At 35.1% G+C, this 54827-nt stretch overlaps 2 protein-coding genes across 2 annotated transcripts; one reads left to right on the forward strand and one right to left on the reverse strand.

The window, feature by feature from the left end:
• Nucleotides 1–22869: 22869 nt before the first annotated feature.
• LOC142622615 (protein SPEAR1) lies at nt 22870–25224 on the reverse strand. Its single transcript, XM_075796130.1, has 5 exons — nt 24736–25224; nt 24496–24615; nt 23603–23670; nt 23377–23461; nt 22870–23259 (listed from the first exon to the last, which is right to left on the reverse strand). Exons 1-5 carry the CDS (start codon nt 24955–24957, stop codon nt 23143–23145), a joined length of 612 nt encoding a protein of 203 aa, XP_075652245.1. The 5' UTR covers nt 24958–25224; the 3' UTR covers nt 22870–23142.
• Nucleotides 25225–50268: 25044 nt separating this feature from the next.
• LOC142627066 (uncharacterized) lies at nt 50269–50907 on the forward strand. Its single transcript, XM_075800869.1, has one exon. The coding sequence runs from the start codon at nt 50269–50271 to the stop codon at nt 50905–50907; it is 639 nt and encodes a 212-aa protein (XP_075656984.1).
• The last annotated feature ends 3920 nt before the right edge of the window (nt 50908–54827 follow it).

Raw genomic sequence — 54827 nt, forward strand, 5'->3', positions numbered from 1 at the left:
CCTCGCCTCACCACTGTGCCCGATTGGTCTTCCTCAGTTCCTCGCCTCGCCACTGTGCCCGACAGTGCCGCCCCTCAGGTATTTCATCTATGTGACTCAGTCTCAGTCTCTCTGCTCTCTTTATCTAAAGAATGAAGAGGGAAGAATGAAAGTGAAAAAATGAGACTCTCCCTCTGTCTCTCTGTCTTAGACTCTCTCTCTCTTTTAAGACTTTGAACTGAGAACTTTGATTTTTTTTTTTTGTGATTGTCATTTGTTTTCTTTTGCCTTTTGGTTAGTATGCTTTATAAAGTTTTATTAATATTTGCACTATTTTTGGAGTTATCCGTTGGTATTGATGTTGGTGTGGTGGGATAAATTAATTGTCTGTGTTGGTGCTGGTGTCTTTTTGTGAAATACAATTAATTGGCTTTATCTGATTGGCTCTAGTCTTGTGAGATGTGATTGGGGCCATGGGGGCATTGGGGCCTGTTGAATTGGGGTGAATGGGGGTGTGGCTATTTGCTAGTGCAATAGTGCAATTAATAATTAATGAACAATCATTTAATTAACTAATAATTAATAAACAATAATTTAATTAACTAATAATTAATTGGAGGAAGTAACTAATAAATAATAATTAATAATTTAATTAACCAATACATTATTAAAGAAAAACAAATTAAATTATGTTACTCTAGGATAAACAACAATTAATAATTTTATAATTAATGAAACAACAATATAACAAATTATAGTTTATAAAAGATAAAAAATTAATGAAACAACTAAACAACAATAATTAATAATTTTATTAATATTTCAAATGAACTTATAGTTTATTGTTTATTCTTTTGCTAGAATTATGGACAAATATTTGATAAGAAAACCACGTACCCAAAAAAAAATTTCTGGGAAAAATTTTTAGGAACACCTTGGGAAAAATTCTTGGAGCCGCCACTGACAACAATGTTGCTATACTTAACATTTTGGCAACTTAGCTACACTAAATTGCCATTTATGGCAGTCTACTATAGCTCAAAAATTATAAAAAATAATAATTTTTTTTATTTCCTTCAATTAAAATCACATTTCTCTCTCTCTCTCTCTCACTAGCAACAGACACTGCATTTTGTACCCCTTACGACTCAGGCTCCCATTCCCCAATGATGGTAAAACTCTAAAGCCTAAGGGTAGTTTAGGGCCCAATTAGACTTAATTTGACTTGAGGAAGGTTTTTATGGAAAATATGACTCTTTTATGAGCTAGATAAAACTAATTTTGGAAAAGAAGGTCACGAAAACCTTAGGGCATGTGTACAGGCGTATGCATACGAATGCTCCAGATCCGTGTACACAAGCTTCATGCATGCGTACACATACACAGGCATGCGTATGCATGCTAGGGTTCTAGAAACTATGAAAGACAAGTTTTTCTGCATTAAAGGTGAGGTTCAGAATGAATCCCACATTGTCTGGGAGCCGTTCCAAACTCGTATTTTCTTAATATAAAAGGCCATATATGGTACCTTTTCAAAATACAAAAAATTCTAAGGGAAAGCCTAAGATTCACTAGAATTAGTGAATCAATGAAGGAGTTTTTCACAAAACATCCTCAAGTAAATTTCATTTTGATTAGGACCATTTCTGGTCTTGATCTTCAAGTTTTAAAGTTTACTAATCATTTTTGTTTGGTTGTGAATAGATTTGTCTAAGGGGAGCAGTCAAAATCAAACTAAGAAGCTTTTTGTTTGAGTTATATGTTCTAAACCTTTTTCTTTTCTTTTCTTGTTTTAATTTCTCTTTTCTTTGTTTTTCTCATTTAATTTTGTGATATAATATGTTTGTTTAAGTTTAGGTTTTCTCTGTTTTATGTTTTAAAGCATGTTAGGTTGTTAGATTTAATAGTTTTGTTTCTGCTATGTTTGTTGTTCTTGCTTTTCTAGGTCTGTTTTCCTGGGCGTGTATGCGTACGCGTGCTCTCTGCATGCGTACTCATACTTGAAGTATGTGTATGCATACAACTGGGCCGTGTACGCAGGCCTTATGTATGCGTACGCGAACTCGAGCCCAGAACCCTAAATTCAACTTTTTTTGTTCTGTTTATGCAATATGCTTCTATCTTGCCTTGTTTTATGCTTATAATTCTCTATTCCTCTGTTTAAGTATATTTTTTCTGCACACGTTAGATTATGGTTTTCTTTCAATTAAATCTTTGATATACCATGAACACGCATTCACATGATCATGCATTAATGTCTAAGTGTAATGATGCAGTAAGGTAAGTCAAGTAATTCATGCATTCAAATGAACTTCAAATATGATAACATGTTTGTTTGAATTACTGCCATGACCATGTTCTACCTTTGGGAGTATGTAATATCTTGATAGGAATATGCTAGGATTTGTGATGTGATGAGATGCATGATATATGCATGCTATATGATGCAATGCAATGATAGATGTATTCTAGGGTTTGGGGTGAAAATCTCACGTTGTATGCTTAGATGTATTTTAGTGTGTGTGTGTAAGTTTAGAATGCAATGTTGAACATGCCTTTAATATGATTAAGATGTAAGACGCAATGAGTGGAAGCCAGCCCCTGAGTCAGGTGGACTTAGGTGCGTAACACTTTCCTAAGTTGTACCTAAACTCTGAATCCATACTTTGGTAGTAAGATCAGTCATTCCATTTAAGAGTGTAAATCGTTCATAGGCCATAAAACTAGGTGGCGACTCCAATACATATTTTTTTGCCCCGATCCACTCAGATTTGGCGTACTCCCATTGCGCCCACAATGGCAACTATGCTGGGGATAGAGAGTTTGATTCCAATGTGTTCTATTTCTTAATCTTAATAAAGGCTAGTTCAATACTTGTTTGCACGAACTTGACTTGGTTATTTTGTCCCTTTTACCCTGGTTGGTGATGAGTAGGAAGATGAGTACGCTCTATTCAGGTCAAAGTCTTTTGAAGTTTATCTCACCAACTCACAATCTTTGCCATTCCCTATAATGAGCTTTGAGTATGTTAATGGTTTGCCACCAATCCACAAAGGTCCACTTTGGCCCTCAATTGGAATCATGGCCCACCTAGTTGTGAGTGATCTACTAATTTGTCCTTTTTGCTTTAGGGAGCCTACCCACACTTGGAGAGATCCCAGATTCTATCCATGAAAGGGTACCCTTTATATCTTTTGTTTGTTCAACCATATATCTTGTGTTCAACTAATCTGAAAGGACAAATAAAAGACATAAAAATCGAAGGATGACCTAAAAGTTATGGCATACAATAAGATATTGGGATAAAAGAAAAGTTCTCACATATAAGGGGCTTATCCCAAATCCAAATGTATATCTTAACTTGGAAGGTTCATAAGCCCATAACCTAATTTCTATCATAAGCCTAAATCAAAAGGCCTTTTTGAAAAAGAAAAAAAAAGATCTTGGGCCTAAGGTAACAAATATGCTATGGACTTAGCATCCAATATCCTACAAGGTTAATATAAAATTCCCTAATCTTGGGTCTCCTTGTTGCATGTCTAGGCCAAAAATGATGAGAAATTCATGGACTTTGAAAGGAAGGCTACGATATATTCTAGTTAGAGGGTCCTTTAAAAAATAATTGATGATAATGAATGGAAAGAAGAATAGTCTGAAGGTGACGAATGCATTGTAAACCTATTTATGAGACAACGGGTTGAAAATCTCTAAGCACATTCTAATGAAAGACCATAAGAGCAAGATGAGAGCATTATTGTTAATGAGCTAAAGCCCAATGAAATAAGGGGCAAGGCTCATGAGATGAAAGGGAGTGACTTGTGTAATTGGGCCTTCATTAAAATGGACTCAAAGATTATCCAAGAACATCTAAGGTAATATAAAGGACCCTTTGATTGGGACATGGACTTAATAAATTGGGATGTCTTTCAAGCACCATTACACCACCAAGATCAAGAAAGCACGTCCCCACACCAATTTGGGTCTGAGAAAAGAATGGAAGACATTTGGTCAAGATTGAGGAAACTTGTCAGGATGAGGTATCGCAAGGTGAAGCATCTCAAGAAGCAATGGCGCTCCAATTGATGATGAGACCACACAAAAGATATTCAAGGCAATAGAAGAGCAAAACAACGTTCTTAGAAAGATAAGGGGGTTGCCTCACCAAGCTAGAAGAGACCAAACTCAAAAGTCCCATACATGTGGAGATACATGATGAAGAAGAATGAGAGGATTGCGATGAAAGGGACAAGGTTGAATATGAAAGGAAAAAGCAAATTGAGAAGCTCACTGTGGAAATCATGGCTATGAAAGAAAAGATGGAGAAGATGCAACTAGCTTTTTGCAAGGCCCAAGAAATGGATGATTGTCTCTATAATATAAGTGGCATAAGCTCTGAGACTCCTATTGCATTGCCTCCAAAGTTCAAGATTTCTAATGCAGAAAAGTTTGATAGGGCTGGGGCTGGAGACCCAAAGCAACATGTTAGGAGGTATTTAAGCATTTTTCAAATGAAGGGATTGGATGAGATGAAAAATTTGCTTGAATTTCCTCTTTCACTTACGAGAGGTGCATCCAAGTGGTACCATAGCTTAGACCTAAGCAGAACCAAGGTGTGGAAAAAACTAGTGGAATTATTTGTGGATCAATTCATCTCCAAAACTATGATTGATGTGACTCTAAGAGATTTGAAGACTACTAAGCAAGGAGTAGGGGAGACATTTTTTGAATACATGACGAGATGGAAAGGGAAGGCATCTAGGATGGTTAATAGGCTAAATGAGAAAGACCAAATCAACGTGATCATCAAGAATTTGCTTCCAGCATATAATAGTAGGCTTCACCTATTAGTTCTTTTGAAGAGTTATGTGACTGTGGAACTAGGATTGAAGATGCCATCAACAATAGGCAACTGGAGAAAGGTGAGAGAAATCCTCCAATCAAGAAGACATATGAAGGAGGGGCAGCCACTCCTAAAGTGCCTAACCTTGTGAATGTAAGTGCCATCATACCTCAACAAACCTTAGTCTACCCAAACTTCACGAAGAAATCCTATTTAGAATTTTCTAACCTAGGAATGACCCTTGCCCAAGCATATGAGAACTTGACCTCTAAAGGATTCATCAAACCCTTAGACCCCACACCAGTGCCTAATCTTATACCTCCTACTTGGAATCTCAATGAGTATTCCCACGTCCATTAGAAATCCGGCCATAAAACCGACAATTGCTTTCGTCTTAAACATGAAATACAAGACCTCATAGACAATGAAACCCTTTTAAATCCAAACATCATCACCAAGCCGAACATTAGGAAGAACCCTTTGGCTGATTATCACTGAGCTCCTCCTCTATATCAGAATTGGGTACAAGTAGATGAGATTGAGTGGGATTGTTCAAAGTTGATAGAAATGGTGGAGGTCAATGCAGAGGAAGTCCAAAGGATATGGGATGAAGAATATAAGATGTTGAAAAGTGTGGTAGTTGTACTCCCCAAAGTAATGATTGAGTTGAAGAAAAGAGTCCTTGAAGACAATGTAGCAAACATTGCTAGGAGTGGGAAACACTACAAGCCATCTTTTTTACAAAATAATCACCTTGGTAGGAATATAGGAGAAGGGCCTAAACCCACGGAAACCAAGGGGAAAGAAGAGAAAGATGAAAAAGATAGGGTCTTGACCCAATTAAAGAAAACTCAAGCTCATGTGTCCATATGGGGATAGTTTATGGCTTCTCATAAGCATTGTAGTGCTCTCTTGAATGGTATGAATGGAAAGGAAGTGCCCATCGAAACTACTCCATAAAATGTGCTAGCTCTTATGGGGGTTGAGGCTCCATCTCACCCTTCCATCACCTTTTCTGATGAAGAACTCCCTCCCAAAGAAGCCACCCAAACTAGGCCTTTGCAAATCACCATTGAGTGCATGGGTGTCAAGGTTCCAATGGTCCTTATTGATAAGGGATCTGCATTGAATGTATGCCCATTTAGGACTGCTCTCACCATTAGGCTAGATGTGGAGACAATCATCCTCTCTCCTTTGACTATTAAGGCATATGACAATACTTTAAGGAAGGTTATAGGAACTTCTAAAGCTCTTTGCAAGATTGGTCCATTGGAGACAAATGTGGAATTCTACATGATAGATATCACTCCTAATTACAACCTCCTCTTAGGAAGAGCATGACTTTATCCCATTAGGGCTATCCCTTCCACTCTATACCAAAAAATGAAGATCCCATGGAAATAAGGGATTTTTGTGGAGTTGGGTGATGGTGAGATCCTAGCTCCCGTTTGTGGACTTGAAGAAGGAGGAAGTGAGCTTCAAATGAGTGATTTTAAGTTTGTGAACATAGCTGACTTGGATTAAAGGATGAAAGGTGCACCATGGATTTGCTCCCATATTGTAGCCATGAGGTGATTGCAATGATGACAAACATGGGGTAAATGCCTCGTATGGGTCTTGGAAAAGAAGGAAGAGGGGTGGCTAAATTCCCCGACTTCAAGACTCAACTAACCAAGGAAGGTTTAGGATTCGTTGAAGGCTGCGATGGAATTAAGAACTTTGGTACTCTAAATGGAAATTTTGTTAAAGAAGAAGGGGACTTCCCTTTTTGTGGATTCCTCAAGCTTTGGGTGGATAAGGATGGAAAAGTGAATGCTGGCTAAGAAATATTCTTCAATGAGAAGCTCACCTTTTAGGAGAAACCTACTGTGGCGATTAAAGAAATTCAAGAAAAAGCCAACTAGATGGATTGCATGGATGCTGAGGCAACGAAGACTATGTTGAAAGAGGAGGGGGATGTGCTCGCCATCACCATTGAGGAGCCAAGTGACCCTTCTACTTTCATCATGTCTGCGGTGGGACAACTCAGTAATTGGATTTGGGTTGGGTATGCAAGTTCGGATGTACTTTTCAACATTTTTAATAAGATGAATTTTGATTTGGCTTATTTTGACGTGTCCCATAATATTGAAATTCTGCACTTAAATGATTATAATGAATTTAAAAATGAAATTAATAAAAAATTGGAAAAGAAGTTTGAACTATGGAACCAACTTTTGAAACTCTTAATATAGGCAATGATGAGAATCCACACGTAATTAAATTTGGCTCAACCCTAAATGAAAAAGAAAGATAAGATCTCAAAGAGCTTCTCATAGAATTCTAAGAAGTGTTTGCATGGTCTTATGAAAATATGCCTAGCATTGATCTCGAGATAGCCCAACACCACGTTGATACTCATGCTCACATAGTACTTGTCAAGTAGAAGTTGAGGCGTATAAGGACCGAGTGGCTCCTTAAGATCAAAGAAGAGGTCACAAAGCAACTGAAAGTAAGGTTCATCAAATCTATACACCAAGCCGAGTGGATAGCCAATGTCATGCCTGTACCTAAAAAGGACGGAAAGGGAAGGATGTGTGTGGACTTTAGAGACCTAAACAAGGCTTGCACTAAGGACAACTTTCCCCTTCCTCACATAGATGTCTTAGTGGATAATACCACCGATATTGCCTTGGTATCTTTCATGGATAGATTTTCAGGATATAACCAAAACAAGATGGCTCCTAAGGACATGACTAAGACTACCTTCACCACAGAATGGGGAATTTATTGCTACATCGTGATTCCATTTTGGCTCAAGAATGTGGGTTCAACTTACCAAAGAATGACTACGGATTTGTTACATGACATGATGCATAATGAGGTTGAGGTATATGTTGATGACATGATCATAAAGTCCAAAGATAGAGAAGGCCAGATAGTTAATTTGAGGAAGTTCTTTGAAAGGATCAAGGAGTATAGATTGAGGTTGAATCCACAAAAATGTACCTTTGGAGTAACTGACGAGAAAGTATTAGGCTTTCTAGTGAATGATAGAGGAATAAAAGTTGACCCATCAAAGATCAATGCCATATTGGATATGCCTCTCCCCAAGAGTGAGAAGGAGATAAGAGGATTCTTAGGATGGTTATAATACCTACACTTGTGAACTGATCTTCAAGCTTTTGAGGAAGAATGAATACTATGCATGGAATAATAAGTGCCAGAAAGCCTTTGAGTTCATTAAAGAATACCTTCTCTATCCACCTATCCTAGTCCCCTTGAAGCATGGACAGTCGTTACTACTCTACCTCTCTATCATAGAAGATGCGGCGGCGAGTATGCTTGCATAAGAGGATGGTGATAAGAATGAGAGGGTCATTTACTACCTAAGCAAGAGATTCCATGATTATGAGACTAGATATACAGCCATAGAAAAGTCATGCTTTGCTCTTATATGGGCCATATAAAAGTTAAGACACATTATCCAACCTTTCCAAGTATGGGTAATATCCAGAATGGACCCATTGAAGTATCTATTTGTAAAGCCCGCCTTAAGTGGAAGGTTATCGAGAAGATTGATTCTATTGGTAGAATTCGATTTGAAGTATGTGGCAAGAAAAACCATCAAAGGAAGTGCAGCGTTAGATTTTTGTGCTAAGAACCCCATTAAGGGCGAGGATGGTAAAGAGAATTTTCCAGATGAGGACGTTTTGGACATCGTACTAGGAGAATGAAAGATGTATTTCGACGGAGCCATGAACCAATATGGAATGGGATAGAAGTACTTTTGATCACCCCTGACGGATCTCATGTACCTTTGGCAATCAAGTTGAACTTTGAGGCAACCAACAACATGGTAGAATATAAGGCTTATATCTCCAGAATGGAAGCTCTTCGAGAGTTTGGGGTAAAAGAGGTAGAAGTCTTTGGAGATTCGACTTTAATCATAGCCCAAGCACCGAAATTATGGAAGGTGAAGGAAGAGCACTTGAAACCTTATCAGTAGTATTTGGAGGATCTAACCAAAACTTTTGATAAGAGTGAATACACTACCATCCCTAGAGCTTAGAATCAGTTTCCAGATGCCTTGGCTACCTTAGTCTCCATAGTTGAAATACCCGAGGGAGTGTGGACACGACCTTTAGAGATTGAACAAAGTTATGAGTTGGTACATATGGGGAAGGGAAAGAGTCTTTAGTCATGGCTATAGAAGAAGAAAGAGTCCCTTGGTATTATGATATCATGAAATTCCTAGAATTAAATTGTACGGATTTTGTAAAGAGACTACTAAACACATGCACACTTGAATCATGTGCCGCCTAGTGAGCTATACAACATTACTTCTCCTTGGCCTTTCTCAGTCTGGGGCATAAATGTGATTAGAAGGATAGCCCCTAAGGCTTCAAATGGACACGAGTACATCCTAGTGGGTAAAGGCATCCTCTTACTCCATGCTGAAAGAAAAGAATGTAGTTCGATTCATAGAGAATAACATCATTTGTTGATTTGGAGTACTACAAGCAATCATCTCAGATAATGGCTCCCACTTTGAGGGGGAAGTTCGAAGGATCATGGAGTCTTACAAGATTGAGCATCACAAGTCGTCACCATACTGACCACAGGCTAATTGATAGAAGCAACCAATAAGAACATCAAGAATATACTAGCCAAGATGGTAGTGACATACAAGGATTAGGCCAAGGAACTTCCATTTTCCTTATGGGGTTATAGAACTTCTATCTGTGCATCAATTGCAACAACCCCTTACTCTTTATTCTATGGGAGTGAAGCGGTGCTTTCCATTGAAATAGAGATACAATCTTTGAGGGTGCTGGTAGAAACCAAAGTCCTAGAGGGGGATTGGATGAAAGGAAGATATGAACAATTGGCATTGATAGATGAGAAAAGAGCTAGAACACAATACCATGCACAAGGTTATCAAAAGAGGATTGCTAGAGCATTTAACAAGAAAGTGAAGCCTAGAAACCTTAAAGAAGGGGACCTAGCCCTAAAGGTGCTTAGAAATAAGACTTTTGATCCGAGAGGAAAGATGAAGTCAAGATTGTCCGAACCTTTTATTATCAAGAAGATCATGTCAGTAGGTGCTACAAGAATTACATATTTGGATAGGGAAGAGATGCTTTGCCCAATCAACATGGAAAGGTTTTGGAAGTATAATATTTGAAAAAAAAAAAAAGAGAAAAAAAAAAAGCCTACTAGGTTGAAAACCTGAAAGGCGGCCTTGGCAAAAGTTAAGGCAAAGTACCCTGCTAGGTTAAAAACCCGAAAGGGTGATCTAGGCAAAAGATAGGGGAAAAGACCATGGGCATTGCAAAAATTCCCACAAGGACATCATGGGCAAAAGTTACATGGCACAGAAAAAAGAAAAAGAAAAAGAAAAAGAAATAAAAATGAAGACAATAAGCAAAGATAATAAAATGGTTGATTCTCTTATTGCTTAAATTAAAAGATAATAAACTGTTTCCGTAAAGGATTTGGAAATTCCAATCCTTTATTAAATTCAAAAGAAAAGACATGAGAATCATAAAGTGCAGAAAAGTAAAATTTGGGCTGATCAAGGTAGTCAGTTGGTCTTCTTCCTTTTGTTGGACTTTTGATAATCTTTCTCTTCCAGACGAACCGACCTCATGTTAGTAGTCAACCAAGCCTTGTAACCCAAGGTAGGATGAAGAAACTGAGGGAAATAGTTGTCCTTAGCCACCATCCTCTTCAGCCAAGTCTCATGAATTCTACTCAAGACCCTCTTAGTGAAGACCAAAATGTGAAAGCGCCATCATAATTAAGAAGTCCTTAGCGGTCACCAAATTTCCTTGCAATGTGACCTAGGGAGTAGTAAGAACAGTGGTGAAGCCTAATCAAACGAACATAGTTATCCTTAAAGACACGATTGGATTGACCATGCCGATGATGCACCACCACTCCACCACCCATTGAATCCCCGAAGGGGAGAGATATCTCAGGAACTTAGTGAACTCATTAGGATCCATCTCCCTGCCTTTGAGCTTATGGTCATGATAATGCATTGGTAGATATTGACTAGGAGGGACAAAGGGAGGTTGAAGCAATTGAAACCTTTCAAATAGCCATATCTAAAAAAGAAGAAGAGAAGGAATGAGAGAAAAAGAAAGCATGAGTGTTGAGTGGAAAAAGGAGAGATAAAGGAAAGAGAGAAAAATAATGAATACAAAGACGATATAAGGAGTCTCAATGGGTTGAATACTGAAAGAAAATCCATGCAAAAGTTAGAGGAATCTCGCAAGGTTAAGAACCTAGGCAAAAGTTAGGGATCATACCTGAAGGAGGAGAGGACTCCCTGTAAAGAAAGTTGCTTCTCCTCTATGAACAGCACCCAAATCGTTGAGAGTCTTGGCTAAGATCATTGTAGATACTCGATTTTGCACCTATGATTTTAACAAGGAAGACGACTAGAATGACCATTTATATACCCAAAATTCATGATTGTATTACATGCATTAATTTGTTCATTGCATATCATAAAAATGATCTTGAGGTTCTAACGGTCGTGAAGCTATGCCCGATTTCCAAATCGGACTGTCGGATTGAAAGATATCACAAGATCAAGTTTTCATGATCTGCATGCATTTTGTTTAGGTAGAACCAACCACATAAGATTAATTTAATTAAATAATTTTGTGATTGGTTGTTAGTTAGTGTCAAAAATAGGCATGCTTGCATAGGAATAAAGGGGATAATTAGATAACAATAAAATTGTGAATAATCAAGTCTTTTGAGAATGTTTATCTGCAAGATAATCATTGTTGAAGAAACCTGAATCATCAGAAAAGGAGTTTAATTTTTGGAATATGGATTAAAAATGCGTCTAAGTGCAATTCCCGGCTCAAAAAACCTCAAAAAAGGAGTCCAAAATTGACCAAAACTCAAATGCAAGACCGGCACCCAAAAGGGCCATTCGGCACTTTTGGAGTGCCAATCGACACTTTCCAAGTGCCAATTGGCACAAATGCGGGCCCCGGCCCGAGGGCACTTGGATTGAGATCAATCACATTCTTTTTATTTTTTAGAGATAAGAACGCATCCTAGTTTGTATTCTGATAATTTATCTAATTTTTCGAACATCGCAGTCTCTATAAATAGAGGCTGCATCTTAAAGTTCAACACTTTTTTTCACGCTCTCTAACTCCTCTCTTTCTGACTCTTCTCTTCTTTTATTTTCTCTCTTACGTTAAAGACGTTTTGGAGCATCTGGCCTTAGAAATTTATTTTCTATAAGCAAAATATTGTAGGTTTCAAAGAGAATTGAATAAATTTATTTGAACCCTAAAATATACTTTCACTAAGAAGAGGACGCTCATGAAAGAGGTAGTTTTTCTTTTCCTTTTTCTATCCTTTTCTATTAATTCTACTTGATGATGCATGAATAGCTTTAGGATGCTATTTTATCTTCTTCTTCTTTTTTCTTTTTTTCTTTTTTTCTGATGTTGTTGCTATGTGTTGTTTAAACTTTTCTTTAAATATATCTTTAGATGATTCTTTTGTTTCTATTATTTTTCTTTTGAGTTTCAAAAATCTGCTCATTAATAAATCTTTTTAAAACTAAAAACATACCTGTATTTTCATTAAATATAGATCTAGAGTTTTTTACACATCAAAACTGATTTGTATTTTTATTAAGTACAGATCGGAATTTTTTTACATATCAAACTGATTTGTATTTTCATTAATAACTGATCTAATTTTTTTTAACTATAAAAACCGGTCTATATTTTCATTAAATACAGATCTGATTTTTCCAAGAAAAATTTCCTTTGTCACAAAAATATCAGATTTTGAAATTTAAAAAAGGAATTCAAAAGTTGAGATGTCTTTATTTGATGCATGTAACGTAGATTTATTTCATTAGTGTAATTCCTCTTCTAAAAAAAGAGTCTTTTTTCTTATTTTATTCATAAAATATAGATCTGATTTTTTTTTTTTTTTACATAAAAACCAAAAACCATGTTTTACTTTGTTCCAAAATAGATCTGATTTTTTTTTTTACAAAACTAATTTTTTTTACCTATTCAAAAATAGATCTGGTTTTTTTTTAATGAATCAAATCAATTCTTTTTTATTCACAAAAACATATCTGAATTTTTTCTAAAAGAAGAGGACACATTCATAAAATAGAGTTATGTGAGTCAATTTTGGTTAAGTTTGTCATGTATGCAACATATCATTCATATCATGCATAAAGGGTATATTGGTCATTAGAGTTTAGAAGACCAGACTTTGTCTGGGCGGAATGGGTGCCTAACACCTTCCCATTCCGTAACCTAGCCTCTGAACTTAGTTTCTATTGGATAGGTAGACCTAGGCTTTGTCTTTCTTTTTATTTTTGGGTAGATTGTAACTAGGACAAAAAGCCAGGTATTTTTTTGGTAGATTGTAACTAGAACTCAAAGCCTTGTAATATTCAATCTATAAAGTTTGTATTTATTTTTATTCAATTAAAGACAATGAAACATTTTGATCATGTAAAGTTGTATTAATTTTTTTCTTATTTTTTTGTATAAAAAATAAGTGGCGACTCCACACCACTTACACAAAAAGAGAGGTACCCTTCAAAGCGCCTAAAAATCTCTTTTTTAGGAGGCCCAATTTTCCCCAGTCTCTCACAATCATGCCTATAGGACTTCTCCTCTCTAGATTGATGATCATCGAAAGCATCCTTTGATCCACACGAGGTGTCTCATGCACCAAGAAGTACCTCGCAAGAAGCCATAAACAGAAGGCATTGAGATAGTGCGAGCACTGTGCCCCGGCAACAAGAACATTTTGTTGAGAGAAGTGCATAGAAACCTTGCGGATATTCAGCTTGTTAAGCATGCACCACTTTTGAGCCATGCTAAGAGAAATCCCTAAAAGTTGCTAGGCCATGATAGAAATATCCTCATCAATGGTAGGGAGAATAAGGGAATTAACATTAGGTTCACCCATGATTACATTAAATTCTTCAAGAGTAGGGCATAACTCCACACTAATGAATTGGAAGACATGCTAAGTAGGGATCCACAACTCAGTAGCAACACGGAGAAGAGGTTCATTCACTTTGATTTGATGGTAGGGAAACATTCATGAGAGACCGAGAGGGGTGAAAGCATCCTTGAAACTAGGGGCCAAACTTCTTAATCCATGTTGATATTGCTAAAGGAGTGAATTCTGCCATTAGGAAGCCATGAGAGGTGTTTTCTGAGCTTAGAACACATTTTGTGAGGATTTGGAGGCCCCCAACAACTATTTTATACTTGAAAGAGGTGACTTGGGTTTTTGGCTCGCGGCATGCGTATGCAAGGTGAAGGTTGTATACACATGGTCAACACCTGCTTACGTAGGCTAGTGTACACACGCTTATGGAAAAAGGTCGAGCCAAATTCCTTTTCCTATTTAGAGTGTGATTCCTTCATCAAGGCTCCTTTCATGACTCACACGACCTAAAGGACTAAACAAGGCACAGTCGAGCTCAGATTTCAAGCATTAAGGACCAAGGAAAATAAAGTTGAATATAATTATCCCCATTAGTTGTAAATTAAGCACATGTCCCCAAATAAAAGCAAAAATAGAAGATGATGTTATTAAATACAACCCAATGTCCCAAATAAAATCTAGAAGGTAGAAATACATGCTAATAAAAAAGAAAAAGAAAAAGAAATGAAAAGGGAAATATGTCTGTGTGTCTGTGTCTGTGTGGCATAGCTACAGGGTCATCACTGGTGGCGTCTCTTCCTCGACTGATAGCTAGGAGTGCTTTCTAAGCCACTAGCACCACTAACACCACCAGCACCACCATCACCACCCCCACCACCACTATCATCATCATCACTACCACCACCACCCGAGTAACCAAATCCTTTAGGACCATAATTCCACCTAGAATACTCAGTCACCTCCAGCTTGAGGTTCCCAATAAGCCAAATCATCTCCTCATGTTACTGTATGGTGGGCTGAATTAGAAAAGGAAAAGTATTAGAACAAGTGTTAGGAGAAGTAAGAAAAGACAAGACAAGACAAGACAAGAATGAAAAAAGACTCACCACTCGTGTACCCACAAGAAATGATAGCCCATGACATTTGTGTTACTTCCCACTGCACGCTCTTGAGCGAAGCCGTGAGGACCATAGGCATAGACTGAACCAAGTAGATGGGGAGAGTCAATAGGACCACCAGTAGCAAGGTTAGCCTGATATAAGCATCACATTTGGATATCACTATGTGCAGAAATACAAGAAAAGAAGAATGAAGGGAAATAGAGAAAGAAAAAAATATGCATACCTCCTAAATGAGGGCGGGCATGAAATGAGTCTCACTAAACTCGTCATACTCCATGTCATCCGTGAGACGCTCAGCATAGGGGATACCGACCCTCCATATCAGGTACTCAACATTTATTATGGAAAGTGGGGCAAGCATAAACTACAGAGGATCAAGCGGGATCCGCGGTATGTCCTCACCCACCAACTAGCAAGATACCCTCTCTGCCAAGTAAATAACTCTTAGACCGACACCCTCAAAAGGCTGGGTGATCTCGGAAGTGATGATGACAACAGCCTCTAAGTTTGGGTCTGCAACAGCAGGAGCATCCACCCACAGACTCCAAATGATCTGTGACTATGCATAACGTTGGAAGGAAGTCCTAGGAAGATACAAGAGAAAGTAACATAGGATAGTGGATGCTTAAATTACCTCCTCAAAAGAAAATCTGTCAAAGTGAGTCCTAATCAAGGAGAAGCTTCTCAGATCCACCTCCACTTCACAAGCAATAAGATCGTACTTCATGGCCTAGTGCTGAAAAGAGAAAATACAATTTGCAAGATGACGGTTTGCAAGATGAATGGGTACAATTTGCAAGAAAACAGTTTGCAAGAAGAATGAGTACAGTCTGTAAGATATGGATATGAATATAGTTGCAAGATGACAAGTTTGCAAGATGAATGGGTATAGTTTGCAAGATGACAAGTTTGCAAGGGGACTGAGTACAAGATATGGATATGAATTTAGTTTGTAAGATGGCAGTTTACAAGGTACAAGTGTAGATGCAAGTGGCAAGAGTGCAAATCACAGTTCTCTAAGCCTAAATGACATATAAATAAGCACAACTACCAGAATGGGGAACACATGCACTGTAAGATGCTAGAGGAATGAGAGAACTAACCTCAAGGAGCTTTCAAGGCCTCCTACCAGCTGATGCAGAGTCCCTTTGCTGAGTATGTCCAAAGATGAGTACAAGTAAGCAAGATATGTCTAGCCCCAGTTGGCCTCTTGAGCCTCCATGAAATCCCAAAAGAGGGACAACCACCTCAAAGACACTGTCTGCCCCTCATTGGCAAAGAGATATACCCCAAGATATAAAACAAAAGAACCCTACCCATTTGGAAATAGTCATCATGAATCAAAGTCATAGTCACAAATCGTATCCTTTGAGTATCTCCTCCCAAGCAAATCAATGCCCAGTTGCACACTTGAAGTACCCCCAAGGTTGATGAGCGTCCTATTGCACCTAAGGCTGATCATCTGGTGAAAGTCATGGGGAGTCACCGTCATCTCTCGGTCAGCAATGTGGAAGGTGTAGATAGTTTCCCACCACCTTTTAGCCATGCCCTACTCCAAAATGACACTGGCAGAGGTCTTTAGTGGCAAGCAGATGATGGGCTCAAAGTCTGCAACACGTATGTAGTCCTTGGTCTCCTTGATCATGAACTAGTACCATAAAGCAACACGGTTGGTGCTGTCCCTACTTGAGAAGGTGGGCAAGGCTTGCAAAAGGATGAAAATAGAGCATTAAAATGGCAGTTAGATGGGAAAATTAGTGGAAAAGGAGTTAAAACAGTCAAACTAGGGTTTTTGAGTGCCAGCGTGCTCACGTAAGCCTGCGTTTGCTTACGCAAGGATTCCATGCGCGTATGGAGGTTAGATCATGAGTCCGTGTAATTGAGGAACATGGACACGTACGCATGAAGGGACCCTGCGTACACATGAGTAATGTACGCATATGCATGGATGTAAGCTACGTATGTAAGCTGATACTTGTGTAAGCATGAGCATAGATAGAAAGTTTTCTTTGACAATTTCAGTAACACTTTGATCAAAACTCATCCTAAACATGTTCCTACCCCTCTTAAAGTGTCAGGTTTTCATCTAGACGCATCCCACAGCAAAACCTAAGCACTTATATGTCCAAAAACAGGTTAAAATGGAAGATCAAAGAAAATCTCTAAAATGAGAAAAACTTGAAAACTTACCAATTCAGTCTTTGCACTCTTTGAAAGATGATCATGTGGCCTGTGGGTCAAAAAAGGAGGCCCATTCAGCCTCAGCCCTATTCTAGTAGGTGAGGTTGAACACATTGTTGGAAAGTATGTAGGAACTTTTGTTGGACTTGGGTGCCATGGAGATAAGAGAGTTTGAGAGAAAGATAGTTGTGGTTGAGAGATTGTGAGAGGGAAAGATCAGAGTGCAAAAATGAGAGAGAGGCAGAAGGTATTTGTAGGGAGGAAATGCGAAAGTTGAAGAGATAGAGAGAAAATGAAAGGGTGAAGAAAAATGAGAAGAAAAAGAAACAGTTGGTAATCGTTGGAAAAATTTAAAGAGGCGGGAATGCATCTGGTGGCTAAACTACATGTAATTTAGGCCCACCCACTAAACTACGTGTAGTTTAGTAAACTATATTTCAAATATCCCTAATGGGTTCTCAGAAGTTGGAAGTGCAAAGGAAAATTAAAGAATACACCCAAAAATGACAAAAGTACCCTCAGTTGGGTAAAAGAAACAAGGACCCCTGAAACATCCCCTAGTGGATTGAAAGCATCAAGAACATCTTTTAGTTTATCAAAAATCGCTGAAGCAACTCCCTCATGAGTTAAAACTATCAACCAAATCCCCAGTAAAGTATAGTATCATGGAAGGACTCCCCCATGGGTCCAACGCACAAAGGCAACCCCTTCGAGAGTTGTGAAAAAATTGCTCCATGGATTTGATAAAACCCCCTTGTGAATGGTAGAATACAAGTTCCCCAGTAAGTCATGAAAGAAAAGAAGAAGATTCTTCCCCAGTAGGTCACACATCAAAGACTTCCTCGTATGTCAAAATTACCAAGAAGGTGTTGGAAAAACATAGTTTGTATCGCATACAAAACATACACAGCAGAAAATTAACGAATCTACTTCATTTGCAATTGATAACATGTACTATGTAAATTTCAAAATTTAAGAACAAGAGAACGTACTTTGGTGCAGTGAAATTCAAAACCAAAAAATTAGAAGTACTTGGGAACACTTTTAATCTTCACTTTAATTCCATTGGGCTTTAGTATGTGGCTTGAAGTAGGACCAAAAGGGACAAATATAGCTCCAATGGGTTTTAGGCCTTTCTATCAACTCTATACAAGCCCAAAATTACCATTAATTATATTTAATACCACTATATAAATATAATTGCACTCTAGGCCTTATTTATAAATTATATCCCAAGATTTTATTATACATATAACCCCTTCATTAAAATATTCGTAATAATACAAAGTCATGAATGTTAGCTACCACTCTGAAGAATACTACATCTTAATTCTTGAGTATCCAGTTTAATCCTTTAAGTTATTCATCATATATTTATGAAATCCAATTTCATAAATATATATACTTTAGTAACTTCTTACTAAAGTGGTTAGACCTAATACTCGGCATAACCAAACCCATTAAACTTATCTCAAAGGAATATTTTATATTTCCGTTAAGAGATTATGAATTCCATTTTGAGAATATATGTTCCTTCAACATTAAATGTGGCTGCCCAACATACCGAGGTTTTGATTGTGAGTTTAGATCTCACTTCTGATATATCAAAGCAACCTACACTTCATGATCAGGTTCATTATTCTCTCAGGATTAAGAATTCATGTAAATAGAAGTCGTGAGATTTATCATTCATTTGACAATCTTTCGTATAATAATAAATCTCACAGTGGTCTAGTTCAATATGTCTTAACACTTAAAATATATCAACATATCAACTATAAGTCTCCACTTCCATGATCAAGACAAATCATTTTAGTTGATATGTTATAGTCTTCACAGATGAAATGCCCAATTTCATCACCGACTACAAACTAAAATTCTGAGTTTACAAAGAACTTGTGATTTATATATGTTGTGAGTAAATCACATAAATCTCATACTATGCATCTCATGGACTATATAATAATGTCCAAATATTCATGTTACCATTATTTTAAATAATAATAATAAAACTTATATTAATCACAACATAATTTCATACATAGCATCATACAATAGGATTTAACGGGCACATATCTTAACAGAAAGCTCCCCCGTGGGTCACCAATACACTGCCTAACAAGTTAGTCTCCCCATTGGATATTTTGCCAAGGACTTCCTTATAAGTCAGAACATCAAGGCCACTTGTGCACATATCCTCTGGGAATTGAATATGGAGCACAGATCCTATACTAGTAAGAAGGGAAAAAAAAATACAAAACTTGTGCACATATCCTCTAGGAATTGAATATGTAGGCATAGATCTTATACCAGTTAGAAGAAAAGAATACAGAACTTGTGCACATATTCTCGAGGAATTGAATATGCAGGCACACTAGAAGAGGTAGAGACCAAGGTCACCCTAAGGCAAGAGCCTCACTAGAACGGATTGAGATAGAGATGAAATACAAGAGGCACAGGCCACCCAGAGAAGTTTGAGGCCAGAGCCCTAGATGGACATCACAAGGATGTATCCTTTTTAGCTCATAAGAGCACCTTGTTTGTTTGGTTGATGGTTGTGGACATTGGCCATGTTTTTTTTTTTTCTTTTTTAGTGACTCAAGGATAGTGAGTCACTCATCTTTTACTTGCAATTGGCAAAACAAGTTTTGGGATAGTCAACCTGCTGTTGCTTGTTTCCCGAGCAATAAAGGTGGGAATTCGGACATATGAATCCCATCGGATGGTTCTTGGCCGGCAACCCCGGTCACCTTTGATCGCTTTTCTTTGTTTTTCAGGCCATCGAGAGAGCAAGTGGTCCTTTCAAGTCTGAAGCATCCAGCCTACTGATTTTCTTTGCATCATCAGGTGGCGCCATCTGTGGGAACTCTATTCACTGTTCTTTTCATTCGACAATCTGTTTTTGTTGTCAACGATTAGCCTTTCTCAGATTACAATTTTAAATACATAGGGCTTACAAATATGTGTCACTAATTACAAAAAATAATTTAGATAGGAAAATACTATAAATACTATAAATTTTACTTTAAAACCTTTATACAAATTGATTGAACAATTAATATGATTTATAGACGTCAACAACTCAACAACCTATTAAATGCATTTTTAAATTACTTAGTGACTCATATTGTAAAATTTATAATATCCCTAACATAATTCATTCAAATACTTATTTATTATCTTCTTAAAGTGTCATTAATCACATTCATTACTACAACATTTGTATGTTTTTTTTAAGTAAAATTTGGTATAGTTTTAGCATTTCTTCAAAAAAAGAAACATATTACAAGATAAAAAGAATGCATTTTTGTTATATAAAAATTATGATATTGAAAACTAGTTAAATATTATTTAATTAATAACAAAAAGACTCAATTTAAATATATCGCCTTAGGCCTTAAAGTTTGTTGGGCCGCCCCTGTATCCATACACATCATTATTCACATAAATAAAATTATAATAAAAAGTAATGCACATAGTCAATATTAGACACACTCATACACATATAAGATAAATCTATAATAATTAAAAAGTGACTTACAATTTACAACTACTTACTCTTACTTTTAAAGTCGAAAATACTTGTAATAAGGATGCATAAGATTTAAGTTAGGGTGTGCAAAAATATTTTTAAAAATAAATTAAAGTATTAAACTAAAAAAAATTATATATATATATATATATATATATAGTCAAGGGAGTGATTTGAACCCCTGCACAAAGTGTAGCGCCGCCCCCAGTGGATGTGGATGTCTCTGTGCTATTGAAATGCATTGTGATGTCATTCATAAAGAGTTTAAGCTTTTGGGGGTTCATTCATGCGCGTGCCTGATCAGATGGTACATAATCCTATCCCTTCTCATTTAAGAAACCTCATATGACATGAAATTGCTTTTGGGCCAAGAATAAATTCACATTATACTAAATTTCCCATATAGGAGAGCGAGTACGTGGGTGTGTAGTGTGTACACATGCAAGTGGCCAAACGATACTGTTTTGTTTTGGCATGGTAATATGGTATCAATTTGGTCTCTTATATGTTGCACCTAGAAAGAATATAACACACCCTCGTTAGATGGTTCCCACAAATAGCATATAGTTTTATAGGAGTTGATGAATAAAAAAATACTTGCTAATTAATTTGTCCCTTTACTTTAATCTGAAGGATACTCCCAATGAGCTATTTTTGTCTCGACTAATCTTTTCATTGATTGACATTGATCCAGCTGTTTTACCATCATTTGCATTACTCGGTTCAGCCATTCTCATAGCTTTATTAACTCTGCATACTAAAGTAATCAACTTTAAGAATGTATATTTATCTAATTTTTACTGTTACCAAAGCAGGCAAACACATCAAGCTTTCCTACGGTACCAGCTATTCTCATGGTAACGACAAAGGACGTTGAGACTGGGGCCAGTACAAAATTAGGATCAGATCAAGTATGTTTCTTCATTCTCACTTAAAAACCTTTTTGTTTAATTAATTTTATTACTTTTGCAAGTTCTCTACAAAAACATTCTATATAACTTCATTGATTTGTTTACCTCTCCCCCACACCTTTGGAGACACACAAGGGAAAAAGAAAAGGTCCTTGCTGATTTGAAAGAAAGGGTCGTGGATTCTATAGCATTTCTCAAGTGATTCAGGTTAAATGAGTAGCCCTAAGTAGACTGCTTGTAACATGTGATAAATGACATTCTCAATGACTGTTTTAAATTTCTTTTTTTAATGACACTGCATAAAACATAATGCAAACAACATGACTTCTTTAGGCATTTTTGCTGGATTATGTTCGTATAGGTCATTTTGAAGCACATGTTTGGTATGAAACCAGCATCAAACTATTGCATCCACACTGGTTATTCGACACATATTCATGAACATACAAACAGCATCATTACTATTTTAATTGTCAAGCAATCTTTTGTATCTTACCTTTGACCAATAACCCTAGTAATTAAGCATCATGGTCATAGTTTGAATTCAAATTTATTTACTAGTGTTGATCTTAAGGTAGCAAATCCAATATAGCTCACATATATTTTGAAACAGGAATACTATCATGAATAAGTTCTTAAGAGTTAACTGTTATCCAACAACTTTTGTGTGTAAATGGCCTTTTATGAAAGCTGATGCTAGGGAACGGTATATAGCTTCACCTCAAGGGAACTTAGTTCGGAAGAATCTTGCTTGTGCTTCATACTTCAAACAATTGAGTGTAGGAAATCTATTCCTAAGTGGAATTTTCTTCTAAGGCATTGATGGATGATTAACCACACTTTGTGGGGGTTCAAATATATCTTACACTATTTAAGCAAATTAATGTATGTGCTAACATGCCACTGAGATTAACCCATCTCTGTCGGGTTCTACTTGACCAACTGCAATTTTTCCAGTTCAATTGAATGATTTCCAATCAAATTTCACTAGGGTTTGCAATATTCTTAATTAGTTGAAAACATGGTTTTACTACCCTATTCTTTATAGCTCTTGATTTGAGTAGCATTTGCCATAGTCGAAGGCATTTGCACATAGTAGCTTATTGTATATGTGGTGAATTTCACTTAATGCTAGAAATCCATTCACATATTAAGTACTCCAGTTTGGAGAGACCTCCAGACTTTTCCCCTCACCTGCATAAAAAAGAAAATTGATCTCCACTAATACTAGGTTTATAACTGTCCTTGACATGTCTATTCTTGACTCTCTTTTATGTCTTCTTTAATAAAGTTATACTATTGAACAACAGGAGTAAAAATATATACCATTCTTCAAACCATGGAATCATATAAAAGTCTTATTCAAGGAAATCTTCACCACTGTTAAATGCTGTGTGCTAATAAAAACAAGAAATAGAGAGAATAATGACTTTCTCATTTCTTTGACAATACATGAACAAGGAGAAAATTTTCATTGTCTTGTACAGAAAGTCAATCTACCTTTCATTACACAAGAGTCACACCCAATGATACCTCTAACAAGTTACATTGTCTTGCCAACTCTGTGTGCCATTTTGCAATTTAATTAGCATTGAGAAGCCATGCAATTGAGTGGCAGATAATTGCTGATTAAAGTGACAGTCTGAGCTCCAAATCTAGTTCCTGATTGTCGCTTGAATCAGAATTCTGACTGCTTGAGCCCCTCGAATTACTCCTATGTTTCTTGCTGTTTATATGCTGTGAGTCCTATAAGATGAATCATAAAAGAAATAGATAATTGGTATCAATATACAGGAGCTTTAATTAAGTGCTAGATTTGTTTCAGAATATTTAAGTATAGTATTTGAGAAATTTTTTGACAACCTCTACTGGTAGATTTAGAAGGTGTCTAGTCATGCTTGGCTGCTCAAAATGTTGAGTCTCTAAGGTTGCATTGCTGGGGTCCCATCTGCAAGGGATTTCAGTACATATTGATATAAACACAGCATGGTCAGGTATAAACTTCCAAGAATTTAAAAGTTGAAACACAATGTAGTAAAGCACATGTGACTCTTGCTTATCAATTAGGAAAACTCAATTATTGTAGTACCTTGCTGTTGTAGCAGGTAGGGAATCACCATATCTAATATTTGTTCTTTCATATTCGCCTAGCCCCATCTGTATTAAAAGGAAATTTTAGCAAATTTAGAAGCCTAAAAAAATTTCCAACATTATTTCAGCCAAAAAAAAAAAAAATCAACTTATATGGAATGAATTCAATAAATTTCTCTCCCAGTGAAGCTTCTAGAATGGTTTAGAACTTGTTACTGGTGACAGTAATGATTAAATTAAATACTTGTTTGACAATCTATCCTCATTATAATTACATTCTTCTAAAAAAAAATTCTTCTATACATAATAGTAATGATGTAAGAAAATCCGGTTACATATTTCATTCAAGGATATTTAGGGTTAGTGCTTAATCAGCTAGTTAAAAAAAAACTTGCATAGAATGGACAAATTTCCATATGCGAAAGGAGTTTATGTCAAATTCAAAAAGAAGATTTGTTGGAATTGTTCAAAATTATCTATCACAAGCATGATGTACGGGTGACAATTATGACTGACAAGCCTTCATAAATATATATATATATATATATATACAGATTCCTCCAAAATTCTTCTGTGAGCTGAATATTTCCCCCACTTTCATAGATTCATTATGCAAGAACAGTCACCGAGTATTGAAAGATGAAAAATGACAAATTTATATATATGTATGTATGCATGTGTGTCAAGAGCTTCATAGCTCAACTCGGCATTTTTTGCATTTGTTAAAATCCCTCTCTCTTCGTTGTTGTATTCATTTGATTTTCAAAAAATAAAAAATAAAAGTAGGTGTGTGTGCATATGATGGGCCATCAATAAAATACAAAATTGTAGTAATTATATACGTAAAAACCTTACTTTGTAGGAGTGTCTAAAAGCAAGAGTTGCACATACCATGATGTTGGGGTGGAAACCATAAGAAGTTGAGGATGATGATGATGAGGATGAATAAGAAAAAGATGATGATGATGGTATTGATGAATAAGTTGCAGATTGCATTCTCATATCCTCTTGCTGCATGGTCAACAAAACCATAACTCCATAAGTAAAAAATTCTTACAGATCCAAATAAACTTCAGTAAACAACCATAGTAGTCAAGGCAATGAGACAAGAGAGAGATAGATGATTATTACATTGTTGAAATTAGTGGGATATGGGCCATGAAGGGAGGGGTGGTATGTAGCACAACCCATTTGGCCATGTAATCTGATCTTCTCTAATTGAGCAACTCCAAGACCTCTTTGTGGCTGTTTAGGCTTGTCTGAATTGTTCTTCTTGCTTTTCCTTGATGAGGAAGAAGACCCACTTCCTCTTTCATTTCCCATATTTGGCTCTCCAAAATAATTGCTACCCATCTCTCTTTTTCTGTGATGTATCAGAGAAGTAAGAGAGAGAGAGAGTCTCTTTTTGCAAATCCCAAACTTGCTCTTACTGAAAACTTTTCTGGGAATAAGAAGGTGTTGAGAGATCAGAGATCTCCCCAGTGGCGCTTTTAAAAGATGTTTTGCACCCTACTAATTATTGCATCGCTGGATCAGATTGTGTATTGATTTTAATGTTATATATACTTAGATTTTATGCTTCTTTTCTTTCTCTCCCTTCTCTTTTGCCTCATTTTGAGAACTTCTATAAATTGATTATAATAATATATATCACTTAATTTCCATTTTTTTTTATAACTTTATTTCCATTGGATATGGACTTTGGAGACTTCCACTTGAAAGCGATTGTCTCTGATTTTAAAATTGCTAAAAAAATATTTATTAACAACTATTCTAAAGGAAAAGAACAACAATTATTCCACGTGCCACCTAGGCGCGTCAGTGGCACCATTACATAATCTTTGCAAATCTTCTAATGTAATTTTTTTTTTTTTTGGGTACGGCATTGCTCATTGTTTAATTAAGTAAGTGCCTACATTACATCTACATGCAAAGTTTTGGTCAAATTTGAAGAGAGTTTGTCACGCCCTTCAGGAAGGGTAAGGGTGGCTTTCTGTTTTTTTTTTTGAAAAGGGTGGCTTTCTGTTTTAAGATAAATATATATATATATATATATATATATATATATATATATATTTAACATTAGTCTCCTAGGAAGGACATTTAAGGTGTTTGTTGCCCAATCATTTTAGGGTATCATGATCATCTTTTTCTTTTCTTTTCATCAATTAGATTACTGTGAGGATACTTCTCCAATTAATCGGAATTATCCGCTTTGGGGAGCCAGTCCCTCACGGTTTATTTCTCAAGCGACGAGGGCACGTACGGATCTTCACCCTCTGGGGGTTTTACACCGTACGTGCCCTCGTCGCTTGAGAAATAAACCGTGAGGGACTGGCTCCCCAAAGCGGATAATTCCGATTAATTGGGGAAGTATCCTCACAATTACCCTTAATCATGCCCCACTCTCATGATTAATTGGCCTCAGCTGAATAAAACCTACCAAGCCTTTATTAATTAGCTGTAATTCTGAGTTCAACTAATTAAAGAAAGGAAAGCTAAGAACAATACGTTATCAAACATTATAAAGGTATAAGACCAAATCATATTCGATCAAACTATTTTCTCAAAAGAAGAAGAAGGAAAAAAAAAATCAGATTCACACTAGGGATTTTGAAATAGATTTTAAAATTGCAGCTTCATTGGTGTATTAATTGCCTTGTGGAGATGTAGAGAAATTCAGAATTATGTCAAAAGATACAAAGAATCTTGAAAAATGTAATTTCTTCTACGTACAAAGTTATCTTAAACCTGCCTGCATTTATTGGGTAAATACTAAATAATTATACTTTTGCTGAAAGAGTTGATTCCTGGAATTTAAGTAGTTTGTACAAAAATTTAATATTGAAAAAGATAATGATAAATATGGTGGAATTTGACCAAAAGGGTCACGTTAAATTGAGGAACTTACGTTAACGTTATACTTAAATTGCTATATATATAGGGACCAAATCTAATTGAGCTGTTTCCCGCATGATTTGTGGGTCATGTTATATGAGTAGTTATGTGGTGGAAAGTGAGAAATGAGAATCGTCCAATCCCTTAAACAGACATGTGAACTCTTGCAATTACCAAAAAGCCCCCACCAATCCCTTCAAATTTATTTGTTGGGTAATTGGGAGCAAGATATATTAAATAAATGGAAAGGTAAATTTTACTATATGGGAAATAATTATAACATTTTGTTTGCTTTTAAACTTACTAGGTTGTTGTTTTCATAGCCTATAGTATAGGTTCATAAACTTGAATTGCTGCCTAACTTTGTCGTCCACTCAAAACTCAAAAGAGATTTAAAGTTTTACTACCCCATTTGTTGTGCACATCGATCGATTTTGCACAATAATAATAATTATTAAATTATTGGCTAATTAAACACATATCATGAATCTCAAATATATTCTACACTTGCACATAAAAATAAAAGGAAAATTGTTTCGAGTTTTACAACATCGATCACAAGCTAAAAAAGTCAATGACGTATGGGTTTTTCTCATTAGTCAAAGTAGAGAAGCCAATCCTTAAATTTCGTGATTAAATAATTTAGTGTTCCATCACTCTTTTTCAAAATATTAGGTGTTTGAAATAGATTCTATATATATATATATATATATATATATATATATATATATATATATATATATATATAATGAAAAATTATTGTGTACTTTCGGAATACCATAAATGCGTACTCCCTCCTCTCACATGAATGGTGGGTTCCACTAATTAAATTTATGGTAAGACTCACTATTCATGTGAGAGGGAGTACGCATTTATGGTATTCCGAGCGTACCTAATAATTTTCCTATATATTATAACTAATCTCCTAAAATCCTAAAATTGTTTTTGAGAGAGTTTCAACCTATGACATCCGCTCTTGATAATAGCTCTTTATTATCAGACCAAGACACCAATCAGTTTTTGGTGTAGGCGGGAATTGAACCCCAGATCTCTTATATAACCATCAGAAACTTTACCAGCTAAGCTAACTGGAACCCATCTAAAATCCTAAAATTAAATATTCAGAAAACACGTTGCATCCTTCAAATCGGACACTTGGTCATTTTGTTATTCTTGTGGTGTACAAAGTCAGATCCTTAAAATTTATTCAATTGCCGATGGTTGATGCAGCAAACCTCATTGTGAAAAAATAAATATAAATAGTCTACTATACTTAGGATTAAAACTATCATTTTCATGATTTTGTTTTAACAAACATTATATTATATAATATAATCTTCATGTCGTGAATCAGATGATTCAGAAAAAAATGGTTTGTTTTTCTCGTTATTATTATTATGACCAAAACAATGTATTTGCCAGAATAGGCTGCTGCTGTATTACGCCATGCGTGTAATATAGTCAGGTACATACATACACATACACTGACGTGCGAATATTCTTATATAGAGAGACTTTTAATTAGCCATATTTTCTTTCTACAAACAACTGTGTTTATATTGATGATTTAAATATTAAAGATTTTCATTACAATTAAGAAAACGTGCGGCGCCATGAATGCCTAGTACAAATGTAAATGCATAGGTTATATTCTATATATATATATATATATATATATATATATATATATATATTAATCTTAATAAATAGAGAAGGGGATTCAAAAACCAAATTCTCCACCTAATTAAAGATAGCCGAATGAATCACAAAAGAGCTTTCCTTACTTTCTATACTACGCTATGAAAAAAAGAAAAATAGAAAATAAAAACAACTTTTCACCAGGGTAAAAAAAAAGAAAAAGAAAAAGAAAAGGATATATGTTTATAATAATAATAAAGGAGTGAGAAAACAAGGGATTATGTTGATTTGGTGTGATTTGATGAGTGATGGAGTTGGTAATAATATTATAATAGTGAGAGAGAAAGAAAGACAAAAGAAAGTGGAGAGAATATATGATATCCACTGTAGATTTGTGGGCACATGCAAACTTACAGGTTGCATTACTCCACACGATTTGCAAAGCAAAATAATCCCTTGGAATACGCTGTCTTTTGTGTTTATGAAGAGGAGCCAGAGCAAACCACTCTCAATTCCAAATCCAAATCCCAATTTCCCTCTCAATATCCCATATTATATAAGATTCCCAATATTAATATATTCTTTATACGGTACACGGGGACTCGTAACCAATTAGTAATGGTTAAGGTTAAGAAGTGTCTCAAACTTTTTGGAGTTCAAATATTAATGATGATGATAAATAAAAGAATCCTCCAAGATTCTTGATAAAAGTTTTTCCAATATATGTAACATCTGTTCCAATGTGATCTCATCTTTAAATTCACTAACCTTTTAATAATTCCGTACCTTTTGAAATCACTTTTTTTTTTTTTTAATTTTTCAATCGCATTCAAATGCAAAAACATTTCTTTGCTCTACCCTCTTCTTCTAATTTCTAAGCCATGACTTTCTATTTACACTTTGTTTGTTTAGATGCAAAATATTTTTTTAGAAATTAAATTACTCATTTTTCAAAAGACTGACTTATCTAATGTGTATAGTTTGAACCCTAAAAATTAGTTTGAAAATATTTTCTATTTTTTGGTTTGTACAAAATATCATTTATATTTTCTATAATTCCAAATATATATGAACAAAAGTTTCATTCATGAAAAGAAACCCTAAATTAGAAAACATTTTCAATACCCTTCATTTAGGAGGCTTAAACGGGAAATTAGACCCCAAATTTAGAATATAAGGGACAAAATAAGTAGGAAGGTAACTCATTTGAGGGGGAAAAATGTCATTTGAGAGAAAAGACACTATTGACCAATGCAAGCCAAAAGTTGGTCAATCACCAGACAATGAGAGGCAACGGTCAGTTTGTAGAGAGAGAAATGTTATTATTATGAGAGTTTTATGTGATTTGCAATTTATTTATGATGGTTTGTTGAATATGAAACCTTTTAGAAAATAATTTCTGCAATTAAAAATTAAAAATTGTTTTTTGCTATATTAATTAGGCTTGTTTTCCGTTAACCATGGAAAACGTTTTTTTTTTTTTGGTTAACTTGTGTTTTCCATTTTAAAAAATTTAAAAAAAAAAAAAAAAAAAAGGTAGAAAATGTTTTTCCAGAAAAAAAAAAGATTTTTTTCCAAACAAATAAAGCATAAGTAGCAAATATAAAATGAAACAGGAGTCACTACAAAAAACGCGAGCTATAGCCGCGTTTTTTGGCCGCGTTTATAAAAAAAAGCAGCTATAGCTGATCTATAGCCGCGTTTTTAAGAAACGCAGCTATAGACATAATCTATAGCCGCGTTTTTAAAAACGCGGCTATAGGTCCCCTCAGCCAAATAAATTTTCTTAAAGTAAAGACGTGGAGTTTGCAGCAGAGGGGGCCTATAGCCGCGTTTTCCAAAAACGCGGCTATAGGTCCCCCTCTGGCTGTGTTTTCAAAAACGTGGCTTAAAAAAAAAAAAAAAAAAAAAAAAACTTAAACTTCCCTCGTGCCCCCCCTTTCCCACCTACAGCCTCACCTACCCCCACTTTCAGTATAAGTTCTTTTCTTCTTTTTTTTTTTTTTTTTTCTTTTCCTTTTCTTTCTTCCTTCCTCACTAACTTTTCAGGTTTTTTTTTTCTTTTTCCTTTTCTTTCTTCCTTCTTCACTAACTCTTCAGGTTCTTCTTCCTCTTTTTTTTTTTTTTTTTTCCTTTTTCTTTCTTCCTTCATTTTTCCAACGTAGCTCTTTTTTTTTTTTTTTTTTGTTTCTTTGAAGTTCCTACATCTTTTTTCTTTTTTTTTCTCCTTTCTTTTGCAAGTCACGGCATTTTTTTTTTTCCTTCTTCACTCCAACACATTTTTTTTCTTTGTTTCTTTCCAGCTATTTCTTCTTTTTTTTCTTCATCTCAGTCACTGATTTTTCTATAGATCTAGTTTTTTTTTTTGTTATTTTATGTTTAGTTAGTAAGAAAATGGAGAAAATGCTAAAAATTTTGAATTTGTGCTATTGTGTCCCTGAATTTGGGTTGGCTTTGTTGAAAGAGAGGAGATTCATGGGTTTGTGTTTTTATATTTTGGAGCAAATTGTGGTTGTATTGTTAGTATGTTGTGTTTGATTTTGAATTTTTTGGGTTTGTATTTGATTTTTTATTTTCTGGGTTTCCGTTTAATTTTGAATTTTATTTTTGGTTTGAATTTTGAATTTCTTGGGGAAAAAAAAACACCCAGAAATTTTTTTTTTGTTTTTAAAAAAACCTATAGCCGCGTTTTTCAAAAACGCGGCTATAGGTCTCAGACTATAGCCGTGGTTAAACAACGCGGCTTTAGGTCCAATCTTTAGCCGCGGTTGTAAAAACGCGGCTATAGACCCACAGGGGCTGTTGCTGCGCCGCTTAGGCCGCGTTTACAAACGCGGCTCTAGAAAACGCGGCTATAGGCTATAGCCGCGTTTTTGGGGTCTTTAGCCGCTTTTTTGAAACGCGGCTTTAGACCCCGTTTTTTGTAGTGAGTATAATTTTAGGTCTTGTATATGAGACTCATCTATATGTAAGAGGAAAGCATAATAAACCAAGAGAAACGAAATAATTTTTCCAATGTTTCAGTGCATATATATGGATATGTTACATTGTAAATTAACGAATTGGATGGGTTATTTTAGGAAATAATTTTTTTAAGGATCATTTTAGGAATTAAATGTTTTAACAATCAGTTAATGTATGATTTAAGCTTTACTCCTATAATGATGACTTTTATTGTTCTCCTAGTTGTAATTATGACATGGAAAATGCTATTTAGTAGGAAAGGAAAGGAACTTAGCAAAAATAAATAAAAGGTTGAATTTCTCTTCATTCCTCTTCATGAATAGTATTTCTTCGTCTGTAAAATGGGAAGTCTATGATTAATCATTGGTAAAGAGTAAGGGTTTCGAGGGAGCAATATTATTCGTGATCTCAGCAATCTACTATCATTGTATGATAAAGAACGCAAGTAGAGAACTACACTCAATTGCAGAAATATCTAGGGGTACATTTGTTCATTTCTCTCTTCATCAAATGATAAGAATAAACCACGCAAACCAGGGACGGAGCTATGTGTTTAACAAGGGGAGCAAGGGCACCCTTAAATAAATGGTCATGGTGGTCATCTATCCCATTCCAGTATTTGGGGTCCTAAAATAAATAATAAAAAGAACTCATTTTTATGTAAAGAATTTATAAGTGTTACTAATATTAACATGTTTGTCAACTTATTTGACTTTTTTTTTTTTTATATATTCAAATTATTAATTAGTTCCCCCCTCCCCCTTCAACTGACTGTGTTTGATTGTCTAGTTGCTTGTTGTTTGTGATCCAAAGTTTAAAATTTTGAGATATGGAAGTTGTCGTATTTCTGTATGAATACTCCTAAACAATTCGTTAGTGAACTTTTTTTTTTTTAGTTTCTTTTTTACATGGAAACACATTAAAAGAATGTTAGACGTATTGTAGAAAATAATAACAATTGGCTGAGGCTGAGTAGTTATGAATTTTTCGTGTGATTGGGTTTTTTTATTTTTTTTAAACTTGACTACTCCAATTGGTTTTTAATTAGATAAATAATATATATTAATATATATATATATATATATATATAAAGAGAGAGAGAGAGAGAGAGAGAGAGAGAGAGAGAGAGGAAATGTCATTTTTATTTGATTTATAGATAATGTGAAAACCAATTATAATATTTGACTTTGAAAAAGGCTAAAGCTACTATAAAATTAAAGGTTTACAAGCTAACTTGACAATTAATATGATTGATGCTATTTCAGCAACTAATACATACATATTTGAATTACCTTTTTGTAATTAGTATTAGTGTCATATCTATTTGTAAAACTTATGCAGTATCCTAGCATTACTCCTTAACTTTTCCAATCATGAATATTGTTAAGTGTAGGCAACGCAGCAAAATAAAGGATGATTTTTTAACAGAGTATTGATTTTGTATATTGAGAGAGAAATTGCAATGTGTGTTTTTAAGAATCGATCTTATATAATTTTTGGGACTCAAAAGAGTTGAAATGTGTGTGTACATGTATATATATTGGATAATTTAATGGTTTCAACATTGGGGGATGGTGAGATTTGAATCCTAAACATCTCCATGAAAACATCATAAGGTGCTAGTTGAGTGACAAATTTTTTTGTGAAATGTATATTTCTTATTCTTGAAAGGTGAAATGTATTTTGTTTCATGTTTTGGCTCCCCAAATACAAAATCCTGACTCTGTCCTTAATACAAACCCTCTTGAACACTCTTATGGGTTGAATTCAAGACTTTCTAGTTATTTGAAACATGTATTTTCATGAGGTATCTCTTTCACACCATGTATTACTTACGTATGGTATGAGAGAAATGTCTCATAAGACCGTCTTCTAAGATAATTGTTCACTAAATATCAATATTACAAAGTTTGACAATAGCAATTTATAAAAAGAAAAAAAAAAGGGGGGGGGGGGGGTTTGATAATAGGAAAAAATAAAAGTCTTGATAGGAAGAATGCAACCACAATATAAGCATGTGTGGAAACCTATTTTTTATGTAGAGCATGGTAACAGCTTTGTGGTTGTTGGATGATGTGGCTATGTAGAGTAGATGGAAATTCTTTAAATGGTGACCTAGACCCCAAGTTGAAGTAAAGTGCATTAGTAAGTTAAAAGAAGCTTATCCTAGATCTCTTTGGCTAGCGTTGCAGTTGCACGGCCAAAAAAATAATAGCCATGATTCATGTCCAAGCTAATTAAGGAGGGAGATTTTCTTGTAAACTATACTATATACATAATACATAATATAAAAGTGCAACAGTGTTTGTGGATTTGCAATTGCATAATAGGTATCGTTACAACTGGAATGGGACCTTGGAAAGTACAAAGAGAGGTCCTGACCCACGTGTGGAGATGCTACAGAATTCAACACTTGGCCTCTTTTATTAGATATGGAACTCTTATAAGAAACCTTTTGGGACCCCACCCGTGACTTGGAAATGTGGTACTATTAATGCATATGGTCCTCTCTGTCTCCTGCTCCCTTTAAAATAACCTTTCACAAAACCAACATCCCAGTGCTCCTACGATCTATCTTGGATATGATTTATATGATATTGTTCATCATTAATTTAGAGATCCAGTATGATATATTGAGATCGATTACCTTAATCACCAATTTTAAAATACTAATGATGTGCATTATATCATCATTTGTTATACTCTTGTCTGTTCAATCATATTATTAAGAGCTGTTTAATTATCCACCTACCAAGGAGGGAGGGATCTTTATTAATTTTATATACAATTAATTGGAGTCTCTAAGGAAAACAACTTATAACAATTTCAACTCTGTCAAGCTTGTGGTTCCACTTAATTCAAGTAATAAAATATTTTATATATGTTTAAATTTGCGATTCATTATTCCAAAAAAAAAAAAAAAACAAAACACATTAATGTCTTAACTTAATAATAAAATTAATGATACTAAATTATGTCACGTTGACATGACTTTACCTCAAATTCATGAATACCTCACAGTCAAACTTGCAAGTTAGGTCGAGCCTTTAAGGTAGAAGCAGCAAGGTTTGAATTGCCTTCAACCTTACCAACTTATTCAGAAGTTGCAAGTGGGTTGCTAATGCCTTAGAGGCAGCGTCACCCGACCATGAGGAACTTTTTATTTTTTTATATTCATTTTTAATTTATAAAATTTTTAAGTTTGTGTTTGGCACTGGGAATAAAGTGAGTATCTAACTATAAAGTTACCTTTATTGACAAAGTATTTTTTTTTCTTTAAAATTTTTTTTTTTTTTGGTGCAACATTTTGGTAATCCAGAGAAAACTGCAAGTACTGATGATGTCATATTCCTCCATGATGATCGAATTGACTAATTTAGTTTAGTTCCACTCCACCACCGATGCTTACATGAATCTTAAGAATTTCCTTATTGTGTTCATGAATCTTTTTGGATTTGCTTTTCCTATACCCAGCAAAGCAATGCATTCCATTTCTTAATAAATTATTAAAAGACTTGCATACATGTATGTGGTCATATATATATATATATATATATATAATGTAATTTTATATAACTTCATACTTTAGGTCCTATATATACCTGTTCATCAAAAAAAAAGAAAAAAAAGTCCTATATATACCATTATATATAGTTGTGTTAGTTTTTTGGACTGGCCGCGGACTATCATTTTCCTATTAACAAAATTATCTTTTTTTCTTTTTCTTTTTTTTCTTTAAATCATGGACTGAACATCGTAGTTTACTTAATCTCTACTTGCTCATTGGGCAGCTCAGCTTATGTTTGGTGGAAAAAAGGATACTTGATCCAAGAAATGGTAGTGCGAAACCAAAAACACATCATTTGCACATCAGTTACATTTGGTGACGAGTACTAAAATTATAGGTTCGTCCAGGCAACGGACGAGTGTTACATCTATAGGCTCGTTCATACAAATGACGAGCATCCAATCCACAGGGCCGTCCAAGAGAGGATGACCATACAACATTAATGACACTCTCATTAATGGTTTCGTAACCAATGAGCTCCAACGGTCAATAAGGCCAGTCATGAGCCAATCAAACCTTCATATAAACTTAGGTAGATGTTACTCAAAACAGCCAAGAGAGTCATTAAGAGGCCACCGACAATTACACTTATAATAAGGCTCCCAACAGTTGTACTAAGGCTATAAATAAGCCATCGGCTTGGAACGAATCTCATATCGTCTAGGAGCTGTTCCAAACCCATTTTTTTCTACTATATAAAGCCATAAAAAAAAGTACTTTTTTCAAAGACGACGAATTCTAGTGGAAAACACACAAGATTCACTAGAAAATAGTGAATCAAAGAGGGAGTTTTTCACAAAACATCCACAAGTCAAATTTTGCTTGATTGAGACATTTTCTGGTCTTGATCTTTGAGTTCTAAGTTTACTAACTAATCTTTGATTTGGTTGTGAACAATTGACTAAGGGGAACAATCAAAATTAAGCTCTAGTGTTGAGGTAAAGTTTCTAACTTTGACTAAGGGGAATGGTTAAATGCTTTAATATGTTTGTTTAGTTAGGGCTTATCTAGTGTTTATGTTAGAAGCCTGATAAGTTGTTACTTTTCTTGTTTCTTTTGTGTTTTCTTTGTTTTCTATTCTGGTTTTTTGGGTTAAGGGTTTTGGGTGTGTATGCATGCACATGCAGCTTGCATGTGTACGCATATGCATTCGCACACATACTTAAAGAATGCGTATGCATATAGTTGGGATGTGTACGCATGCCCTATGTATGCACATGCATACTTTTGTCCGAAAACCCTAAATTCAATTATGTTTATTTTTCTTTTTGTTTTATTTACATGTTTAGCCTCTGTTTAACTTAGTTTTCATATTTGTATAAATTACTCTGTTTTGTATCTCTGTGGGCACAGTGGTTTTCTCCTAAAAATGGGAGTACGCCTCAGCCGAGTGAACCGAGGCAGAGAAAAGATGGAGTCACCACCTAAATTAGGTCTAGGAACCATAAATATAGCACCCTTATGTGGAAAGACTAATCTTACTACCAAAGTATGGGTTCGGAGTTTAGGTATGAGGATGGGTAGGTGTTAGGCACCCAACCCCACTTGACCCGTGGGTCGGCTTCCAATCGTTGTGTCTTACGTCTTAATTTCATGAAATGCTCATTCAATATTGTTATCTATACCCACACATACAACTAGCAATCAACATGGCATCAATCATCCCAAAACCCTAACATCCATCTATCATGGCAACTTACATCAAACCTAGCATATATCTATCATGCAGATTATATCATCTCATCCAAAGTAGCAAACAAATAAAGATATCACATGGTCATGGCAACATCAAAGAATTATTGGAGAGCATCAAGAACACAAACATATTCCAAGTTCACATATCATATCCCAATCAAATACATGTACATATGAATGCATGTCTTACCTCACTTACCTTACTGCATAGTCTGCATCACAGGAACTATGCATCAATGCATGATCATATCATATGCATGTTCATGGTAGAATAAATAAAACATTGGAAGAAAACCCTAATTTAACATGTTAAAGGCAGACAAACAATCAAACAGAAAAACAGAGACTCAAAAATATAAAGAAGTATTATATAAATGAAATAAAGAAACAAAAGCAGAAAACTTGAATTAGGATTTCTCGGCACTAGTATGTGTGCGCATACATAGGCCTGTGTACACAACCCAGTTGTATGCGTACGCATACTTCAAGTGTGCGTACGCATACTTCAAGTCTGCGTATGCATGCAAGAATCATGTGTACGAATACATGCCCAGAAACCAGAAATACAGAAAACAAAGTAGAACCTAAAACAATAACACTAACAACTTAACATGCTTCTAATATAATAACAAACAACCTACACTAACAACAAAGATATCAAAAATAAACAAAACAAAATCTAAATTCCTAAACATGTATTGGATCTAACAACAAACAAGAACAACACTTAACATATCAAAACATGTTCATCAATATATCCAGTCATTCAACTCTCCAATCAAAATATGGTGAGACATAACAAAACAAAACCAAACAAAGAAAAGTATATTTCTAAGCATATATAACATATAAATAAATCAAGAACACGAATTATAAAAGATACAAATTAAGGAAAAGCCATAAAGAGAGACTCACATTCTTATGGAACACAACTTGGTTGATATTTTAACTGGCCCCTCAATGCCTACACAACAAGATCGAATGATAATCAAGGGAATCAAATATATCAATAGTCCATTAGTAATCACAACTCAGAATTAAAAAGATCTTCATGAAAAAATTGTTTGAAATTTTTTTTGAAAGAGATTAGAAAAATAGTTTATGCCCTAATGAGTAATAGAGAGTGGTTTTGAAATGCTAAAAACGTGCTTAATGATGAGTGTGCAAAAAGTTCAAAGTTAGAAAATATTTTTGGAAGAGTTTAGGTGAAAAATCCACACTCTCTAGCTAAGGTTTTGATTTGGAGGCATAAGGTTGTATTTATATATTTAAATTAGGGTTTTCAGACTCATTTAGAGGGTTTTGGATGTTTCAAAGGGTCTAAGGGCTGGGGCCCATCAAAGAGGGAGGCTTTAGACCCTATGTTAGGACATATGTGATTCATGTTAGGAACATATGTCATTTAGAATTGACTAATCTTTTGACAAAATGCACTTTACTTGTATTTAGGTAGATCTAGGATGTGTTTAATAGTTCAAAGAACAAGAGTTCAAGTATAGTATTGAAGCCATGCAAATTTGTCCAAGAAACATGTGAAGAAGTGCTAATTCATTAAAGCTCAACAGCTCTCGATAGATAGCTATCTATTGAGGTCTCGACAGCTGTTGACAAATACAGTATCTATCTAGAATTACGAAATTCAGATTTCCAGATCTAATTTTTGGGCCATGCTGACATGTATGTATAGGGTTTCTTTTCTAAAAACCCTAGACATATATAAGGCTAATTTTAAAGGTCTTTAAATAAGAGAATACATAGAGAACACATGAAAAAGTGACCAAGTGCATTATTTTCTCTGTAAGAAGCTACTGCGTCTTTACGCCTTAGGGTTTTGTAACCAAGTGAGTCTTGATCTTCATTATTGATGAAGTGAAGAGCTTTGCAGCCAACATCTTTTTCAAGTTGGTGAGTTAGTCACGTATTGGGAGCTGTGTATCATTGGTTAGTCACGTACTGGGATCCGTGCATCAAAAGGGTGGCGTTCATATACTAAAGAGTTTAGAGGTTATGAAGTAGTAAACGGTTTCTGCTATAAGGTCATCTACGGGAATTGTAGAGTCTAGGGACAAAGGTTTTGTACTAGATCTGAAACTTCTCTTTATTATAGTGAATTGCTTTTCGGGAAGGTTTCCCCCCAAGTTTTTTACTGTGAAACTAGTTTGTTTCATTGGTTTCCTGGATCATCATATCTTGTCTTATTTACTTTTCCGCTATGCATAATATTGACATGATATTGCTGTTTGTTTGTTTTAACAAAGTTTATTTATAATAAATCTAATTAACAACTTGGATTTAAAACTTGTTAATTCTATCAACCGGGGTCTAAATTTTCCAACACCCTAAAAAAAATGAAGTTTTAGGTTTCTGTAAACTGGCTTGCATACGCAACTTTGGGGATGCGCATGCATGCATGCTCCCCGCACATGCATACGTCCTTAAAAACCTTAATTTTGACTAATAGGCTAGCCCAACTTTAAACGGCCATAACTCACTCAATATAAGTCCAAATTAGGGAAAAGTTGTGTTCAAATTGAAGCCCAAGATGTCTACTTTCCAATGAAACAAATTGCACTCAAGTATGCTTTGTGGATCAAAATTTATGGTTAAAACAGTGAGAAAAGTTCATTTTTTAGCATTGTTTTCAAAGCGATTTGAGCACTTTTGAGTTGTGATTACTTCCAAACTATTAGAATAACTTCAACTACCTTTTGTAAACATGTCAAGCTCATCATTAGGACCGGAGACTAAAATTTATTAACAGTACAAAATGTGGTGTCTACAATTGCTTTGTTTTGTTTTATCTTTTTTACGCTTATTAGGGTTTTAATTTGTCTAAATGCCACGAACATGCATATGAATATGAACATGCATTGATGCATAGGTGTAGTGATGCACTAAGGTAAGTCATACATAATCACATGAACATGCATTCGTTCTTGTTTGATGAGTATTGTGATTGATGAAAACGACATGCTTGGTTGAATTCCATGTTTTTTATGTTTAAATACCTTGACATGTTTGTTTGAATCTGCCTTGTGATGTTTTGGCCCTTAATGATATATGCTTATATGCCCTAGTAGATGAATGTTTGGTTTAGGGATGAGTAAGCCATGTTCATTGCTTTAGATGCATGTTAAAGTGTGTGTGAGTTAGTATAACATATTAAGGTTGCCTTTAACAAGATTAAGACTTGGAACACAATGAGTGGAAGTCGACCCATGGTTCGGGTGGGGTTGGGTGCCTAACACATCCCATCTCCATACTTAAACTTTGGACACGTGCTTTGGTAAAGATCAGTCCTTCCACGAATGGTGCTATATTTATGGTTCCTAGACCTAAACTAGGTGGCGACTCCATTTACACCCTCTATCACGGTATACTATAGGCCAAGGCGTACTCACCCAAAACGTAAGGATGACCTCTTGCGGGTGCTTGCGCCCACAGTGGTGACTTCACTAGGAATGGAGAGTTTGATTCGAATGTGTTCCATTTTCTTAATCTTGATAAAGGCTTATTTAATATTGTTTGTGCACACTTTCACTTGATTCTTTTTGTCATGGTTGGTGATCAATGGGAAAGTGGAGGCTCCATTCAGGCCAAGACTTTCCTAAGCATTTTGATTCTTTTTGCTTTAATTTTTCTTTGCATATTTTCTTTTAAGCATATCATGCATGGGCATATAAGATAGAGAAAAGAAATATCCAATTATGTGAAACTTTTGACATTAAACTTTTGACATTGCACTTTTGCTATGCTAAAGCATACAAATGTCATTTCATGATTGGCGGGTAACAGTGGTGAAATGGTTATTTATGTCTTTCTCTTAGGATTTTCTAGTCCTACCCATCAAAAAGAGTGATACGAGTGTTAAGTATAAGAGATAACTTAATCTTACTCATCACAACCATGAGCCACAAAGCTCACTTGCTTAGTTGTGCATAGAGATGCTCATCTAAGCTACAAGAGATACAAAGTTTAGAAAACTTTGTTTCAATGGCCATCCAAGATACACTAGTATCAATGTACACAAAACACACACTGTTTTTGTATTTTTCTGATTTTTTTCCCTTTTTTATTTTGAAAACAAAACAAAATAAAAAATAAACAACCAAACAGAAACAGACAAGCAATATGAAAGCATGAAAGAAAGATGCATATGCATGAAAGTATGATTCCAAAAGCAAATAAGAAATCAAGCAAAGAAAGTCCTACTTTAGATAGAAAGAATTAAAGTAGAGGACAAATAGAAAAGACAATTAAGTCTTAGGCTCCTTTCTCACCCACACAGCACGAGCCTTTGGCCATGAAGATGAAAAGGCACGTATCCTAGTATGTCTACTAAAGGACATAGAAGAATTAGAATTCTCCTGAAATTGAATTGAAAAGCTCAAGGATTTTAATAACTCTCCAAACAAAGGTATAGGTCCTTGAGAGGAAACCTGTGACCGTTTGGACGCTTGCTTTTAAGAATGCAACTTAAAGCAATTAGGACGAGTGTGTCTAGAAACACCACAATGGTGACAAACATGAGCAGTTTTAGAGCTACTCGGCTTCCTAGAAGAAGGTCTAACCTTAGAGGTTGATAAAGATCTCAACTTAGGACAATTTGGCCTGATATGACCAACAATATGACAATGATGACAAGTGGGGATAAATTCAGAATTTTTATTCAACCTAGGAGGAGTTTTAGACATAGGTTTAGAAACTTCAGCGTTAACATCAGATTGTTTACCTTTGTCTATCCTAGCAATATTAGACTTCAACTCTTCATTATTCCTTTTAAATGGAGGAATATAAAAACTTTTTTTCTTTTGAGTTAGGTTCAACAACAAGTTTGGCACTAGTTAATTTTTCAACTTCAGTTTTAGATTCAACTAGTTGCTCTTCCAAACTTTTAATTTTGTTCACCTGAGATGAAATTTGATTTTTAAAATTCTTATTCAAATTATTGGCTTTATCCAATTTTGCAATCAAATCATCATTTTCAAGCGTGACCTTTTTAAATTTAGCTTTTAATTTTGTAGAAAATTCAAAAGATTTTATACAAAAATTTATAGCTTGCAATAGACATCTTGAATATCATCTTCATTCAACATAAGATCATGCAAATCAAAACAATCAAGAGTTTCCATAACAACGAGGGTCAAGGATCACACTCAAGAAATTAATCCAATCAGAGTGTACCCGCTCTGATACCACTTGTTGGGAAATTTAGACCCCGGTTGATAGAATTAACAAATTTTAAACCAAAGTTATTAGTTAGATTTATTGTGTATAAAACTTGTTAAAACAAACAGGCATCAATATCATGCATAACAGAAAATTAAATAAGACAAGATATGATGATCCTGGAAAACTAATGAAACAAACTAGTTTTATAGTAAAAAACCTAGGGGGAAACCTTCCCGAAAAACAATTCACTATAGTAAAGAGAAGTTTCAAATCTAGTACAAAACTTTTGTCCCTAGACTCTACAATCCCCGTAGATGAACTTACAGCAGAAACCTTCTACCGCTTCAAAACCTCTGAACTCTTCAATATATGAATGCCACCCTTTGATGCATGAATCCCAGTACGTGACTAACTCCTTTGCACAAATCCAAGTATGTGACTCACTCACCAACTTGAGGAAGAAGAATGTTGGCTGCAAAGTTCTTCACTTCATCAACAATGAAGATCAAGAAGCACTTGGTTACAAAACTCTAAAGTGTAAAGACGCAGTAGCTTCTTTCAGAGAGAATATGCACTCGGTCACCTTTTTCGTATGTTCTCTTTGTATTCTCTTATGTGACAGCTTTTAAAATAAGCCTTATATATGTTTAGGGTTGTTAGAAAAGAAACCCTACACATACACGTAAGCATGGACCAAAAATCAGATCTGAAAATTCTAATTACGTAATTCTCGATAGATAGAATCTGTCGAGAGCTGTCGAGTCCTCGATAGATAGAATCTGTCAAGAGCTTTCGAGACTCATTAAACCTCAATAGATAGCTATCTGTCGAGAGCTATCGGGAATCTGTCCAGCTTTAATGAACAACCCTTCTTTACTTGTTTCTTGGTCCAATCATCATGGCTTTAATACTTGGCTTGAACAACATGTTTCTTAAAATATTAAACACATCCTAGATCTACCCAATTACAAGTAAAGTGCATTTTATCAAATGATTAGCCAATTACATAAAATATGTCCTTAACAATCTCCCCCTTTGGCAATCCATGACCAAACCACAACAAACAAATGAACATATAAGAGAAGTCATAAATCACTCAACTCATAGTCACTTGTTGAATATAATAAATTCTATCTTGACACAAACTCTTGAAAACCTTTGCAAGAAGAGAGTTCATGGCAAGGAAGACTTTGACAACCTATAATTCTAAAATACTTTAAACAAAACTCATCACTGCATCTTAGTGTGAAACAGAAATAAAAAGATTGCATACAAGTAAGAAACATGTGTATAAAAGATTGTGCTTATCTTTGATATATCAAAGATAAGCACAATGTATGTAAACATGGTCATAAGACCGGTGTACAAGAAGAATGAGGTAAGCACTCCCTCTAACAAGATGAAACACAACTCCCCCTTATAGAGGCGTGTATTTCTCCCTCTAACATGTAGAATCTTAAAAAGAAACCACAATTTCTCCCACTTTTTGTCATGATTGACAAAGGGCACAAGAAACTATAAAGCCTCACCCGAGAAACATAAAGATGATCAAGGGGGCAAAAGGATTCCATAAAAATGCATGAATATAATGAAACAAAATGCTATGGATGACAAGATAATAGATAGATGCAAAACATGTGAAAAGCAATGCATGCAAGAGGATTTTGACAGATCGAGAAGCTATCAAGCAGAAGCCAACCTCGACAGATTGAACAGTTATCGAGCATCTATCGAGCAGACAAAAACTTTCTCGATGGATCTAGAAGCTGTTGAGAAGCTATCGAGATTGTGAAAAGAAGAAGTTGAAGGGCTCGATAGATAGCCTAGTTGTCAAGAGGTATCAAGAAACTGTCGAGATTGTTTAAAAAAGTTTTTCAAGAGAAAAAACACAAATATGAATGAAATCAAGCATGCTACATAATGAAAGATCCAAACAACAATTTTATCTCTCAAAACATCTCTCAAACAAGAAAAATGTCAAGCATTTAGATCCAAAACACACACACACACACTAAATGAGTCTAACCAATTTAATATTTCAAAAAGAAGTTAAGACAATTTAGTGGGTATATATTAACACATGTATTCCTTGTGATGGCCAGATCACATTGTACCTACACATGTATCAAAAGTAGCAAAGAATGTTGCGTGTTGTGTGTGAAAAACATCGCAAGATTGCATAAGTGTCTATACGTTATGACGATTTGAGATATGAGTAAATCAATTTAAATCACACACGATCATAACTGCTTGATGGAGACTATCACCTTTGAGGTACATCCTATTACTCCCAAATCTCTTAGAAGACACGTTTGCAATCATATTTTAAAATATTTTGATTCTTTTTGCTTTAATTTTTATTTTCTTTTAAGCATATCATGCATGGGCATATAAGAGAGAGAAAAGAAATACCCAATTATGTTAAGCTTTTGACATTGCACTTTTGCTATACCGAAGCATACAAATGTCATTTCACGATTGACGGGTAATAGTGGTGAGATAGTTATTTATGTCTTTCTCTTAGGAATTTCTAGTCCTACCCGTCAAAAAGAGTGATACGAGTATTAAGTACAAAAGATAACTTAATCTTACTCATCACAATCACGAGCCACAAAGCTCACTTGCTTAGTTGTGCATAGAGATGCTCATCTAAGCTACAAGAGATACAAAGTTTAGAAAACTTTGTTTCAATGGCCATCCAAGGTACACAAGTACTAATGTACACAAAACACACACTATTTTTGTATTTTCTGATTTTTTTTCCCTTTTTTATTTTGAAAACAAAAATAGACAAACAATATGAAAGCATGAAAGAATGATTCCAAAAGTAGATAAGAAATCAAGCAAAGAGAGTCATACTTTAGATAGAAAGAATTAAAGTAGGGGACAAACAGAAAAGATAATTAAGTCTTAGGCTCCTTTCTCACTCACACAGCACGAGTCTTTGGCCGTGAAGATGAAAATGCACGTGTTCTAATATGTCTACTAAAGGACATAAAAGAATTAGAATTATCCTAAAATTGAGTTAAAAACATCAAGACTTTTAATAACTCTCCAAACGATGGTATAGGTCATTGTGAAGAAATTTGTGACCGTTTGGATACTTGCTTTTGAGAATACAGCTTAAAGCAATTAGGACGAGTGTGTCCAGAAACACCAAAATGGTGACAAATATGAGCATTTTTAGAGCTACTCGGCATCCTAGAAGGAGGTTTAATCTTAAAGGTTGACAGAGACCTCAGTTTAGGACAATTTGGCCTAATATGACCAACAATATGACAATGTAGGATTAAACATGGTTTATATCTCATACAAAACATACGCAAAGGAAAATTAACGGATCTACTTCATTCACAATTGATAACATGCATTATGTAAGTTTTAGAATTCAAGAACAATAGAGCGTACCTTGGAACGATGAAATTCAAAACCAAAGATTAGAAGTTCTCGGGAACACTTTCAATCTTTACTCCAATTCCACCAACGCCCAAGATGTGTGGTCTCTCAATCAGTTCTCAAGGGAGAATGTTAGAGTGTCTCACTCTTACACACACACCATTTCACAATAGTGTTCTCTTACAAAAAATTCCTACAGAAAATTCTGTATATTTCTCCCTTTGTATCTAACTGATTATCTAATTGGGCTGGCCTTTTGGATCTTTCCAATTGGGCTTAAGTGTGTGGCTTGGAGTGGGACCAAAAAGGACCAATAAGACACTAGCTCCAATGGGTCTTAGGCTTTTTTGTCAACTCTTAACAAGTCCAAAGTTACCATTAATTATATTTAATACCACTATATATATATAATTGCACTCTAAGCCTTATTTTTAAATTATATCCCAAGACTTTATTGTACATACAACCCCTTCATAAAATATGCGTAGTAATACAAAGTCATGAATGTAGACTGCCACTTTATAAATTACTACATCTTAATTCCTTGAGTACCCGGTTTAATCCTTTAAAGTTATTCATTGTATATTTATGAAATCCAATTTCATAAATATATACTTTAGTAACTCTTTACTAAAGTGGTTAGGCCTAACTCTCTGAATAACTGAACCCATTAAACTTATCTCAAAGGAATATTTTATATCTCCGTTAAGAGACTATGAATTCCATCTTGAGAATATATGTTCTATCAACACTAAATGTGGCTGCCCAACATACTGAGGTTTTGACCGTTAGGATAAGTCTCACTCCTGATATATCAAAGCAACCTACACTTCATGATCAGGTCCATTATCCTCTCAGGATTAAGAGTTCATGTAAATAGAAGTCGTGAGATTTATTATTCATTTGACAGTCATTAGGAGAATAATAAATCTCACAATGGTCCAGTTCAATATGTCTTAACTCTTAAAATATATCAACACATCAACTAGAAGTCTCCACTTCCATGATCAAGACAAATCATCTTAGTTGATATGTTATAGTCTTCACAGATGAAACGCCAAATTTCATCACCGACTACGAACTAAAATTTTAAGTTTACATAGACTTATATCTTCTATGACTAAATCACATACTATGCATCTCATGAACTATATGATAATGTCTGAATATTCATGTTACCATTATTTTAGATTATAATAAAATAACTTTATTAATCACAACATTAAGTCATACATAATAACATGCATAACATCATATAATAGGATTTAAGGGCACTAATCCTAACAATGATGACAAGTGGGGACAAATTTAGAATTTTTATTCAACCTAGGAGGAGTTTTAGACATAGGTTTTGAAACTTCAGCGTTAACATCAGATTGTTTACCTTTGTCTATCCTAACAATATTAGACTTCAACTCTTCATTATTCCTTTTAAATGGAGGAATATAAAAACCTTTTTTTTTTTTTTTTTTTTTTTTTTTTTTTTTTTTTTTTTTTTTTTTTTTTTTTGCGTTAGGCTCAACAACAAATTTGGCACTAGTCAATTTTTCAACTTCAGTTTTAGATTTAACTAGTTGCACTTCCAAACTTTTAATTTTGTCCACCTGAGATGAAATTTGATTTTTAAAATTCTCATTCAAATCATTGGCTTTATCCAATTTTGCAATCAAATCATCTTTTTCAAGCTTGACCTTTTTAAATTTAGCTTTTAACTTTGTAGAATATTCAAGAGATTTCATACAAAAATTATAAAGCTTGCAATAGACATCTTGAATATCATCATCATCATTCAATGTAAGATCATGCAAATCAAAACAATCAAGAGTTTTCATGACAACGGGGATCAAAGATCACACTTAGGAAATTAATTTAATCAGAGTGTACCCGCTCTAATACCACTTGTTGGAAAATTTAGACCCTGGTTGATAGAATTAACAAGTTTTAGACTCAAGTTGTTAATTAGATTTATTGTGTATAAAACTTGTCAAAATAAATAGACATCAATATCATGTCAAAATCATGCATAGCGAAAAATTAAATAAGACAAGATATGATGACCTAGGAAAACTAATGAAACAAACTAGTTTCACAGTAAAAAACCTGGGGAGAAAACTTCTAGAAAAGCAATCCATTATAGTAAAGAGAAGTTTCATATCTAGTACAAAACTTTGTCCCTAGACTCTATAATCCCCGTAGATGAACTTACAGCAAAAACCTTCTACCGCTTCAGAATCTCTGAACTCTTCAATATAGGAACACCACCCTTTGATGCACAAATTCCAGTACATGACTAACTCCTTTGCACAAATCCTAGTACGTGACTCACTCACCAACTTGAGGAAGAAGAATGTTGGCTGCAAAGTTCTTCACTTCATCAACAATGAAGATCAAGAAGCACTTGATTACAAAACCTTAAGGTGCAAAGACGCAGTAGCTTCTTTCAGAGAGAATAAGCCCTCTGTCACCTTTTTCATATGTTCTCTTTGAAAAATCAAATTTGAAAATTCTAATTTCGTAATTCTCGATAGATAGAATCTTGTTAAGAGTTGTTGAGTCCTCAATAGATAGAATCTGTCGAGAGCTATCGAGACTCATTAAACCTCGATAGATAGTTATTTGTCGAGAGCTGTTGGGAATCTGTCCAGTTTTAATAAACAGCCATTCTTAACTTGTTTCTTGGTCCAATCTTCATGGCTTTAATACTTGACTTGAACAACATGTTTCTTGAAGTATTAAACACATCCTAGATCTACCCAATTACAAGTAAAGTGCGTTTTGTCAAAGGATTAGCCAATTACATAAAATATGTTCTTAACAATCTTGTGTTCACCTAATTCTAAAGGAAAAATAAAAGATATAAAAATTTGAAATGATGGCTCAAAAGTCATAACATACCCTAAGATAACGAGATGATAAAAAAAGAAGTTCTCAAATATAAGAGGCTTATCCCAAAATCCAAATGTATATATTTTAACTTGAAAGGTTCATAGGATCATAGCCTAAGTTCTATTATAAGCCTGAAATCAAAGGCATCTTGAAAAAGAAAGTGTTAGGCCTAATGCAACAAACATGCTTTGGACTTAGCATCCAAGATCCTTCAAAGTCGATATGAATCTTCCTAATCATGGGCCTCCTTGTTGCATATAAAGGCTTAAAATGATGAGAGATTCATGTGCTTTGAGAGGAAGGCCACAATATATTCTAGCTAGAAGGCTACTTCAAAAAAATTTGACATATGGATATAAGAAAAGAAGAGCCCAAAGGTGATGAATACATTGTTAGCCCATATTTGAGACAAAGGGTCGAAAATATCCAAGCCCTATGAAGCAAAGGACAAGGCTCATGAGAGGAAATTGAGTGATTTTGTAATTGGACCTTCATTGAAATGGACTTAAAGACTTTCTAAGAACATCTAAATAAAAGAAACATTTTAATTTGGGACATGGGCTTAATAAAGGTAGGACTTATTTTCAGGCACCATTGCACCACCAAGATCAAGTAAGCACATACCCACTTCAACTTGGGTTCGAGAAAGCAACATAAGACATTTGATTAAGGTTGAGATCACACCTCAAGAAAAGATACTTCAAGGAGAGATATCTCAAGAAGAAATGACTACTCCTTGATGACACACTCGCACAAAAGATATACAAGGCAATAGATGATCAAGGACAGGTTCTCAAAAAGATGGGGAGTTGCCTCTCCAAGCTAGAGGAGAGCAAGATCAAAAAGCTTGTGCACATAGAGGTAAATGAGGAAGAAGAAAAAGAAGAATAGGATGAAAGAGATAGGGTCGATTATGAGAGGAACAAGCAATTTGAAAAGCTCACCACGGATACCATGTTCATAAAGGAAAAGATAGAGAAGATGCAACTAGCCTTTCACAAGGCTTAAGGGATGGATGATTGTCTCTACTGTTAGGATTTGTGCCCTTAAATCCTATTGTATGATGCTATGTATGTTATTATTTATGACATTATGTATGACTTAATGTTGTATTTAATAAAGTTATTTTATTATTATCTAAAAATAATGGTAACATGAATATTGAGACATTATTATATAGTCCATGAGATGCATTGTATGTGATTTATGTGATTTAGTCACAGAAGATGTAAATCACAAGTTCCTTGTAAACTCAAAATGTAGTTCGTAGTCAGTGATGAAAATTGGGCATTTCATCTGTGAAGACTATAACATATCAACTAAGATGATTTATCTTGATCATGGAAATGGAGATTTCTAGTTTGAATGTTGATATGTTTTAAGAGTTAAAACATATTGAACTGGACCATGTGAGATTTATTATTCTTCCAACGACTGTCATATGAATAATAAACTCACGACTTATATTTGCATAAACTCTTAATCCTGAGAGAATAATGGACTTGATCATGATCATGAGGTTGCTTTGATATATCAGGAGTGAGATCTAGAGTAACGGTCAAAATCTCAGTATGTTGGGTAACCACATTTAGTGTTGATGGAACATATATTCTCAAAATGGAATTCATAATCTCTTAACGGAAATACAAAATATTCCCTTAAGATAAGTTTAATGGGATTGTTATTCAGAGAGTTAGGCCTAACCACTTTAGTAAGGAGTTACTAAAGTATATATATATTTATGGAATTGGATTTCATAAATATATATAATGAATAACTTTAAATGATTAAACCGGGTACTCAGGGAATTAAGATGTAGTAATCTACAAAGTGATAGTCTTCTTTCATGATTTTGTATTGCTACAAATATTTTATGAAGGGGTTGCATTTACAATAAAGTCTTGGGATATAATTTATAGATAAGGCCTAGAGTGCAACTATATTTATATAGTGGTATTAAATATAGTTAATGGTAATTTTGGACTTGTCAAGAGTTGACAGAAAAGCCCAAGGCCCATTGGAGCTAGTGTCTTATTGGTCCCTTTTGGTCCCACTCCAAGCCATACACTTAAGCCCAATTGGAAAGGCCTAAAAGGCCAGCCCAATTAGATAATCGGTTAGACACAAAAGGAGAAACATACAGAATTTTCTATAGAGATTTTTGTATGAACACAATTGTGAAGTGGTGGAAAAAGTGTTAGACACTATTTGACCTTCTCCCTTTGGAAGTGATTGAGAGACCACACATCTTGGACGTTAGTGGAATTGGAGTGAAGATTGAAAGTGTTCCCAAGCAATTTTGATCTTCGATTTTGAAATTCACCGCTCCAAGGTATACTCTCTTGTTCTTAAATTCTGAAACTTATATAGTACATGTTAACTTTTATGAATGAAGTAGATCCGTTTATTTTTCCACTGCACACTTGCAAATTTCCTTCATCTACAACATGGGTGGTCTATGCTCCAAAGCCCCCATTCCATTACCTCCTAAGTTCAAGATTTCTAATGCAGAAAAGTTTAATGGGATTGGAGACCCTAAGCAACATGTTAGAAGATACATAAGCATTCCTGAAATGAAGGGGTTAGATGATAAGCAAACTTTGCATGCATTTCCTCTCTCACTCATGGGAGGTGCATCAAGATGGTATTGTAGTTTGGATCCAAGCAAGACCAAAGTATGGAATGAGCTTGTAGAATTTTTTGTGAATCAATTCATTTTCAATACCATGATTGATGTAACTTTATGGGATTTGGAGACCACTAAGCAAGGAGTTGAGGAGACTTTCCCCGAATATATGATAAGGTGGAAAGGGAAATCATCCAAGATGGTTAATAGGCCAAATGAGAAGGAAAAAATCAACATGATTATCAAGAACTTGCTTCCAACATACAACAATAGGCTTCTGCCATCACTTATTAGTTCTTTTGGAGAATTGCGTGATTGTGAGACTAGGATTGAAGATGACATCAATAATGGACAATTGGAGAAAGGGGAGAACAAGCCTCCAATCAAGAAGATATATAGGAGAGGAGCAACCACTTTTAAAGCACCCAACCTCGTAAATGCGAATGCCATCATACCCTAACAACCTTTAGCCTACCAAAGCTTCACAAAGAAAGTCTACCTAGAATTTTTCGACTTAGGAATGACCCTTGCCAAAGCATATGAGAACCTAACTTCCAAAGGATTCCTAAAGCCTTTAGATCCCACACCAATGCCTAATCTTGTACCTTTTACTTGGAACCTCAATGAATATTGCCACTTCCATAAGAATTCAGGCATAAGACCGACAATTGCTTTTGCCTTAAGCATGAGATACAAGTTTTGATAGACAATGGGACTCTCCCAAACCCAAACATCATCACTAAACCTAACATTAAGAAGTGAAGAACCCATTACCCGATTATCACCGAGCTCCACCCCTATATCAAAATTGTGTGCAAGTGGAAGAGGTCAATTAGGATTGCTCTAAGTTGATAGAGGTTGTGGAAGTCAACATAGTGGAAATCCAAGGAATATGGGATGAAGAAGATAAGAATTTGAAGAGTGCTATAGCCATATGGAGGATACTTCCTAAAGGAATGTCTGAATTGAAGAAAAGGACCCTAGAAGACAATGTGGCAAACATCACTAGGAGTGGGAAACATTACAAACCAACCTTTTTGGAGAAGGATCACCTCGGAAGAAGTGTGGTGGAAATATCAAAGCCCATTGGACTTAATGAATGTGGACACAACAGGGGGAAGTCGCCACCTAGTTTTTGCAATGGTCTAGGAACCATATATATAGCATCATCTTGAGGAAGGACATTTTTTTTTTATCTTACTACCAGAGATATGAATTCGGAGTTTAGGTACGATCTTGGAAAGGTGTTAAGCACCCAAAATCACCCAACCCTAAGGTTGGCTACCTCTCATTGTGTCTTATGTCTTAATCTCATTAAAGGAACACTTAATATTGTTATTCTAAACTCACACACACACTAGCATTCATCTAACAATCATCATGGCATCAAACATCCCTAACCAAACATCTATCATGCTTGTCATCACATCACAAACCCTAGCATACATCTAATCATGCAAATCATCACACCATAAAACCTAACATTCATCTAGCATGGTAAATATATTATCTCAAATGAGGCAGTAGTAAATCATATCATCAATCAAAGCATGGCATTCAAACTTGCATATATATGTTTATCAAAGGAAAATAAAACCCTTCTAACAAACAAATGCATGTTCATGTGAATGGATGACTTACCTTGTTGCATCTTAGCACCTATGGCATCAATGAATGGGCATTCGAATGCATGTTTATGGCATCAAAGCAAGAAATACAAAAAAAAAGCCCTAATCTTAGCATGTTAAAGGCAAACAAGTTATTAAACAGATAAACAAATACTTGAAAGCATAAAAAGGGAACCAAGATGAGACATAATATGTAAAATAAAGGAATAAACAGAAGCAGGAAACTCAAAATTAGGGTTTTTGAGCATGAGTATGTCTGCGCATACATAGGCTTGTGTACGCAGGTCAGTAGTATGCGTATGCATACTTTGAGCCTACGTACACATGCAAGAAGTATGCACATGCAAACACACCCTAAACCCAAACCCAGAATCAGGAACATAGAAAAACAGAGCAAAGCTTTAAAACCTTAAATGTAACAACCTAACATGCTTCTAAGAAAAAAAAAACTAAACCTAAACTAAACAAACATATATAAGCATAAACAAAGCAAAGAAACAGATCAAAACATAAAAGAAAAGGCATAAATAAAAAGGAAAAGTTAGAACTTAATACCTTAAGCAAGAAGCTTTTCAAGCATGATTTTGATCGTTCCCCTTAGTCAAATCTATTCATAATCAATAAAAAGTGATTAGTAAACTTCAAAACTCAAAGATCAAGGCCCAAAAGGCCCCAATCAAATAAAATTTACATGAGGATGTTTTGTGAAAAACTCCCTCTTTGATTCACTATTTCTAGTGAACAAGTTTTCTCTTAGGATTTTTTGTGTCCTTTCTGAAAATATATTATGTAAGACTATTTATATTGTGAAAATGGGGATTTGGAACGGCTCCATGACGAAGTGGGATTCATTCCAAACCTCAGTCTTTAATGCAAAAAATTTGTCTTTCATAGGTTTCTGAAACTTGCCTTTGGGACTGCGTACGCAAGTACAAGCCTACCTACGGAGTCCGAGGGTTTTCTTTGGCCTTTAATTTCCGAAATAGATTTATTTACTCATAAAAATTTATATCTTCCATTTGAACACCTCTCAAGTCTATTTGTAATCTAATTAGGCCCTAAACCAACTTAGGCCTTAGAATTTTAGCATCATTGGGGCATGGGGGCATGAGTCGTAATGGGTACAAAATACGGTGTGTACAATGGGAAGGAAGAAAAATAAGAGGAAGATAGGGTCTTGACCCAACTAAAAAAAACTCAAGCTCTTGTGGCAGTTTGGGGTTTACCAATGGCTACTCATAAGCACCGCAACACACTCCTAGATGCTTTAAATGGAAAAGAAGTGTCTATAGAGACTACACCTCAAAAGGTTCTATCTCTCATGGAATTGAGACGCGTCCTTGTCTATAAAAAATCAAAAAGGGTAAGGTTTATCTTAATCCAGGAGTCCTCGGGCCAAGCCTCTCTTGGGTGCCAAACCTGCGTTTGAATCTTGGTCCAATTTGGGCTCCTTTTTTGAGGTTTCTTGAGCCGGGAATTGTACATAGATGTGTTTTTAATCCATTTTCTAAAAATAAATCCCCTTTTCTAGATATTTAGGTCTTTCAAGTGATAATTATCTTGTAGATAAACATTCCAAAAAGTCTTGATTATCCACAATTTCTTTGCTATCTGATTATCCACTTTATTCCCATGCAAGCTAATCCATTTTTGACACTAACTAACAACCAATCACAAAATTATTTAATTAATTTTAATTGTCTAACCAATCATAATTGACTTAAATTAATCATGCGTGGTAGATTCCCCCCAAACAAAATGCATGCAAATGGTGTAAACTTAATCATGTGATATCTTTCAATTCGACGGTCTGATTTGAAAATCAGACATATCGTCGCGACCGTTAGAATCTCAATATCATTTTTATGATATGCAATGAATGAATAAATGCATGTAATGCAACTCTAAATTTTGGGTATATGAATGGTCACTCTAGTCATCTTCCAAGATTAAATTATGGGTGCAAAATCGAGTGTCTACACTCTAGCAATCTCCCCCTGCATGTTGCCCTCCCTGGTGACAGCAGCACTCTCAAGATCTCACACCCAAGCCTACAGGGCCTCTACGTGTGATCCTAAACGAGCCTCTGAAGCCTTCCAGGCACATGCAATGCCCCCAAGCACTTTGCCCCTGCTCACAGGGCAGTCATCAATAATAGGTCCAGCCAATGATGCTAAAAACCAGGCAGCATAATTAGTATCCTCTGCAAGGAAGCCCTAGAAGGAACTTGTCGCATAAGCTAGGTCGTCCACAATCACCTTAAGACAAGATATCTCAAGAGGTGGATCTCTAGGCACTCTAAAGGTCGGCATGACCTGATGAAAGGTCTTCTCAACCATAAAAAACTCCCAACTAGTCAAAGCCTAAGACCAATGCCGAACGTGCGACTGAGCCATAGCAGGAGTGACAACGTGTCTACCTAACAACCCTTCATCATAGAGGGTGTTGGGTATCTCACCCCAGGTGATGCAATCAAGTGTAGGGCAAATAGTAGTTTGCTGTGTCAAGACAACTCTAGAAATATCTCAAAGGGACCAAGCATATGCCCTGGGATATATCGTCATGGAAAGGCCGGCATACTATGGTCGCATGGCCAGGATGTACTCATATGCCCACCAAGTCAAAATTTGCCAACAACCCTTAAGGCTCCTGAAGCCCAGGTGTGATGCTTGCCTCAAATAGGCAATGAAAAATCCGTAAGAAAGGGACCCTCAATCATAAACCCCAATAAAGGACACCACTCTCATGGCTA

Source organism: Castanea sativa, chromosome 1 (genome assembly GCF_040712315.1).
Source record: "Castanea sativa cultivar Marrone di Chiusa Pesio chromosome 1, ASM4071231v1".
Classification (NCBI taxonomy): Eukaryota; Viridiplantae; Streptophyta; class Magnoliopsida; order Fagales; family Fagaceae; genus Castanea; species Castanea sativa.

Coding starts and splice junctions, on each gene's coding strand:
- LOC142622615 (XM_075796130.1), bottom strand. CDS start 24,957: ATGGGTAGCAATTATTTTGGAGAGCCAAATATGGGAAATGAAAGAGGA. Junction 24,616..24,735: donor ATCCCACTAATTTCAACAAT/GTAATAATCATC, acceptor TTGACCATGCAG/CAAGAGGATATGAGAATGCA. Junction 23,671..24,495: donor GTTTCCACCCCAACATCATG/GTATGTGCAACT, acceptor CTTTTAATACAG/ATGGGGCTAGGCGAATATGA.
- LOC142627066 (XM_075800869.1), top strand. CDS start 50,269: ATGGGTGGTCTATGCTCCAAAGCCCCCATTCCATTACCTCCTAAGTTC.